At 38.0% G+C, this 72,089-nt stretch overlaps 1 protein-coding gene across 1 annotated transcript; it reads left to right on the plus strand.

Moving 5' to 3' along the window:
* The first annotated feature begins 30,881 nt into the window (after positions 1–30,881).
* On the plus strand, positions 30,882–31,868 carry CCDC54 (coiled-coil domain containing 54). The gene has a single exon (XM_045850808.1). It carries the CDS (start codon positions 30,882–30,884, stop codon positions 31,866–31,868), a length of 987 nt encoding a protein of 328 aa, XP_045706764.1.
* Positions 31,869–72,089: the final 40,221 nt, after the last annotated feature.

Consider the following 72,089-nt stretch of genomic DNA (forward strand, 5'->3'; position numbering starts at 1 on the left):
TAAATACATTTCATTACTGTGATTCAAGTCCAAAGATACATTAGTAATTTATATTTCTCACAAAGAAAGTACAGCAAAGAGAGTGATACACTGTTTTTAAGCTAGTCCAGAGAAACTCAATTAAGGAGAGACCATCTCAATAGCTGAAATAGATTCTTTAAGTGCTTAGGAACTAGTCAGGCAACAGAGAGAACACAATGTGCCCTCAGCGGAGCCTTGCCACAGTAACAGGTGTTCTGCTCTGGTGCAGACAGAACAATTCTAATTGTCATGAACTTTCTGCCCTTGAAAACCAGATTTCCTGGGAAAATTCAGCCCCTTCTAAGTGAATCTTTTAACAAAACTGTTGGATGACTTAATTAGTTTACAGCTGCAGCTGAAATATCTCTATAATATTTAGTACTCCTCTATTATTATAGATATTATAACATTAGAGGTTATATTTTTCTATATTATTTGGGGGGTTTCTATTTCATCCCATTGATCTGTATGCCTATCCTTTCACAAATATTAAATATATGAACTACTATAATTTTATTAGACATGATATCTGATACAGCAAGTCATCCCACCTTATTTTTATTTTTATTTTTCTTCTTTAAGAACAGTTTGTCTTCTCTTGGGTTTCTGCTGTTTTATACAAAAGTTTAGAATCAGCTTATCAAGTTTCACTAAAAATGTTGAAATTTTTATTGGAATTTCATTAGTTATAACAATTAATTGAGGGAAAACATGAATCTTTATGATATTGAGTCTTTCAAGCCACAAAATACATCTTTTCATTTAATATAGGTCTTTAATGTATTTAAACAAAATGTTCACTTGTTTCTATATAGTTTGCCTATCTTTTGTTAGATTGGTTATTCTGTACCTATTTTTGTTACTGGGCAAGTGGTGTTTTTTAATGCTTCACATTCCTTTTTTATGAACTACCATGTGAGCAGGATCGTCAGCACAATGTTAAGTGGAAATGATGATAGACAACCTCGTGATTTTAAATGAAAAGCTAATACATTTTACCTTTAAGAATGATGTTTGCCCTCTTTCCCCGTTATCTGTTTTTGCTTGCGTGTTTGTTTTGTTGATTAGGCTCCACTCATAGGTAAGATTATATGGTATTTGTCTTTCTCTGCCTGGCTTTCTGCACTTAGCATAATGATAATGGGAAAAGAAGGGAAAGAGTGGTCAAGGAACGAGTGTCAAGGACCCAGGGGCAAAGACAAAGGAGTGAAGGATGGAGGGTGGGAGGTTGGTGGGGTGGTGGTCTGGCAGGGGAAGGCAGTGGCAGGAAAATGGAGGCAACTGTATTCAAACAATAACAACAACAACAAAAAAGAATGATGTTTGCTGTTTATTTTTGATAGATTATCAAAATTTAAAAACAGCCTTTCATTCCTATTTTTCCGCTAGCTTTTATAGCGAATGTGTATTGACTTAGATCAAGTGCTTTGCTTGCATTTATTGAAATAAAATCGTCTTCTTTAATCTATTAATGCAGCAAATTACATTAATGATGTTTCTAATAATACATTATCTTGCATGCATGAAATAATCCCAATTTGGCCATGATGTGTTCTTTTTCTAGACTTCACTGGATTCGATTTGCCAATAGTTTGTTTGGGATTTTGCATCTCTGTTCATGCCTGACATTGGACTGCAATCTTTTCCAGCTGTTCATTGCCACATAACAAAGTTCTCCCAAACACAGAACCTTGCAACAGCAACACTTTTGCCATGTCTCTTGATTTTGTTGGAAAATTGGGTAGGCATCACTGGGAAATTTCTCATATGGCACTGACTGGGGACACTCAGTGGTATTCAGTAGTGAATGGACTGGACCGAAGTTCAAGACAAATTCAATTGAATGCCTGGTGGCTTAGCAGGAAAGGCTGGAATGCTAGGCACAGTGGGGGCCCCTCCATGTAACTGCAAGGCCAGCCCACAGCTTCTTATACAGTGGCTCGGGGCTCCAAGAGATGAGTGCAGTACCTGCCAGTCCTCTTAAAAGCTAAGTCGGGAACCAGCATAGCACCATTCGTTCTATTTTTTATTGGTAAAATGTCTCAGGCAGGGAATATAATAGAGGAAGGGATATAAACCCCACCTCTCTATGGAAAGAGCATCAAAGAATTTGCATACATGTTTTATCTATCACAACACCTGTTTATAATTTGGTAACCAAGGTAAAATTAGTCTAATAACATGAGCCTGAAATATTTCCTCTTTATGTATTCTCAAGAAAACATTTAGTAAGATTGTAATCATCTGCTTCTTAAATGCTTGTCAGGAGTTTCCTCTAAAATGATTTGTCCCTGCTGGGTTGTATTTTTTTTTAATAAAAATAATAATCCTAAGACTTTCCAGTTTTCTGTTTCTTCTTGAGTCAGTTTTTGATGTCATCTTTTAAATTATTAATTTTGTCTGTTTTCAATATATCACCACAAAATTGTTCACTGTGCTTTTTATTTTATATAGAATACATAGCTATGTCCATTTTATTAATATTACTTATGAATTTTCTTTATCAATCTAGCCAAACTTTGTTGATGTTAGCAATATTTCAGAAAATAACATTGTTGATCATTTCTATTGTATATTTTTACTATTTCTTTCTATTTAGATTATTTCTGTGTGTTTTTTTACATCTCTTTCTTATCCATATCTTGTCCATTTCTGAAAATCCTTTATATATTTTGAATACAAGCTTTTTGTTGATTTTAAGTGTTATAGATATGCTCTTCTCACTTGTTTGTTGAATGGAAGTTCTTAATTTTAAGGTACTTGAGTTTATCAACCTTTCTTTTATGATTAATGTTTTCTGTGTGCTGCTTAAAAAAATTTATCACTACCCTCAAACTAATGAAAACATTCTATATTGCTTTCATGAAGATCTAACATCGTTTTGGGATTGATATTCACATGTGGTTTCGGGCAGGGATCACATACCACTTTTGTCTGTATGGATATCTAATTGATCCGGAACAATTTATTGAAAAGATCCTCCTTTTTCTAATGTTCTATAGTTCCCTCTTTATCATAAATAGATATATGTGTGTGGGTTTGCTTCTGAGCACTATTCTATTATGACAATCTATCCACCCTTGGTCTAGCACCACTATTATCATTACTGTAACTTCATAATAAGTTTAATATCAGATAGATAAAGTTTTCTTATCTTGTTCTTTACTAAGGTAGTTGATTATGCTTGGCTCTTAGCTCTTTGCATTGTTATATAAGTTTTAGAATCAACTTATTAATTTCTACATAAAAATCCATCAGAATTTTCACTGGGTCTCACCAAATCCAGTGGCTCAGTATGTGGAAAATTGACATATTTGAAATAATGACTCAAGCCAAGTTCCTCTGTTTACTTAGGTCTTTTAAATTTTTCTCTGTTTATTTTTTATTGTGTTTTGAATAGTAGTCTTGCATAACCTTTCTCATATTTATTTCTACATATTTGTTGTGTGTGTTTAATGCTATTATAATTGTTATTTTATTTAACTTCCTAACTCATTGTTAATATATAAAAATACAAGTGACATTTCATATCAAATTTCTATGTAAAAACTTGCTAAAATCATTTGTTAATTCTAATAATTTATCAAGGATTCTTTTGGTTTCCTAAGCATAAAATTACATTGTGCATGAATAATAGCATTTTCTTTCCTTTACAGTTGTAATATTCTTATTTCCCTTCCTTGATTTATTGCACTGGCTAGAACCTAAAGTAAAGGATCAGCTCACAGTGATGCTAGCCAAGTCCTGGCCAAATGGCTTAGCTGGTTGGAGCATCATTCCATATACAAAAAGGTTGTGGGATCAGTTCCTGGTCAGGGCATATACCTGGCTTATGAGTTTGAACCCCAGTCAGGATGCATATGAGAGGCAACTGTCTCTCTCTCCCTCACTTCCTATCTCTCTAAAATCAATAAATATATACAAAAAAAGAGTAATGATAGCTAGTATCATTACCATTGTTCCTACCTCAATGAGAAAACTTTTATTATCTTAACATTGAATACAACATCTGCTACAGTTGAGACATACTGAATTTTAGTTTTCTCTGATCACAAAGAATCAAGCTAAAAATATCACCATTCAGTTTTTCATTTGTTTTAGATTATCTTATTTTTATTGCTGTTCAATTGTAGTCATCCCCATTTTTCCCCACATTGTCTGTCCTAAGGTCCTTTATACATGTTCTTTGACTTGACCCTTCCCTTTCTTTCCCCCATTATTCCCCTTCCCCCTTCCCTTTAGTTACTTTCAGTTTGGTCTTTATTTCCATGTCTCTGGTTCTATTTTGCTTGCTTGTTTGTTTTGTTAATTAGGTTCCACTTATAGGTGAGATTATATGGTATTTGTCTTTCACCGCCTGGTTTATTTCACTTAGCATCATGCTCTCCAGTTCCATCCCTCATGTTGTGAAGGGTAGCAGCTGCTTCTTTCTTTCTGCTATGTAGTATTCCATTGTGTAAATGTAACACAGTTTTTTGATCCACTCATTTACTGATGGGCACTTTGGCTGTTCCCAGCACTTGGCTATTGTAAATAGTTCTGCTATGAACATTGAGGTGCCTAGGTTCTTCTGAATTGATGTTTCAGAATTCTTAGAGTATAATCCCAGCAGTGGAATTGTTGGATCAAAAGGCAGTTCCATTTTTAAATTACCTTGTATCAAATTATTGAACTTTTATTTTGTTTTTAGAATCTTTACTATCAATAATATTAAATTTCATCAGATATTTTTCTGACTCTACTGAGATGATCACATCATTTTCTCATTTATGGTGTCCATGTGGGATTAATTTTCTAATATTAAAACGACCTTGCACTTATGAAATAAATCAAATGAGGTCACTATTTTACATATTTTCATATATTACTTGATTCAGTTTTCTAATTGAACTTTTAGAACTCTCAAACTATGAGTCACTTTGTCTTACAATTTGCATTTTTAATAACCTATTAAAGGTTTTATTATAAAAATTATACTAGCCTCATAAAGTGAGCTGGGAAGTGTTTTCTCCAATTGTATTCTTCATAAAAGGGCACAAAAATTAGCATTTAAAAATACTTCATAAAATTCACTGGCAAATATCTTTATTTAAGAATATTCATATTTTCTATTTCTTCCTGCATCAGTTCATCAGCTTTAATGTTACAATTTTTGGTACTGTTAATTTAATCTAAAGTTTCAAATTTACTTGGCATGAAGTTGGGTACATAAGGATCTTTAGAAATGTAACCTTTCATTTCCAATGTGTGTTTCTGTGTTTTCTCTTTCTTTTTTTCCCTTTGATTGGTCTCATAAAGGGTTTTCAATTTTACTGTTTCCAAAGTATCACTTTTGGTTTTTGTTGATCTATGTGAGTTTAAAAAAAAAATCTATCATTGATTTCTTATCTTCTCTTTATGATTTCTATCTTTTCTCTAATCTCTTCAGGATTCATTTACTGTTTTTTTCTAACTTCTTAATGCTTAGCTCATGTACTTGAATCTTTTTTCTCTTCCAACATATGAACTTAAAACTAAAAATTTCCTTTTTAGCATAGCTTTAGTTACATACCATGAGATTGACTGGTAGCATATTTATTAATATTTAAAAATATTTTCTAATTTCCATTGTAATTTCTTTTGACTCACATATTATTTAGAAATATATTGTTTCTTTTCCAAACATTTGGGGATATTTTATTTATTCATTATTATTAACTTTTGTCTTAATTTCACTGTGGTCAGTGAGCATACTCTATTTAATTTTAATTTTTATTTTAACCCTTTTAAATATGTTAAGGCATACTTTCTGACTTAGCACATATTGAATTTGAACAAATTTTCTCTGACCACAGAGAATCAAGTTAAAAGTATCAACATTCAATGTTACATTTTCTCTTTCTTACCTTCTTTGAATACCTGACCATTTTAATTATAAACTCCTTACTGCTTTTTTTTTTTAAATTGAGGGGGTGGAGGGTTTACCCTGAGGAATTAAAACACAGATTCTTGATTTATCAAAGTCTAACATAATTTAATTATTTTACTTCTTCCAAGACAAAGCAGGAACCTTAAAAATTAGACTTCAGTTTAACTCTTCACATTTGTATGATGTTGTTGTCATATATTTTAACTCTCTGTACTTTAAAATTCAAAAATTATTATTATTATTATTATTATTATTATTATTATTATTATTATTTTACAGTAAATATTTCTATAGGTTTTCCCAAACATTTACCCTTTTTGGCTTCCTTAAGTTTTTCTTGCATTTCCAGTCTTCTGTTGGGAATTATTTGTCCTTCTTTCAGAAGGTCATGTTTATTAGTTTTTTCGGTGTGGACTTACTAGTGATGATTTCCCTCAGTTTTTGGCTGTGTGTATAATGCTTTTATTTCACTTTTATTCATAAAGAATATTTTCATTGGGAATAGAATTCTAGATTAACAGTTATTTTCTTGCAGCTCTTATCTCATTGTCTTCTAACCTCCATTGCTTCTATTTAAATCATTGACTTTCATCTTTTTTCCTCTCCGATATGCGTATTTAAAACTACAAATTTCTCCCAACATGGCTTTGGCTATCTCTCATGAGTTTAGATGGCTAACCCTACTATTATTCCTTTAGAGTTATTAAAAAAATTTCTGGCTGCTTTTAAGTGTTTCTCTGTCTTTGTTTTGAGCAGTTTTACTGTTTGGTTTTACTATGTGTGATTTTGCTTTGGTTTAATGTCCTCAGTCATTTTTGATAAATTATAAGTTCATTATCACTTGAAATACACTTCTGTTTTATTTTCTTTCTCCTCTTCTCCAGGAACACCAATTTTTCAGACTTAGGCCTTTCTCAGACTATCCCCTAAGTTTCTCATACAATTTTACCAATTTTCTGTCTTTAAAAAAAGTCTTTGAACCATCTTCTCTACTGCTGTATGTAATGATGTCATACTCACTATCACATTCTCAATTTTAGAGTTTTTGTTTGTTTGTTTAGTTCTAGAATTCCCATTTAGTTTTCTGGTAAAATTACCTTGAAAAAATATCAGCATAGTTAATTTAAATTCTGTATCTGATACCTCCCTTCTCTGGATTTCCTATGGGACTATTCCATTACCTATTGTTTCTCTTAAATTTTGATCATATTATATTACTTATATGCCCTTTTTATTATTTATTTACTTGGATGCCAGATATTATAGATGCCAGATATTTAAATAAAAGATTTAAAATTCAATTTAGGCTTACATTATCTTCCCAAGGAGAGAGTTTATATTGCTTTTGGCAAGTGGTTAAGGTCTCTAACAATATGGAGTCACCTTAATGCAATCGTAGAAACTGAGATTATTATAAGCTAGGTTTCAGTCCCTGCAAAGATTTGCTTCATTTCCCATTCACCACTACTTCTAGAGTGTTGCTATTTTACTATAAAAAAGAAAAAAGAAGGTAACAAAAAGAAAAAGTAACACAGTGAAGAGAGTCTCAGCTCAAAGTATTCACATTCTACCACAGTTCACCTTTCTTAACAGGCTCTGCTCTCCAATATTTTGGAAAAACAAGCCTAAATTGAATTTCATCCAGAGCATTAAATTTGTTTCTTCTGAGGCCCAGCTAGTACTACTGATTTAAGAACACTCTAGCCCATTGCAGGATCCCAGGTTAATATGGGAATCTTGTCAGCAGCCATTCAGCCTTGTTGCACAATAAGGAGGCTCAATAAAATAAGAAGGCTCAATCCCCTTATTTTGCCTGCCATATTGGCATCACAACCAGGGTAACCCTGCTTCTTCACAAATGTTTTCTCATCGCTTTAATTTTGCATCGTAGACTTTTTTTTTCATTTTATTCTTCATGTGTTTGTGTTTTGGGGACTCCTAGAAATTTCTCCTTCCTGCAAGCTCAGTGATGAAAGAAAAATACTCAATACAGGTCTTATGCAGAATCTTCTTATCATGTGGTAGAAGATCTAAAAGCAAAAGTCTCTGCCTTATCTCTTTTTAACTTATCATTTTTTGAGCTTTTTGAGGAAGATAACATTCTCAGAATACCATAAGGAAGACAAGTTTAAGCTGAAAGCTCTTATGGAAAACACTAATTGCAAACAAAAACACACACTTCCACTAAAGACAAATACATGTTTTGAAATACTTTATAGCATAAATAAAATAATTAATTCTTTCTCTTCTTCATTATGTTTTACTTGCTCTAGGTGACTAATGAGTCTCATGTGAGTCAGTACTATAAAAACTTAGTCTTACAGAGGAATCAGCATGGTAATTAGGATAGTCATTTATTATTCAAACCTCAAGTTCTCGCTTTAAAAGAAAGATTTACACAATGGTTGTCATCCCAGTTCTCTTATTCATAAGCTTCAGAACTCTCTATACACCTTACTAGCTGACTCAACGTGAATGGGAGTTTTCAGTAGGTGTTGAGTGAATGTGAAAAAGTGAGAACTAGACTCAAGTATATAGCAAAAATTACATCTTTTTTAAAGTCACTGTAAAACATTTCTGTTTCTTTTTAAGACTAATACATATCCAGAGAGTTGAAGTATGTACATAGAAAAGTCCAATATCCTGGTAGTATGAGCAATCGAAATGGCCTACTTTGCCTAATCATTCATACTTTAACTGTAAAACTAATACTATTGTGTCCAAAGTCATAAGTAAAAAGTGGCATAAGGTAGTGTTAAAACTATGGACTGAGATCAGACTGACCTGTAGGCTTAAATCCCACTTCAACTAGTAGTTACTAACAATTTAACTTTAGGTGAGTTCAACTTCCCTAGGCTTCCTGTTTCTTAGCAAAATATGTTACTACTTGTCTCATAAAATTGTTATGAAGCTTTCAGATATAATAACAAGTTCCTAAAACATCACAGAAATTGAGGAGGTTTATCGATTTTTTTTTCTTCATGATGATTTTCTCGTCTGGGAAAAAATAATAGTGTTTGAGGAACAGTCTTCTCGCCAAGCACCAAAATAGACCTAATGGCTAATGAAGGAACACAGAAAAACATAAGCTGGTGCTCAATCCATATGTGGTCTAAACTGGGTAAACCCTAATAGTGAGAAACAGCTGGGGCATTAAAGAATCTTTGTTATAATCATCTATGATGTTTTCAGTAACACAATTGAGGAATTGTTTTTAAATATATAATAAACCTAAGAGTGTTAAACTTGGAGAGAATTATTGGTACTGTTGGAGGAAATAAATAATGAATTTTTAAAAGATAAAAGGGGAAATGGTTATTTTAAAAAAGCAATTAAATGCTTGGAGTTGGAAAACAGAGGCAACTCTAAAAGTTGGCTCTAAGAAATTTATACTTAAATAGTTACTGTCTAAGGTAATAGATGCTTTAAGAAAGTATACATATAAGAAAATATAGAAATCACCAATTCATATATCTAGCCAGCTAATACAGCCTATAGTTTAAATTTTAAAGTAGTTCCTGAAGAACTACTTACCTTTTAATTCATAATCACAGTTGGTAGTTATGTATTTTTAATGTTTAACATGCTTTAAAAACTGTTTAAGGTAGTGTGTGATAAGTAATTGTTGGATATGTAACTACCAAAGAGTGCTGCAGGGGCTCCACAAGGCATTCAAAAAAGCACAGGATATGGTTTTTGCCCTCAGGTAAAGCCATACATTATAATATCATTTTAATTGATTGTACAAATTTGGCGTTATATGCAAGTGTACATACTGAGAAAGAAGTGACATCTGAAAACATCAAGGAAAAAGACTTATGCCACATTGCTATTCAAAAGTTTAGAGCTCTGGCCAGGGTGGCTCAGCAGGTCGGAGCGTGGCCCCATAAACCAAAGGCCTCAGGTTCGATTCCCCATCAGGACACATGCGTAGGTTGTGGGTTCAATCCGCCACTCGGGGCACATACAAGAGGTAACTAATTAATGTTTCTCTCCCTCTCTCTCCCCACCTTCCTCTCTCTCTAAAAGCAATAAAAAATGTCCTTGGGTGAGGATGAAAAAAGGTTTTAAGTAAAACTTTTTGTGTTTTTTCTAATCCACTCTGACAAAAATAATAGCTTACATGTATTAATTTCGGCCTACTAGATGGAGCAGACACTGTGTTAAATTCTTTAAATATTTTACTTAATGTTCACAATAACCATACAAGGTAGGCACTCTTCATATTCCATTTTCTAGATAAGCAGTTGAGATTGACTTGAGGCCTTACAGCTAGCCTGTGGCAGAGCTAAGTCCTGAACTTCAGCAATCTAACCAGAAAAGAGCACTTCAAGACTCACTCCTTGCTCCATAAGCATCCCAGTGAACCACATGTTCATCCAGATGGGCCCCCATTTGAGATCACCAGTTTCCAAGGAAGCCAGCACTCTCTGCCCGGCTCTTCTCTATATTCTTACTCCATTCTCTTCTACAACATGAGCCCATTGACTTTATTTCAAAGTCGCCTCAACATTATGATAAGTGCAATAAGTCAGAGAAAGACAAATACTGTATGATATCACATATATAACGTGAAAACATGAACCACATAGAAAGAGAGAGTAGAGTGATGGTTTCCAAGGGGGGAGACAAATGGGGATATGATGGACAAATGGTACAAACTTTTAAATTTAAGATGAATATGTTCTGGGCATCTAAGGTACGGCACTGTGACCACAGTCAACAATACTGTATTGTATACTCAAAAGTGACATGGAAGATGCATTAGCTAACCTTATCATGGTAAACACTTCACAATGTATATGTGTATTAAGTCATCACATTGTACACTTTAAACTTAGACAATGTTCTATGTCAATTGTATCTCAATAAATATGGAAAAAGTAAAAATAAAACAAATAATTTTAATTTTCTCAAAAACATCAGATTTCTTTATTTCAAGAACTGTGTTTACCTTAGTATCCTCATTTGTCTTAGCACATAACTCTAACATGCAGTAAATTTTAATTCAGCTCTAACATGCTAAGCACTGGAAACACATGTGTGACTCTATGAAGTATCTATAGCCATCATATTACTATGGCAAACTTAGTTAAGACATCAAAAAATACATCTTGAACTCCCTCATGGCACTGATATCAATCCTGTCGCACATACAAGAAGTGGAGGATATAGTCCATTCTCAGCAAGTTTATAGTTCAACTACAGAAAGAGATAAACAAATACATGAAAAAGAGATAAACAAATACATGAAAGAATAATTCAAGTTATATATTTCTACACAAGGGAATAAAACAAAGCTTATCACAGGGTGTTATGACTAGTTGTTAGGATACCATGGAGAAAGGAAGTTATGTAGTAAAAAAAATGTAAAGGTTCTAGATAATATATTAAAGATTCTTTAATGCACAATTTCTCATAGCTTTTGTATGGTAATGTCCATTGTGAATTCCTAAGAGTTTCATATCCTAATATTTTCCAAACTTTTTTGGAAAAAAAATAACACTTGTTTTATGAGAATTCATTGCTTCTGTGTGAGAAAACAAAGACGATCTTCTGTGCAAGACCTTTTAAAGAACTAGTCAGGCAAGTGTTATTAAATATATAACATCCATGCCTCAACCTTATATGCCAACTTCATGGTCCACACTGCTCATGGCTGCCTTTTCCAAAAGCTGGGACATGGTCTCACGATTCTCAAAAAAGTGCTCTGTGTATACACTCTCAAAAGATTAAGTATAGATGGTGAAATACTTTTGCCATCCCTAGAATCAGCCATATGAGTTGAATGAGAAAGACACTATTCTGAATTGAAATAAACCAGATTCAGGTAGGAGATAAATATTGAACTGAGCTTGGAAATATGAATAGGAAATTCCTTCTTTAGTTCTAAGCTTTAATCTCTTATTGGAACCTAGATGAAATTATTTGTTAATGCAGTCTTTTCCTTTAGCATTCTGGAGAAAGAAAGGTTAAAAGATAAAACTGGTAACAGACACACAGCCAACTATAATTAGGCTGTAAATAGTTACTAAGTATAGTCACGCATACATCAAAGAACTCATGAAAACTACTGAATAAGCCCCACTGGTATGACTTGAGTTTCTTTAAGCAGGCCTCCCTGTTACTGAGCAGTAGCCGGGCAAGAATGAGTCTGCTTCAGGCAGGTCAGTAGTGTGTGGATTCTTGACTTCACGCAGGAAAGATTTCACAACACAAATCCAGGTGATTTTTAAGAGTAGGTTTATTAAAGCTGGGGCCAGTGAAACAAGGAAGGGCTTGGGATAGAAGAAGCAATAGGACAGAGCCTAGGCAGGGCTGCTTTGGCTCTCTTAGAAATGTTACAGGGAAAAAATGAGTCTAGCAGGCCTGCTTTGACTCACTAAAAAGTCAGAGAAAAGGGGCCTTGGAGACAGGTTCATGGGACTGGCCTCGGATGAGCTCTCGCTGCCCACTATTCTTCTGGTTGCATGTCTTATTAGAACCCTTAGAACTTACCTTGAAAAAGTAAGCCTGAGAAAAAAAGCAGGAAGAAAGGCATGGACATGCCTCTCCCAGGAGGGAGAGCACTCCCTGGGCCCTTCCTCTTGAGGGTTTTAAAGGCTGGGAGTTTAGGGGCGGTCTTAAGGGAGGATCTCAATAGAATATTCATTAGCTTTTTTATGCTGATCCATCCTTGGGTATGGTTGGCACAAATGGCACTGATTGGATTTCTGCTATCGCCCTCAGTAGGGTGATTTAAGCTGTTTACCCTCTGGTTAAGGAGGAGAAGTGTAAACCACTTATTCTTAAGTGTCCCTGGTTAGGTAAGATAGAATTTTGAGGTTTACTAGATGATTGCAAATGGCTTGGCTGTTTAATTATCGGTCTCAGTTTCCCTATTCACCGGCTCATCCCCAGCTTTTGGGTACTCTCAAATTTCTCTCAGCCTGTCTCATCCCCAGCCTTTAAGCACCAGTGAGGGTGCTGATGTTAGTGTCAGTAATGCTGTTTGTTGGTGCTCCTCAAACCACAAACCCTCGAGATGCCTACGTGGTATAGACTCCCCTATTATTTTCCCTGGGCTCAAGTCCCTCTGTGTTGCAATAAGTAAGAAGAACGTCTCTCTCCTTACTGTGTCAACACGTCACTTTAGAACCAAAGCAGAGTTGTCTCTCTGCTTTGTGCCCCTTGTATTCCAGAGTCACTTCTGAAAATATTTCTTCAGCTTCTGTTGGGAGTGCCATGTTGGGAGATGATTCTTCACGGGTCTCTCACATTTCTGCACATCTTATGAGCACAAACACTAGCTACCTTTGTTCTTGATTATCTTTTTTAAGGATCTTTGCACAGCTAAAAGCCTTGGAAAGCAGAAAATCTGCCTCTAGAGCAGAGGACAGATTTATTTACTGTCCCCAGGGGCAGAAATCAGACAGGCTCTCTGCCCATTATAAAAGGTTCATGTTCACTAAGAAAGAGGTTCTCCTGTAACACAACGCATTGCATATGCAGACATCACCTGGTGTTCTTTGCATCACCCTGTCAAAACATGCAAACATGCTATCTACTGTGCCAGAGTGATAAGACCCTTTGTCTCTGACCCAGGAGTCTCATGTCTTCTGTCAGCATCCATGACACTTGACAGGCTATGTGGTTACCTGGTAAGTAGGGTAAAATCATAGACCCTACACAATTGTTGACACAATTTTCACTACTGGATTCAGATATAAGTCCCTGGATAAGAACTATTAGGTAAGACAGATACTGTGCTATCCTGATCAGTTAATTCTCAAATCTCCCATCAAAAAGAATCTGTATTTCACCACAAGGAGTACAATTCACTAACAGTCTCCAGCTGTAGTATGTTCAAGAACCACCTTAGCTTTTAACCAGAGACCAGGCCCTTCTTGGGCAGCCCCAACCAAAGTGTGAGTAGGACGAATGTACTAATATCAGGACATCTCTGCTCAGTAGGGGACTCAGTCTCATGGACAATCTTTGCTCCAGAGCTCCCTGTTGTGTTGGCCAAAACTTTGTCAGATCGTAGGCTCTCTCTGCTCAATACAATTCCTTTCATTTTTATCGTTCTTAGATGTTTCCCCAAAAAACTCTTTGTACTCCAACTGCATTTCAGTGTCTGCTTTTCCAGAGAATCCAACTGATACACTGTTTCTGGTCACAGACACCAAAACCAAACACTCTTCTTCCTCTGAGAGAATCCCATATAAATCAGTTCATATATGTTAATGTCTCACATGAATGTCTATGTCCACCCACCAGGCCAACACATATTAAATGTCTGCTTAGGTTTAGATTGGAACTTTCACTACATAAAAAATGTTCAATATAACATTATAGTATACTTAGTATACTTAAAGTGATTATGTTAGGCTATATTAGGTTCATGAAAGGCTGATTTAAGTTTAAGGGTTAGTGTGTATAATGCATTTATTTTTGTAAGACTAAAAAGCTGGTTTTAAATTTAGATATTTATAGTAAATTAATATTTATTGTATTTCAACAAATTTAAAATGACATTAATTACAAACATGTTATTTTATGTATCACTTAAAAAGTCACCAATTAATCTATAACAATGCTAAGATGCCTTCTATTATAAGGCAAATTATAATTTCAGTAATATAAAAATGTGAAAAAAAAGGGTATCTTTAATCTAATGAAATGTGGTACATGAATGACCTTGGAATTTTCCTGGTCTCAGGTTATGTGTATATTTTTAATAGCTGAAACAGACATTAATAAAGAAAGAGTCTCCAATTCCTGAACTGCAGTAGTTTCCCTTATCTGTGGTTTCACTTTCTGTGGTTTCAGTTGCCCGAGGTCAACCCGGGCCCAAAAAATATTAAATGGAAAATTACATAAATAAACAATTCATAAATTTGAAATCATGCACTGTTCTGATTAGTATGGTGAAATCTCATGCCTTCCCACTCCCTCCCACCCAGGATGTGAGTCATCCCTTTGTCCAGTGTACCCACACTGTGTACTCTGCCCCCAGCCCCCAGTTGGCCACTAGTAGCCGTCCCAGTTTAAGATCAATTGTCAGGGTATCACAGTGCTGGTGTTCAAGTAACCTCTATAGTAGTAACCTTAACACTCTGTCCCAATGCGTGTCATTTACCTAACTTCATCTTGCCATGTAGGCATTGTATTACTTTACATCATCATGAGAAGAAGGGTCATGTCAATACAAAAAGATACTGTGAGAGAGACCACATTCACATACCTTCTGTTACATTATATTGTTGTAATTGTTCTATTTTATGATGTTATGATTTATCTCTTGCTGTGTCTAATTTATAAATTAAACTTTAACATTGGTATGTATGTATAAGAAAAGATACACAATATGTATGATTCAGTTCAAGCCACAGTTTCAGGCATTCATAGGGGATTTTGGAACATATCCATGGTGGATAAGTAGGGACTACAATACTTTGTAATTTTTAAAAGCTTCAAGCTTAATAAGCATAAAAGTGGGTTTACATCACTGAGTCTAGTCCCTTTGTTTTTCTAAAACTCACCATGAAACTCAGAGGGTGAGGTATATTTCTTTACAGATGATTGATGACAGAGCAGAACAAGAGCCTTCTGCCTAGGAGCCTTCTGCTGAGCAGTTCTCCCCACCACCTTACCACGCCAACTTTAGACCATCACACTTACATTGGAGAGGCCTCCTAAAGCCTCTCAGAGATGACCTCCCTCCTGCAGCACAGAGACCAGATGGCCTCTTCATTACCATAAATAATGCAGATGCAAACATATCCAATAAGCTAAGAGCTTTAAAAATGAGAAAAAATTCCTTCCTCCTATTTTTTTTTCTTCTTAAACCATGACCCTAGTAGGGAATTATTGGGATCTACCACTTCTGGGAGGAAGATGGGACTGTTGGAGATGGTGAACTTACGGGTTGACTTCATGCAGCAGCCTTCTTGCACAGCACACTCCCGGGAAGAACCAACCATGACAGCACCACTGTGAGGCAGGAGAGATGATGAAGAGTCAGGGAACCAATTCAACTCCCACTTTCCACTCCCAAAACGTATGGCTCATGAGCACTTACAAACAGAAAATTTAGCTATTCCCCAGGAACGACAAAGAAACTAAGGAAGTTTGGTGACGCTTGCTTTATCATGACATAGAGGAAAGAAAATTTTGAGGTTGTCTTGAAACATTTCTGTGTCTCTCCTTTTTGCACCTCAAAGTCAGTTTAAACTAGTATGGCAGCATGAGATGCCTTCCAGCCTTCCCACCCTGTCCCTCTGTCTCGGGGTCAGGATGCTATCAAGTGACCCAGCTGGCAGCACATTTCTGGCTTTTCCTCTTTCTTAAAGCAATATTGACCATTTTATTAGAAAATTTTATCACATAGAAACATCAGGAACTATTTCTCATGCAGCGGCCCCCAACATTTTTTGCACCAGGGACAATTTCGTGGAAGACAATTTTTCCACAGACCATGGGAGTTAGGGGGGTAGTTCTGAGATGATTCAAGTGCATTACATTCAAGCTCATCTCCTGCTGTGGGACCCTGGTCCTAATAAGCCCTGCCCAGTACTGGTCTGAGGCCTAGAGGCTGCGACTCGACCCCTGTCTCACAGGATTAAGGTGACACTGGTTCAATTAAAAATAAAAAGAAACTTAGAGAATAAAGAGAAGGGGAAAAATAAAATTACCTGTGAAGATAAAAAAAAAATGGGGGGCGGGGCATTCTAGGAAAGTAACCTTACAGGGTGACTTTATCACAAATTCCTAACTGGGCAGGTCCTGGTGGGTAGTCATGCCCCAGGCATGGAACTTGTTAGTAAAAGGTTAACCTTTGGCTTAAGCAAACCCTATCTGTCCATTATTTCTGTGCATCTAGATGAACAGGCCTTTGAAATAAACAGCAACCACCCTCCAGAGAGCAGGTAATCGCGTTAGGGTAATCCAGTCCTGGCCCTGCTTTCTCCCACCTCCATGTAATCTTCCTTACTTTCCCCTCTTTAATTTCAAATGCATAAAGAAACTGCAAAACTGTAATTCCCCAGAGCATTTGAGATTTTGCTTCCCAGCATCTGTCATCAATTTTGTTCAAATAAACTCTTACAAAACTCTCTACAGGTCTGGATGTTCCTTAGGTTAATACCAGTAACAGACTGATTTCTTTCCTCCACTTTTTAAATTGCTCCATCTGGACAGCAAAGTGCTGGGTTGCTGAGTTCACTGATTTATAAGGAATATTCTTTTTATGACACAACACGCATACCATAGATGTTTATTAACATTTATCAAATACCTATGATGGTCCAGGTACTATTTCTTATATATATTTCCTCATTTAATTTAATCCCCTCAATGACTTTGTGAAGTGCTATCATCCCTAGTACACAGATAAGAAAACAGGGACATAGAAAATTTTTAAAAACTGATTGAAGCACCTACACCCGGTAATTTCAGATTACTACTCATGACATCCTCTTCTTTAAAAAAAATAAATGTATTGGGGTGATACTGGTTTTATGATATCCTCTTTAAAAATCAGGTCAGTATGTTTTTTTCTCAGGTTCATGATAGAAAAAAAGGGGGGAAGATGTCTAGTCATATCAAAATTATAACCCTGCATCTAAAACAAAATTTCAAATTCATAGGCTTCTCATCAAATGCAGTCCACTCTAAATAAATGTTATTCTGGGCTTTTCCAAGCAGCAGGCTGAGTAATGTCATCCAAATTTATAATGACTAAAAATGAGCCTATTTCTGTCAAGGTATGAGAAGGTCAATAAACTGGGGGTTTTCCTTTCCCAAATTCTACCATGGAAATAAGCAGAGAGTACAGCAAATCAGAGTTAAAACATATCACCCTTATGATGGATATGGCATAGATGTGTGGCAACTGCAGTCTTCCTAAAACCCAACCTCAGAATGGAATTGACTCTCTACACTTCAGCCCTGACCCCTGTGTAGTGAGGCAGCAGGCCAGGGGTACAAGTAAGGGTTGGGGAGCAGAGTCTTCCCTTGTCCAGCTGATGGCATGGGGGACAGAATGAAGAGCTCCTTCAGCAGGCAGGCAAATCCCAAAAACAAAGGAAAGGAGACAGAAGAAGAGTTTGCCTGCCTAATTTCTTATCCCAAACTCAGCATTAAGCAATGGCACTCTTTTCCTTGAGGAGGTAGAGAAAGGGCAGGAGTGATGTGCTAATCCCTGTCCCTCCTTCTGAAACCTCAAAGTCTGAGAAAGGAGGGATTACCCTCCACCCATACACATCTACTATGTAATATAGTCCATTCTCTTCATTTTGGACATGTTGAATTTCAGGCATTTCAGGGTATGACCATTTTAATAGAAAATTTCATAACATTTTATTCCTAACAGTCAAAAGGGACTAAGAAGTGAAATGACAGTCCTGCTGTGGTGAAAGTCGAGATTTAAAAAGGTAAAACATCATCGTCACTTGTACTGTATGTGTAAAATAGACAAATAGATGTAAAAGATTTGAAATTGTATAGAAAGGAAAAAGAAAATGCCTGCGGGTGAGGCAAGATTAAACAGCCACTGGTTAATTTACATCTCAGGATAAAGGAAAGCCACCAGGTGATGCACTGGCCTGCAGCAATGACTCAGCAGCCGGCTTGTGTGCAGGTGAGAAAGGAGGAGGCAGAAAAGGGTGATATGAAGCAGGGTCTGTGTTTGATGTTAACTCCTCCTTTCAAAATGGTACTGAAAGAGGAGAGGGGAAAAGTCAAAGTTAAAAATGACTTAGGTGTCCCACAAAGCCTTTCCTTCTTCCCTCCCCCATGTGGGAAGTTAGGCACTGGGCTCAGGTGAAAGTGAGATAGTGTATGTGGCAAAACAGCTGCAACTGATAAACGCTACAGGAACTGCCAAGAAGTGAGAACCATCCCACCACCGGCACCCAATTTGTGGCTTAAAACCAGTGGAGAGGAGCTCAATACAACATGGTGAGTAATTTCACCTAACAGGAACTCCCAGCCTCATACACTCATTGTAATACATTAACATGCTAAGTGACACAGCGTGTGTCCCCGTGACTGACATGGAAAGTCCATATAAAGACACAAAATGGCCCATGGAGCTCCTCTGAGAAATTGCCACCTTTCTCTGGGGAAGATTATGAGTATTCCTCCCTGTTATTGAACACCCCACCCCCTGATTAAATGAACCTCAGAAAAGGAAGCAAATTCCACTGAAAGGGGCTGATCTGTCTGTGCAGTAGCCCATTTTCTGCCTCACTGCTTCACCAGTTGTGGGTTCAATTCATGGCTCTCCCACCACCCAGGACAATGGCTGGCCAGGGGGCTCCTGGCCAGAAGGAATGGGTATTGTTTCGGGAATGGATTGCAACTCTCTCATCTCTTCTTGGGAGAGACCTCTTGTTCTGTGACTGCTTCCACACGTGCACACTGATGTAGCTCCAGGCCTCATGCAGCTCTGTGCAGCCTGGACCCATGCTGCCTTTGTCTGGGACCCCTTGTATTATATGGGGTGTCTGCCTTGCAGCCTGTCAAGGCAGGGCAGGTTCATTCTGGATTCAGGCAGAGGGAAGAAAATGCAAGGAGCCATGGGGATGATTGATGTGCCTTTCTTCAAGGCTGGGTGATCCACAAATGCTACAAATTATGTGTACCCCTGCATACCCCAACATGTTGCACAGCAGGGAGTCCCACCTCCTTTATATACTACCTGCACACAAAGCCAGCAGGGTGCCAAGATATTGTATAACACAGCAAGATTCTGTGCATGCGTGCCTACTCAAGACTGTGGGAATAGTTTATCCTACCTAGTCTCAAGGCTATAAGATCACAGCTATCTTAGTTTCCCAGACATCTGGGTGAGGGAGCCATACTGACTCAGTTTACCCTACAGTGTCCAACCTACAGCCCACCAGCTACATGCTGTCCATGACAGCTATGAATGTAGCTCAACACAAAACTATAAATTTATTTAAAACATGAGATTTTTTTGTTTTTGTTACTGTTTGTGTATTTAATGTGTGGCCCAAGACAACTCTCTTCCAGTGTGTCACAGGGATGCCAATAGCTTGGACATCCCTGTGCAAGCCTCACACTGGAGGGGGTGGAGTCTGTCTCACATGGACCTGCTGCCGTGGGGGCGCTCACCTGAAATGTCAGTAATAAACGGCATGTCTACATCTGCTAATCCACCAGGTGGGTTTTTTTGTTTTGTTTTGTTTTGTTTTGTTTTTTCCAGAAAATCACAGACACTTAAGCAGCTCTTCTGTTTGGGGGTACTGAACACCAGTCAACTCACTTCCACTTTAAAGTCTATGCTGGATCATTTTTTAATTCTTTTCTGCACGAACCCAAGAACCCACAGTGGGCAGCAGACTCTCAGGTCCCTGGCCCCGGGGATGTCTGCACTGTAAGCTCTAAGCTGGAGGAGCTACAGAAAACACGGCAGCCTCTCCACTGCCACGGGATTTAGGTCTAGCCGTTCAGTCTGAGATTCGGAACCACCGCTCTATGTTCTCTATGTTCTAGTCCAGAGGGCTATCGGAACTTTGGGATAAAGTATTGGATATATCACTTCTGCTGTTTCTTAATGCTTTAGTAATAAGATGAAGGCATTTAATTTTACAGCTTTGACCTCCCAATAACTCTTATAAAATGCTTTCCATGGCCCCAAATGACCACCATAGATAGCTAGAGGGGCCACCAATGTTCATCTCATTAGCTGTGCATCAGAGGCCCAGGCAGAACTACAGCCTTGGCTGATGCCATTTATCTTGGCTCAAGCTTTTCACTAGAAATGAGGCACAAACAACCATACAAGTATTTATTGAAAGCCTAGTGGTATGTAGCAGGAACCATGTTAGAGATAGTAAATAACGCACCATTTAGGAACCCTAATTTCTTGGGGCAAACTGCCTAGAAAACCCTTCTGACTTTAATCTACCCAGATCTCACTCATTTTTAAAAAATTTCTTAATTTAATTTAATTTTTATTGTATTTTTCCTCTAAAATCTCCTTTTAGCACTCTTATACCTCCTTCCTCCCCCCCCAATCACCACACTGTTGTCCATGTCCATGTGTTATTTTACCTTTTTGCTTGATCGCTCCACCCTCTAAACCTGCAGCCCCCTGACCCCCACTGTCATCTGCTCTCTATCTATGAGTCTATCTCTATTTTGCTTGTTAGCTCATTTTGTTCCTTAGATTCCACATATAAGTGACATCATACTGTCTTTGTCTTTTTCTGACTGGCTTATTTCACTTAGCATAATGTTCTCTAGATTTATCCATGTTGTCTCAAAGGGTAAAATTTTTGCCCTGGCTGGTGTGGCTCAGAGGATTGAGTACTGGCCTGCAAACCAAAGGGTCACCGGTTTGATTCCCAGTCAGGGCACATGCCTGGGTTGCAGGCCAGGTCCCCAGTGGTGTATGCACAAGAAGCAACCACACATTGATGTTTCTCTCCCTCTCTTTCTCCATCCCTTCCCTCTCTAAAATTAAATAAATAAAATCTTTTTTGAAAAAAGGGTAAATTTTCCCCTTTTTTACAGCCAAATAGTATTCCATTGTGTAAATGTCCCATCATTGTTTTATCTGCTCATCTACTGATGCACACTTGGGCTGCTTCCATACCTTGGCAATTGTAAATAACACGGAAATGAACATAGGGGTGCTCCTATGTTCACTCATTCCTAAAGGTTTTCACTACAACCAATTCCAAACCACTACATCCTGTGGCCTCTCCCTCCTTTGATCCTGGAATAATCAACTGCTTTTACTCTCAGCAGCTCACATATTCTAAGTTCTCAAACAAAACCACATAAAGATCCCGGACCCCTTACAAACAAAATACCTACAAACAGTTAGTGAAGCCTAAACCACCATTTTTCTCTTTCTGTCAGGAACTTTAACCCGGGAGGTAATTTACAGTGTCTATAAATGCCTTTGGAGAAGGAGAATAGAGGTTAGTCTGTGAATCACCTAAAATTATATGCAGAATTGTATATATCATGTCTGTTGAAAAAAAGTCTAGCCACTGTTAATATAAATAAAATGGTTTGTGTGACATTCATGTAACCTTGACGCATGTTCACCAGCCTGCAGTGGTCACGAAATGCTGCAGATGGCTCATTGAAACACGAGAAAAACATACACAGAGACAACCAGGTCCGGTGGGGAAGCAGGGATGGAACGGCCACTCTCTCTAGTGGGAGTGCCCCATTTCCATTCCCAAGCAGGTTTTTATTAAGAATACAGACTTAGTTTGTGGATTCACAGTCTAACATAAAAGATAAAAAGAAAGAGGTGACTTTCAAAGATGCTGACAGAACCCCCGTTGTGATTCTGGGCAAAGTTTGGAGTTTTATCATTTGAAAGGACTACAGGGCTCAAAGGGCTAGTTTTGGTTTCTTGTCTGTGCCTTCAAACTCTAATCTAATCATCCTCCAGCAAACAGATCTCACAGGATCTTGCATATTCTATGTCCCAGGCCTGATTACCCCGGGGGTCCTCCGACTCTGTCTGGACTGCACCACCCCTGTTATTTCCACAGGCCTAAGTCAGGCAGAGGAGACAAAGGCAGCCAGGAGATTTGGATTTCTCACATGTAAGAACAAGGACTCAGGCTTTGACAAAGCCGAAGGGGCAGGGGTTGATGTCTATCACCCCTTCATTTCGACAACCCTGAGTGTCTTCTCTGAGGCCTCCTTGTGATCATGCCTGTCTTAGGAGATTCCCCCCATGGGAAATCTTACCCGTCATTGGCTAACTGATCAAGCATAGGAGGCCAGGCACAGAACAGGTAACATTCGTGCCAGGGGAATAAGTTTTGTCCACTTAGTGGCTCCTGGTCTGGAGGTCTTTCACTCAGCCTAAGTCACAGGGGGTTACAGCTTCCTGAAACCAGGCAGGGAAGTCCCCAACATAACCTGGTAGCCAAGGAGAATGCACTGGAATGTGCCTGTGTGAACAATGATGACTTCACTGTACTAGTCAGTGGGGGTGGTAGACATCATTGGGTGAGCATGTGTACTGTGTTGCCATCACGTTCAAAATGACTGAGCTAGTAGAGCAATGAATCTGCATCAAATTTTGCATTAAGCTTGAACATTCCTCTGAGGAAACTATTCAGATGATTCAGAAGGCTACAGCTATGAGAAACTGGTGATTGGCAGCTTCATCATGACAACATGCCTGCTTGTGTATCACGTCTCATGCAGAGTTTTTTGACAAAACTTCTAATCTCCCAGGTGACTTAGCCCCCTTATAGCCCAGATTTGGTGCCCTGCAACTTCTGGCTTTCCCCAAAACTAAAATCATCTTTGAAAGGGAAGAGATTTCAGACCATTGATGAGATTCAAAAAATATAACAGGGCAGCTGATGGTGACTGGGAGAACTGTGTGAGGTCCCAAGGTGCCTACTTTGAAGGGGACTGAGGTGTCATTGTCCTGTTACAGTGTTTCTTGTATCTTGTATAAAAATAAATTAAATAAATGTCTCTAGTTTTCATATTACATGGCTGGATACCTTCTGGACAGCCCTTGTATATGATGTTTCTTGAGGATAAATGCAAAGTTTTCTTTGGATTCTCAAAGGAACACTGGAGACAAGATTTTAAGGTCTTCTGGTTTACTAGGTTTCAAGCAATTATGTCACTTTTTAAAAAATCATTATAATGAGCCTGGTATCCATTTTACTTTAGCTCCAATTTTTAACAACAAAGAATGTGATTTTCAGGAATATGTTCTTTTTATATTTTTAAGTACCATTAGAATTTTTAATGTAAAGTTCAATGGAGGTTATTGTAAAGATTTTTACCTATTTTATTATGTAAATTACCTAAGGGCTTAAACCAGCTTGCTATCATTTTACACTATATCAAGGAGGAGAAACTTGGGCACCTAAATAGAAGAAGTGGTAATTAATTCTCACAAGTTACAGTGAGAATTGTAGCCATTAGTGCCAAAAGTTGGAGCTGAAAATTACTGAAATATGTGTCTAACTGCCTTGTCTCTTTCAATCTCTGTCATCTGATCCTTATATTAAGACCACCAAAAAAAAGACCTCAAATTTCCAGAAGGAGGTGAATTTTTAAAAATCTAATTCTTAATCTTATAGTCAAACATGCCTAAATACCTTTATGCTTTAGTTGGTTTTGAGCATACCAGAAACAGCTGCAGCAACATTACATATTTCAGGGGGTACCAAGGGGAAGGAGCTTTAAATAAATATTTAAACAATGAATAAATACCTTTCCCCTTAGATCACAATTGTAAAGCCTAGGTAGAAAAGAAAGAGGGAAAAAAAAACAGTGCAGTTTTAAGATTGCCTTTTGGGCATTTTCTATTTATATTTGAAATGTTAAATAAGTTCTTTGTAGTCCGAACCCATACAGAGGAAAGGATGCCTGTAGCATTAAAGAGAGAGAAAAAAATTACTCTCAAATCAAACTCCTGAAGAAAAAACACTGCAGAAACAGTGTATAATAAAAACACTAGTTTATGGTTCTTAAATAAGAAGTGTTACATAAATTTTAAAATTAGATGTTTTCATATTAACCCTATGGCACTCCTTCAATATTAACGAACAGCATTATTGCTGTTCTGACTGTAATGATGATATAAAGTGGTAAGTAACATGCCCAGGATGGAGAGCAGACTAATAATAGAAGGAAAGACAGAGCCAAGGGACAGATGCATATATTCTTCACAGAGATACTGGTGCAAATTCCTTCAGAAACATAAGACCTCATATTAACAGATGCCTTTCAAGGTTAGCACCATGAGGAAAGCCAGTGTAATCTTTTACATTATAATCTTTAAAACTGGAAACTAATCCCTGGCTGGTGTGGCTCAGTGGATGAGTGTTGGACTATGAATCAAAGGGCACCAGTTCGATTCCCAGTCAGGGCACATACCTGTATTTCAGGCCATGTCCCCAGCAGGGAGTTCATGAGAGGCAACCTCATACTGATGTCTTTCTCCCTCTCTTTGTTCCTCCCTTCATCTCTCTAAAAAATAAATACATAAAATCTTATTTTAAAAAAAGGTTTAGAAAAAAACTGAAAACTAACAAAGAAGATAGCTCCCTGGATTTTGTAGTCCAAAGTCCTATAAAGCATCATTACAACTGAAAACCTAAACACTAAAAGAGAGTTTTTTCCTCAAATGAAGGATATAGTAACATATTAACAGACCCAAATATGATAACACAACAAACTATACAGTATCCACAATCAGAAATAAGAAAACTGACATTCTTCAATTTTTATATTTTATGATCTCTGGACTTGTTTAAATTTTAAATCCCCATTTCCTGTATGATCACTATGTATTCTATATCTTTTTTTTTTATGTTCCTTAAATGAAGCTCAGTGCAATTCAGGAATAATACAAGTTAATCCAAGGCTGCACCCAGCACATAATTATTTCTAAAAGGATCTGCTAAGTGATATAAATTCAGTGAAACATAGGTGTTTAAATAGAATAACTCGCTGAATTTATTCACCAGTTCCATCAGAGGAAGGAGGTAAATGGTTAAGCAAAAACCCTCCTCTTTCTCTTCCTTTGCCCAGCCGTTTATTTCTGTGGCAGCATCAGTTGTGCACATCAGGACTCATAAAGCACTAAGAGTGTCAATCATGAGCTACAGGGAGCAGAGCTTTAATGGTAATATTGGAGAAGGGAAACCAAAAGGTGAGGCTGAGAATGACAGAAACCAAGCAACCTTATATAATATATTACCAACAAGAGCCAAGCATAACAGAAAGAACTGGAGGAATATGACAGGGAGGAGAGATTACATAAAATACTAATGTGCCCCCAGGCTTCTGGAACTAAATGGTGAAGGCTCTGTCTAGATAAACTAGAGAGAGTTCATTGTAAATGTGGAGTTCAGAGTATAAAATGATGTGAATAAAGAGATAAGTGCCTGAGTGCCCAAGATGATGACAAATGTATTCGCAGCCATTCCCGCAGGGGCTTAAAGAATACACTGATTACCTGTGGTTCCCTAGAGGCCTGAAAGACTCAATATGCAGCACAGGGGGAAGTATGCTGCGTACCTTAACTATTATCAGTGCCATTAACACCAGTCCTGTGACCATCCCTACTTAGCTCTCTCTCTTAACCATTCCTTATCAGTAACCAGGTTCAAAAATTACCTCCATCTACCTGCTCTCAATTTACCTCTTGTCATTTAACTGCTTCAGGTCTTTGGGGAAGCAGTGACTAAATCCCTATCCCAAAATGCTAAATGACCCCTCAGGAACTAAAAAAATTTATCATAGATTCCTTTTATGAAAAAGTAGTGTGTTTCCTAGCCACCCATAGAAATAGGCTCAGAAGAGACCCAGTGTATATCTTAACAATTATCCACAAGTGCATTCATTCTTTCATTCATTCATTCATTCACTGAATAAAGATGTACTGAGCACCGACTATATGTTAGGTTTTGTGACAGTGGAGATACAGAGTTGAAAAACAAGTCTCTCCCCCCAAAGAGCTCACAGTCTACAGGGGAAACCCACACAACAACAATGACATACAACAGTACTGTCTTTGTTGTACGTCGATCACTGCCCAGTAGTGACACAGAACCTTTAAGAACTCCAGTAAGTCTACATGGAGGATCATGGAGAACAGACAGGACAAGGGAAGTATTGCCTGGATGTCTCCTAAAGGATGAGTGCAAACTTGCCTGGGTGATAAATACACAGAGGACATTACAGAAAGAGGGCACACAGTTTTAGTTATTGTGATTAAGTAAATATTATGTGACAGGAAATTATGATTCCATCATTTCTTCAGAGTTGTTCATCTTATTGGGCCAAGGATTCACATGATTTTAAAGTGTTATCATGAGCATTTGTGGATGCCACAGAGTGAAACTTGACCCTCTCACCCCAAGGTTATCTAGCCAGATGGCCTTATCCATGTCACGGGGCTCCATCGTGTCCTTCAGCAAATAATGTGGCACCACTGCCTGACTTTTTCTGCCTTATAAACGCTGTCTTTGTTTTCCTCTCCATCCCTTGGTCCAGTGCAACAGCTCTGATGTCACTCTCACTTTGTCCTATTTCTCACAAGTAGAAAGAAAATAGAAGAAGGTGGCTTCACTTTTGGATCCTTTTAACTACTTGGTTTGTGTAACACCAGATCTAAGCCGTTCATTTAACACATTCTTATCCCCCCTGGTCAAATATGAAAACTTCCCTGATTCCTGCTCCCTCAATCTTTTATCTCAATCTGCACATGACAGATGATATTCAGGTGGGAAGGCTCAGGTTCTTGCAAACCTCACCCTCAAATTTTGTGAGGGGTGTAAAAGACCATCAGGAGTTTTTCATAGTTACAACCACTAAGGGTAAATGAGAAATAACAGAGACTATAGTTGTAACATAAATGTTACCGATAATGTCCAATTGCTAGCAGAATAGCTGTAATTCTACCCATTCTCTTCTACTAAAAAAAAAAAAGCATATTAAAGAGGACATAAATTAGGGCAAATTTTAAATATATAATCCTGACTTTGCCATAATTAATCTATAGCTAACTTACTCAAAAACACAAGCATTTTAAATATGAACAATATTACCTATTATTAGAGCCATATCTCCAATGGGTATATCATGCCAGTCTGCCTGACATCATAGCTGATTCTACTAGCTGTCCTAGCTGTGCTGGAAGGCAGAATATTGGTTTGTCCAACCTTGTTTGCTGCATTCTAATGTTCTTCTAATCTTAATACTTTATCTGCATGGTATGTGGAACAGTGAGCAGTACTTGCTTTACCATGGTCATGTAGATGGTGGAGTGGCCAGTGAGAGAGAATGAAAGGCAGATTAAGAGGCTAAGCAAGAGAGTAGAACTAGAGCTTAAAACTCTTACCCATTTCCTACTTTCATTTGAACAAAGAGTGAGAAGAATGTGGTCAGAGAAAAGGAAAGAAAGAATTTACAGATAGTGAACACTGTAACCCTCAAAACCACTCTATGAGATAGGTGCTATCATTATCCTACTTTACAGTTTTAATAACTTAAAGGTTAGTAACTTAACTGAGAGTACAGACTTAGTAAATGGGACCACCTTGAACTCTGAGTCATCTGGCTCCCAGTACCATTTCTGTAAAAGCATGCCTCCTGAAGAACATTTTTCCTCAGTAGGAATCCACCATTAGGTTCCAGTCTTCCATGTTATTTTATTTCTAAATATCCCCCACATATCTGGCAGGACCCAAAGGGTGGGAGTCAGCTCATTTCCTGATTTTCACTCACTTTTTGACTTCTCTTACAACTTCACCCAAATCAATAGGCTTATATCCCCCATGATATAGGTTTCCACTGTTCAACAAGCCCCAGATAGGCTGAAGCCCCTTTTCTAACAGTAAATAAGTAATTAGAAACCAGACAGGTTTATGTTTATATCAAACCTACTGGATTAATTTGTTTTACAAAAATAATCAGTAAACATGAATAATTTTAGTTGAAATTTTTAAAGTCTATTTTTCTTATTATATAGGTGTTATACCATTATTACAATTAAGGCAAGAATAGCTTCAACATCTCTGATAAATAAAATAACCAACCAAACCTTTACTTTTTTCATACTGCTAAACAAACAGAATTTTAATCAAAATGTCTTCTACAACTATATAGTGTGATATTTTAAAAAAATGAAATGCTGATCTCTTTCTGAGTTGACAAATAGGTATTTTTATCATAACTGTATGGCATTTTTTAGCAGAAAGAAAAATTACTTGATTTCTTTGAACTTCAGTTAAATAAGCTAATATTTATAACAGTGCCTGGTATGCACTCAATAAGTCTTAGCTGTTATAAACCCACAGGGAGCATTTGCTACAAGCAATCCCTCTGATTTAATTGAGAATTCTTGTAAAGCAAGGAACCTAATCTACAAATTGCCTCCAAATGTAATGAAACTTTAATACTAAATTTAACAATTAATGAAGATGATATAATGGTACCCTTTGGAGATATTTAATTAAACATTTATTGTTTCAATCTTTCAGCTTTCTTTTAGTACTCTAAGCTCATTTTTTTCTCTGTGCTTTCAAATATTTTTATTGGCCCCTGAAAACTTCACAGTCTCTCAGCAACATGCCTACAGCACCTGATGGGGAGAATGGCCATGGCTAAGGTAAATGGGGCAGCTCTGAATGCTACCTTTTCTGGCTCCAAGTAGTATTCCTATGAGAGCCAGACTCCTGGAGAACATTTTTCCTCAGCAAGAGCTTGAAGTTTTTCACAAGTTTTGGAAGGTTTCTAAACAGGGATTCAAAGATAGTACTGTAAAGCAAAATTCCACATACCATTGATAAGCCAAAAGTCTTAAGTTACTTTGGTTTAAATTCAGAGTTTGTACCAAAACCTAGGCCAAAGCTGGCCCTGCAATTAGGCATACAAAGGAGAAAGAGTGATTTAGTAGAGGGTTGCAGCTGGCACTGATCCTACAAGGAATGTCCTTTTTAATAAAATGGAACTGCACCTTTGGAGACAGTATTATCATGGGATTTTTAACTCCAAAATATTCAATTTTAAGTGATCAAAGAAAAAAATTAAACATTTACCTCAATATATAAAATGAAAAAAATTAATATTTCAAAGGGAATGAATTTCAAATACTATATATTTTTTAAAACCCTATAAGAAGAAGCATAAGAAATGTATGGCATTATTTTAAAAATTTAAGGCAGTGGTTCTCAAGGTGTTGTGTACAATAGATCATGAAAACAAACTTTCAAAATAATATTGGAACATTATTTGACTCTTTCATTTTGTTGACATTTTCATTTTGCAAATTGTATTACAAAAGCATTGGTGGGTAAAACTTAGCACAAACCAAGGCAGTGGCACTAAACTGGACCAATAGAGAGGGAAAGAGAAATACAAGGAAAAGCTAGTTTAGTTCTAGAGTGTCCTTGATAAAGCAGTAAAAAAAAAATTAATTTTATTAAATCTCAACCCTTCAGTTGGTCTTCTCGGTTTTTGTGATGTAATTTAAAGCACACGTAAGGCCCTTCTGCTGCTCACCAAAGTATAGTGGTCATCTCCAGGAAAAGGGCTTGAGTTACAAACTAAACTAGCCACTTTTTTCATGGAACATAATTTTTACGTGAAAGAAAAACTGGCAGAAAACTATAGCATTTATATTTGGGTATTTGGCAAGAATGTTTAGGGAAAAACTTGATGCAGCTGGCCCTATCACTTTAAAGAAAACAACCTACAAACTTAATAAATTTCAAGCTTTTCAAGCTAAAATTACAATTTTGGAAAATTTTATCTGTTACCATGAGCTTGGCCTCTTCCCCAAACTCAAACACTATTTTCTTTATATGCTCCAGCCAAAACAACATTTGTAATAGCTCTAATGCAGAAGCAGAATCCAGGTGTCTTTTATTAATCCAGGTATTTAAAACATTGGCAAATACAAATACCACTCTTTTCTTCTTTTGGAAAATATAATTATTTTGTGTTAACATGTAATGATTTTATTATTTTTCATTTTAATAAATTAATATCCTAAGACTTTCTTAGTTTTAATTTCTAATATGGAATATCAACTGATATAACTCATATTAAGAAAAGTTCAGTGTTCCTCAATTTTTAAGAGGCAAAAAATAGTTCTGTGACCAAAATTTTTGAGAATTACTGACCCAAGGCTAAAAGTATTCTAAGCCAGCAGCCATTGTGACATCAGCATCAGGTCAATAATCACCACAAAGTAGTCCATGGAGTTGACCATTATTCACAAGAGCTCACCAATCACAGTGCCCTGTAAGAAGCCAACCCACTAGAGTGCCTGCTACTGCCCTTGGTGTTCTCCACAGGGCATTCTACAATGTCACCAGGAAAGACTTCCAACATTTAGTAAGAGAAAGACCATTTAATTCCAACATTGCTTCTTTCTTTGATTCTCATCTCATCTTCCAACACCTTGCCTCTTGTTTCATTGTAAACGATGTACAAACTTCAAACCAAAAGGGTAAAAGCTGCTGCTGGGCAAATGTGGACTTCCAATCTCTCTAAGCTCAGACAATCTCTTAAAAATGTTTACCATAGATGTAAGAACAAGCATCCAGATTCAACTAGAAATTCAGCTATGACTTCCTATGGTTGTGATCAAGATGACATTAGTACCGCTGAGGAAGTGAATGTCATAGCAATGCTCCAAGATAATAAAACTGCCCAAATTGACCTCCTTGGGAAAATGATTGACATTGTCAGTGCAGTATCAAAAATCCAGAAAAAGATCAACTTTTATCAGAGGCAGATGGAGGTCCTAGAAGCCAGAATGAATGTTAATGACAACAAACAATGCACAACAACTAAAGATGTCTTCTCTATGAAAGAAGACATCAATGCTTTAAAGAAAAGGATAACAGAACTGAAAAACCAGCATTCTTGTTCCAATACTCATTGTTTAGAAGTTCTGGAAAGAGAAAAGGATAAAGAAATCATGGAACTGCTTCACAAACTCATACAACCACAAACTTCAGAGAACACATTGGCTCCTACAGACTCCAGAATCTCTTCTGCAGAACCAGAGAAAGTGCCCAGTTATTCCAATCCTACTGATTATCTTAAGGAAAAAACAATTTCTCCCAAAATTAAATTTATGAAGCAAAGTAACTATCAAAATATGCTAAGAAACTTTAAGAAGGCAAAGTCAAATATTTATATTTATCCAGACTTTACTACATGGATCAAGCTAACTTTTGTCCATGGAGGAAAATGGGGATTTTTTCTCAGTGCTACCAAATTAGAAGAATTCATCCAGTGGCTTCTCTCTAGGCCAACCTCCCCTCCTGAAGCACCACAACTCATAACCCAGAGGCACTGTCCATTCACTGGGCTTATTGTGAGCTTGTCCACGATCTGTCTCTCTGTTTTCAACTACATTTACTGTCTTTTTGGCTTTTCAAATGAGGAAGTAACTCAACTATAGAGTTAAATTCTGCTTTGCTTGGCATGAAATAAATGTAACCTCATGGCTCCCAACATTCACACATCTCTGTGGTTGCTGTGAACTTCCTGGTGGTTCACTCACTGTGGGCCCAGCAAGTTTCTATACATCTACAGTAAGTTAACGTGCATCATTCCACTGGAAAATTGTAGTGCTTTTCTTTCCATGTTCTTGTTTTCTCACTGGCAAAATCATGAGGACTCAGCCAGTGCCCATTTCACAGATAATTGGGAGGAAAAAAATAAAGGGGTCAAGGATATGAGAAACACATTTGGTAGCCCCAAGTGAGTTTCCTAGCCACTCTTATCTTAGTGGCCTTCGTATATGATTTGTGATACCAGAGACAGATTCTAGTAACAAAATTTCAAACAACACGGAGTGGAAAATGTACCTAATATCAAGGCTTCTAATGTTAGAGATATAGAAATGAAACACATTAAAAGAATATTAAGCTAGCACATTAAGCTAGAAAAATATTCATTCCAAAATGGGATTTTTCTTTCAACTTCAGTTTCATTTCTATCAAACATAAAAGGGGGGTGGTGCTGAATATGGTACTGATTATGGTTTACATTTTCATAAAATGAGGCAAATACCATGTCTTGTAGGTTTGCTGTGGAGAAAAAGGGGGAAGAAATCTAAGGAGAGATTCGTAACCCAAGTTAAATTTCAACACTATATACCATAGATTCTTATATGACAAGGTCTTTTTTTTTCATATGACCATATACTATATATCCAGGATGGACTTCATTTTTAGATATAATAGCTCTTTGTCATAATAATGTAATTTTTCTAAACATCATGCACAATAACTACAAAAAATATATCTTTAAGCATATAACTGAGTGAAAGCTACCACTAGAGAGTCAGTCATATGCTGTTAAATTACAAACAATCATGGTAAATTTACTATTTGAAATTATTCTTAGTTAACAATTTGAAAGACAGCTTTGGCAACTAGCTGAGGAGAAAGGTAGTAAGGAGGGTATAAAGCAAATTAAGGCAGAAGTGTGATGAGAAGACACAATATTGTCTGGTACCAGTCTAGTGGTAATTATATACTACAACTTTTTAAATTTACAAACACATTTTATTTGATCCTTCTTTACAACTTCATAGATGTTTGTACAAATAGTTTTTTAAATATGTCAGTATTCAATAGGTGCAGCATGGATGGTATTATCATATACCTAAAGCAAGGCTATCTATTAAATGGTTTGTTTTAAATGGAATAATCATGCTAATGAAGTGAAGTATCATTTTAGAAAAGGCACCAGCAATCACTATGTGTTTCTCACTGTCAGAAACACCCATAATGAACAGCTAGAGATCTGCTTTAGCAGAAAGGGCGTGGTCCTCCCCTCAGAGAGTAACCAGGGAAGGTAAGATGTGACACAGGTAAATGATATCACAAGTGGCTTCTGGGAGAGTAAAAAGCAATCCAACTGGTATATGTTGGGTCATCTGAGCCCCTGTATATTTATGCATCCTTTTACTTCTCTTTCCCTTGCATGTCCCCTTAGCTCTTGCTTATTGTTTCCACAGAGGCAAAGAATTTAGGGAAAGAGCTTAGGGCTGGGAATCAGAAGACTTTAGTTCTGAACAGTCTTATATCCTCCACTTACAAGCTCTGTTAGTTTGTCTCAACTAGGTTTGTTTTGTCATCTTTTAAAAAGGGACTAATTCTATTACCTTAGTGAATACTTCTCAGTATTCACTAATAGCAAAGGGTTATGGAAGACAAGAGAAAAAGTAGAAAACATTCCCTGTGCTGTGGACACACAACATTGAATAGGATAAAGACAATGTGTGCACACACAACTCTAATGCATGATAAATGGGGATGGGCAGCAAAGAGCAATATAAGAAGTATTGCTGGTACCAGGGGGAAAAGAGGGTGATGAGCCTGGTACTGAGGAAGGAGATAAGGAGAGTCAGGGGTAGTGAGGGCAGAGCACCAGGCAGAAGGAGAAGTGAACAAGAGCACAGGAGTGGGACCTGGAGAGAGTGTGGGAAATCAAAGCCACCAAGTATTTTATAAAGTACTGTCAGGTTATTATTTTAAGTCTTTTATGGAACACACATTCATCTTCAGGAATCCCCATCATGTTCATTTTAACCTCACTTTTGCCTACATAAGAATATTAGAGGAGGAGAAAGTGAGGAGAACACACGTGATTTTCTCAGTCTCAAACTCTCCCTAAAGATGACTGTCCTTTCTGTTACCCACGCACGGTCTCTGTGAGGAACAGGGATTTTGCTTGCCAGTCGATTGTTATCATCACCTAGATAAGATCTCACATAACTACATGCAAGAAAATAATTTTTTACCAGTCCTTGCATTCAAATTCTCCTGCCTCACACCCAACTCACCTCCATCCCACCTGGAACAGAAGAAGTCAGGTCTCTCTTGCCTACATTCCTGCTCTGGTGGCATGCAGGGTCCCTTTTCTCCCGTCTTAATCATCGCCTACCATTTCTTTGTACTCAGCTACAAGAACATGTCTTTGCCTTGTCCCTGTGTCGGCCTGCTCTCTTGCTGATCTCTCATCATCCTCTTTGAATGAGAGGCCCTCCCTCCCTGTTCCCTCTTCCCGTTCCCTCCCTGGCTGCTCATGGGATCATGTCTTCCATGGCGATGCTCTCTCTTCTCTTCCCATCACTCTGGCAGAACCTTCCCAGTTTCTTAGATGATTCCTCTGCCACTAATTATTCCCTTAAAATATTTGTTTCACTTTAATGACTCCCAAATCAAAGGACTATTAACTCAGACTCTTCAAGTACCTCCTGAGCTCCCATCCTAAGTGACTATCTTCTCCACTCTGATGTCTACAGCAATCTGAAACTCCTTATTCTTAAAATTAACCTTAGTTACTCTTCCTTTTTCTGACTTGAATTCATTTCTCTTCCAGCATTCCTTTTCTTAATGGCATCACAGTGCAAGTTATCCACAGCCCTACCCTGGGAATTACTCTCAGCTTTTTCTCTCTCATTTGATATAGCAATAATCAAATCTTTCCCTGTGTATCTTCCAATAATTCATGGGACCCATCTCTATCTCTGTTCCCACCTCTACTGTTTTGGTTAAAACCTTTATAACATCTCTTTATGTATGAGAAGTTTTCCTGCTTGGTATCCCAACCTCCAGGATGTTGATAATCCAACTCTTAAAGAAGATTTTTCTTAAATAGTACAAAAATGTTTTCATTGCTCCTCATGTCAAGCAAAATAAAATCCAAATTTCTTACCAGAGCCTACACAGCCCTTTCCATCCTGCATTTTTTCACTTAACAAAGTAGAGTCCCATCGTGGCGAAGCACAATGGCTTGGACGTCAAGCTGACCTGATTTTAGAGCTGGCTCTGTCACTTACCAGCTGTGTAACTTTGGAACAAAGCCAAAGCTTAAATTCCCAAGGCCTTAGTGTCCTTATTCCTAAAATAAGAATTATAATCACGGGTCGTTGCCAGGAATAATGAAGATTATTATGTGAAGTTCTAATAGCTGTACAGTAAGTGTGAAATAAATTATGTCATTATTACTTCTCCATCCTAATCTTCACATGATAACTTGACATGCAAATCACTACCCAGCCATAGTAAATGCCTTACAGGCTTTTTATCAAGTATTGCTTCTTTGTATATGCTGCTCCTACTGTCTTAGATGCCCTTCTTTTATCTGGTTAATGAACAATAATTGGTCATTTGAGACTTAACTCAAATATTTTTCCTCTCAGACACCTTCCCTGACCCTTATTCTCTACCTCAGTCTCTCTGAGGCAGAATGGGGGACTCCCTCAACAGCACCACCAGTGTTGACATTGATTATATATATGTGTATGTGTAGGTGCATGTGTATGTATATGTGTATGTGTATGTGCATGTATGCATGTGTGTGTGTGTACATATATATGAATGAGAGAAAGAATAGCATTTATTTCCATCACATTATTATTTTGTGTTCACATGTCTGTCTCCCTCACAGAACTTTGAGCTTTTTTATGATAGCAATAAAAACGTACTTGTTTATCTTGAAAACCTAAATCGGTTTTATTAATATGTTCTCAGTAATTGTTTTTAAATTAAAAGAAAGCACCATTCTGCCCTATAAAAAATGGGTATAAATATAATTAGATGAATGTTTATAATGTATATGTCAAACATGGAAACCATTGTGCCATCACCAAAATGTCTTAAACCATTGTTGTTGCTGTTGTTAGAACTCTATAGTAAAAAAAGTAAAGACATTCAAAAAAGAACAGACCTCAGAACAGCTATTTACTGAACATTTATTATGTATCAGGTACCGTGTTAGGAGTTGGTTGTATAAGGCTAAACTATATAAATAGGTGATTTTGGCAAAGTCCTGAATCCCTATATTGTTTAACTCTCACAACTCTAAATTGAAAACAATTTATGTCATAAAACTGTTATGTTAATTAGATGAGACAATGTGTATAACCAGCAGGACATAGACCCTGCCTCAAGGAGCTCACATGCAGAACACTATCTCCTTTTGTCAGCCATAAAGAACTCCAGACAAATAATGAACCAAGTGACAGACTAAATACAAAAACTCCAAAACAACTCTTGGCTCCTTCATCCAAAGATAGTGTGATAAGAATAAGATAGGCTGTGAAGCTTTCCTTTGGGTCTGGGCACTCAATATTCCCTCACCTGTAACAGCAGTTTACTAACCTTTAATTGTACACTATAAAAACAAGCATCAGATAAAAGTATTTGGAGTGAAAAGGAGAAACTCAGTTTAAGGCAAATAACTTAGTTCAGTTTGGAATATGAGATCTTTCCAGAAAAAGTCCAGCCATTGTTATTATAACGAGAATGGTTTGCGTGACATCGATATAGCCTGGCAGCCAAGGAGCGTGAACTGGAATGCGCATGTGTGAACAATGATGACTTCACTGTACTAGTTAGTAGGGACAGTAGAAGCCGTTGAGTGAACATGTGTACTGTGTGGCAATTGCATTCAAAATGACTGAGCAAGTAGAGCAATGAATATGCATTAAATTTTGCATTAAGCTTGAACATTCCTACACAGAAATTATTTAGATGATTCAGAAGGACACAGATATGGACAACTGGTGATTGGCAGCTTCATCATGACAACCTGCACACTCATGCATCACATCTTGTGCAGAGTTTTTTGGCAAAACATCAGACCATCAGGTGATTCAGCCCTCTTAAAGCCTAGATTTGGTGTGCTGCACCTCCTGACTTTTCCCAAAACAAAGTCCCCTTTGAAAGGGAAGAGATTTCAGACTGTCAATGAGATTCAGGAAAATACATTTGGGCAGCTGGTGGTGATTAGGAGAACTGTGTGAGGTCCCAAGGTGCCTACATTGAAGGGGACTGAGGTGTCCTTGTCCCATGTACAATGTTTCTTGTGTTTTGTATCTTCTTCAACAAATGTGTCTGTTTTTCATAGTACATGCCTAGATATCTTCTGTACAGACCTTATACTTGCTCACATAGACAGACTCTAAGAGCATTCTGTTCATTAAAAAACAACATTCATTAACATTTATTGAAATCTGACTCTATGCCAGGAAATAACTGAGCTAGACTAGGATGAAATAGAGATGGAAAAGATACCAGTCTTGTCCTAAAGAAACATACTTTCCAATGATGTTCTCTCCAGTTGCCAGTTATTTTGGCCTGTTGCTTAGATTTGGAGTAGAACACTACATACTTCATTAAAACTTAATTTAGTTTTTTTTTATGAGACACAACCCACATCCCACGTACAAAAATGTATTACTATTCTTAAAAGTTACATTTTAAGGTTAATTCTTCAAGCCAGAAAAATGCAACTTTTTCTGTATTTATTGTCTGTACTCCCACAAAATGTAGACACTCCCCAACCTATTAGTAAATCATTCTCCAAAACTTCATTTGTAAATCTATGTTAACAACTCATAATGCATATTATATAAAAAAAACATGATTAAAGTTAGATTTGGGGAGCCAACCAGTAAAAATTGAACTACAGTATACCTGAGATATTGGTATTAATAAAACTATGATGCCAAGCTTTTGTGTGTTCCCATGCAAAGTGTATTCAAGGAAACAAGTCCAAAAGTAGTAGTCCTGACAGCTGAATTGGTCCCCACTCTCTTTGCTCTCTCTTCTACCTGATAGTGGAATGAAAATTTCACAGATCGATGCCACAGTGAGCATACTTTGGGGAACAGAAGGACAAAGAACATGGTCTAATGGGGACCAAGGAGGAACTCCAGCAATGAGAAGATGACAGAGGGAGTTCTTGGGCAAGGAAGGAGACAGGGCTGCATGTGCCTCCTGAGAATTGAATCTGGGGCATAGGGCTGAAGTAGGGCCAGGGCCATCTTTTATAGTGATAAAAGATTGAAAGCTGAGCTAGAAGGAAGAGAATTATACATGTAAAGCACTTAGCATAAGTCCATTAGTGTTCAATAAATGGTGATGGAGATATTGAAGACAGTCAGGTAGAGGCAAATTTGTGGGTTTGTGCCTTCATTTGTGTTTTGGAATGCAATCTACATGGAAAATAACTATTTTGATTAATATGGAACTCCAATTCTCTCTGAGCTATGAAATGTTAGTGGCAGATGGAGTGAGTGGAACAGGGCAATGGTTGGGCCAATAGAACATGCAGGTAGAAATATTGCTGCAGTGGATCTTTGTGACAAAGACAGGCAGGTTTGCGTCTACCCTCATCTTTCCCCTTCCCTACCTGGCTCTTTTCAACTAAAGTCTGAGGTGCAAGGGCGTGGGGTATTGGCAGATGCACCCCAGCCAGAAGCAGAGTGAGGGAGAGGTGAAAAGACAAGGAGAAGAAGGATGTCTCCCACTAGGTGTGAGGAACAGCTGAGGTTTGATGCAGTGCTTCATTCAGCAAAGATACTTCTACCAGAGAGAGGTAAGGCACCACACCACATGCTCTGAAAATACTAAAAAAGGCAGTGTGCCCCCACAGGCAGTTTACTCAAATGTGATGGTCGTTCTTTTCTGACTCTCAGTTACATGTTAGCTCTAAGGAATCTGCCTAAGCTTCCAGGAACAACACTCAGCCAGACTCTTCCAATCTTTTCCTTTAGTCAAGGATCCAATTCAGTCTTTTTAGAAGAAGTGATCTCACAAGCCAGTATTCTGATGGAAGGTGTAACGCATTTGGTATCAGAAAATTAAAATGTGGGTGCCACTCTCACTTATATTGACCCTCCATCAACTTATATTTGCCAACTATAAAGATAATAATTGCTTGAGGTATAGTTTGTAATTAGATCACAGCCATCAGTGACATGGTTATTTCTTGTTATAGCGATATTAACAAAATTATGCCTCTGGCACTCTAATTAGGGAGCACCATAGGTGACCCAGCTTGTATTTTCAACATGTTATCAAAGAGGTAAGATAAGACAAATCAGAGCTGACTTAATGAAGTTTCTGATCAGAGGCTGCTCTGAACACAGTGAGTTACTGAAGAAGACAAAGAAGAACTGATGACTGGCAGATTCATGCAGGCCTTTGGCAGAGAACAAAAAGCAGTGGAATACTAGATTCAACCTTATTGCAAGCAATAACAATGAAAGCAGCCTTCCTTTTCAACAATAGAGTCCCAAAGTCATAGAAGGTAAACTATAGAAGAAACCTAAAGATTAACAAATTTAGTGATATTCAAGTGGGAATACCTCTAGGCAGCTTCTTAAAATCTGGTAGATTTTTGCAAATTTACTCATTGTCAATATGATAATATGCCCATGGGTCAGGAGACATATCCTCACCCCTATCCCATTTGAAAATCATGACTATGAGCTGCAGCAAATGTAGGGACTAAGAACAAACACCTAGATGTTAGATAGCCTGAATTAATGAGGACTATGTCACCTACCAGGTGTGTGAACTTGCTGAGTTTCTTAAATTCTCTGAGCCAACATTCTTCTTTCTAAGTTGGGGATAATATCAGAGTATAATGCAAAATTTTGTGCTGAGGACAAAATGAGGAAAAGTACTTCAGTCAGCATCTGACACGTAGTCAGTACTCAGTAATTGTTCCATGTAACTTGTGATGGTTGATTTTACATGTGAACTTGACTGGGCTAAGGGATGGCCAGATAGCTGGTAGAACATTATTTCTGGGTGTGTCTGTGAGGGTGTTTCTGGATGAGATTAGCATTTGAATAGATAGGCTGAGTAAAGAAGATGCCCTCCTCAATGCAGTGGTGTCATTCAATCTGCTAAGGGCCTGAATAGAACAAAAAGGTAGAGGAAGGGTGAATTTCCTCTCTGCTTAAACTGGGACATCCATTTTCTCCTGCCCTTGGACATCAGCACTCCTCATTTTGGGGCCTTAGGACTTGGACCAGCACTTACACCATCAAGTCCCCCAGTTCTTGGGCCCTGGGTCTCAGATTGGGATTTTCACCATTGGCTTCCCTGGTTCTCCGGCCTTTGGGTTTGAACGGGAACTATACCACCAGCTTGAAGATGGCAGATCATGGGAATTCTCAGCCTCCATAATCATGTGAGCCAATCCCTAATAAAAAATCTCTTTCTATGTATTTATATCTATTGTTCTTTTCTCTGCAGAACCATGACAAATACATAACTCTACTATTATTACTATTGAATGGATGGGACAGTAGCTATTCAGGATATTAAGGTAGAAAAAGATTGAGGACCTGAAAGTTAGTCCAATTCACTGAGGAGGACCCTGAGATCATGGAGCAGAAGTGAGTTATCCAAAGGTTACCCAGCTTATGGGTCTGGACCATGTTCCAGGATTCAGGATGGTGGGTCTGGTGCTTTTTAGGCCACTCTGAATTCTTGCATTCTGATGCCTAAGGGACTAGCAAGATGCATAGGAAATGCACACTTAGTGGTCAAAGACACATTTAACCATGCCTCTTACCATTTGTGTGGGGTTCCTAATGTTCCATAAAAAGGATGAAGCATTGATCAAGGACAAGAAACCTGCAAGTATTGCCACCTAACCAAAGCATCCTTTCCTAGGTCATTCAGTCCATGTTCCATTATCTTTGAAATGTTGACCTTTCTCACATCAGAATTTGCTGTCAGTCTTCCATTATCTGAGCACTTCATCAGGGATCAGATGCTTGTACTGTAAGTGTATGTGCACATATATACATGCATACATACATATATCACATCAAATATATACATGTGCATATATATCAGGTGTATATCATCAGTGATATTGTTCTTGTTACTATGGTTATAGGTTTAAAAGTAATAATAACAATAATAGTCTAGGGCCATACCAACCTGAACATGCCTGATCTCATCTAAAAAGTAATAATAATAACAATCACATACACATATACTTCTGGTAGAAGCCTCAGATAGTATCTCTAATTGTTAAAGTATTTTTTAAAAATTGAACAGTTGTAAATAATGCTTAAGTGGCTCATATGAGCTTCAAAGGATGGTGATAACTTAATGAAAAGCCTGTTATTCAAAGAACCAACAGAATTTGAAAGGAAACATGTATTAACATATTCAAGGTAAAACCTAGTAAACCGTTCTTAACTTGTCTTCCTTTTCACCATCTTTTAAAAACAGAATATTTCTCTTTCCCTATTTCTTTGCCTGTATTTTGATAAGTGTTATTTCCACCTGTGGGTTTCTTCCTCTTCTTTGCTTCTGTCTTTCCATCTGTCTCTGTGTCTCTCCTTCTTTCCTCCTTTCATCTCAGTTTTTCTCAGGATGGTGTAGCAACCCATGAGGTCACATATATTCATTTGCCAGACAAGGTCGTGTGAACTTCTCTTTCCTCTTTTCTCCTACTCAGTTTCAGCCCATGAATCTTCATGTTGATCCTTCCCTATTATTCCTGATTCTGCTTCCTGGTAACCCTTCTGTATAGTCAGGATTCACAAAAAATAGGACCAGTCTATTTAAATATACATGTAAAAAGATTTAGTGTAAGGTATTGGCTCATTTGATAATGGAGGCTGAGAAGTCCCATGACCTGCTGTGTGCAAGCTGGAAGCCCAAGAAAGCCAAGAGTGTAGATTCTGGCCCAAGTCTGAAGGCCTAAGACTCAGGAGCATGGACAGCAGGAGAAGATTAATGTCCCAGCTTATTAGCCAGGAAGAGAGTGCATTCAACCTTCCTCCACCTTTTTTGTTCTATTCAGGCCTTCAACAGATTAGATGATGCTCACCTACATTGGAGAAGGCCATTTGCTTTACTCAGTTCACCCACTCAAATGCTAATCTCTTTCAGGAACACACACAGAAATAATATTTGACCATTTATCTAGACATGGCTGTGGTCCAGTCATGCTGACACATAAAATTAACCATCATACCTGGTCCTGGTACAATTTACCCTCATAGTTGTTTACCACCATATCCCATTCCCAAACTTCCCTCCCCTCATCCTGATTTATGTTTCCAATTCATGCTGGCAACCATGCTTCACCTTCTGATTTTCTCCTTTTTATGGTTGCTTAAATTTATATTTCTTATCCTGGATTGAATCTCCACTCTGATTGATCTGGATTGAAACTCCTTAGGGAAGCCCATAACACACTTTCCCAAATACTCGCTACTTCCTCTATTTTTGGTCAATCTTCTCACACACCTTTCTCTTTTTACTCCAACCCTTATTTTTTTTTAAAGATTTCATTCATTTATTTTTATAGAGAGGGCAAGGGAGGGACAAAGGGAGGGGGGAAAAACATTGATATGAGAGAGAAACACTGAGCCTGTTGCCTTTCATACACCCCCCAAGTAGGGTCCAAACCTACAACTCAGGCATTTGCCCTGCCCAAGAATTGAACCAGCGATCTTTGGCATTGTGGGTCAATGCCCAACCAACTGAGCCACCCTGGTCAGGGCAATCCAGCCCTCATTTATTTCCACCACAGAACTAATTATAATATAAAATAAAATTGTATTACATAATTTATTTTGTATAATGAAGAGTATTGACTATGCCTTAGTCTGAACTTCAAACACAAGTCAATGGAACAAGTTATAATTTAGCTAGGGAAATAACACTAAATGTAGTCATTTTTCCTCATTATTTTCCTATAGTCAGTTAAGAAAAAACTCTCTACCCTAAAAACATATACAAAAAAAAGGTCTTAACCTAATTTCCTTCTCTTTATTTGTTGTAATATTCTGGTCCCTTTATAGTTTCCAACAAATTAATTTTTTTAAGTTCCTATGGAGAAATAGGAAGTATTTTGGTTGTTTTTTCCAGTTCAATAAAAATTGCAAGCATGTTTTGCAGAAACACTAATCAGAACTCTGTCATCTACAATAATAAAAGGAAAGTCAAGAATAACATGGGCAAAATAATTCGACAAAAATTTCAGGTTTTCGTAAATTACTGAATCCGAGATAGGATAGCTTGCATAGTGCCCCATCTTCTCTTTTTCCTTTAAAATTCATAAGTTTTGAATTTTGAAAACTATAAAATCAATTTCAATATATGTATGAGTTTTAGAATACTACATGACTGAGCAGCCTAAAGATGACAGGAAAAACTGGGAAGATTCAATGCACTATGACTCATCTAAAGGGGCCAAAGAACTAGTCATTCATTTCTCTTTCCCTTTATGAAAACAAGCTCAACTCACAGACAAATGTAATATTTAATCAGAAATTTCCCCAGCCAAATCTTTTGTTCTCTTTGTTAACTAAATGTGTAGAATGTCCTTTAAGGACAAGAAAGCCATGGCGGACATGGTGGAACTGAGCTGCACCAGGATCCTTTCCCCAGAGTGTTCTACAGTCCCCACAGTGGGTAGGAATCCAGGTTCTAAGCCCTGAAACTTATCTCAATCCCAAACTCCTCAATTCTATATGTTGCTTTTTTTAAAAAAATAGGTTCTTTTCCAGGACATGCACTGGAAAGAAAAAAAAAGAGGCTATGTCCTCTTCCCAGTCTACAACTTAAGTATTTTAATCTGCCAAATCACCCCAACTCCATAGAAATAAGTCCAAAATTGAGTGAGGTGGCACCAGCTCTTGCTGCTATCATCTTGATTTTTTTCTTTTTTTTAATTTTATTTAAATTGTTGTTGCAGTACAATTTTCTATCTTTTACTACCATCCCAACCCACCCACCCAACCCTTCCCTTCTCCCTCCCATTTCCACCCGCTCCTCAGTTTTATCCATGTGTCTTTATACTCATTCCAGTAAACCCTTCCCCCTTTCCCCTGAAATTCCCCTGAAATTCCCTCTCCTCTCCCCTCTGAACTCTGTCAGTCTCTTCTTTATTTCAGTGTCTTTGATTATATTTTGCTTGTTTCTTTGTTTTGTTGTTTAGGTTCCTGTCAAAGGTGAGATCATATGGTATTTGTCTTTCACTGCCTGGCTTATTTCGCTTAGCATAATACTTTCCAGTTGCATCCATGCTGTTGCAAAGGGTAAGAGCTCCTTCTTTCTACTGCATAGAATTCCATTGTGTAAATGTACCATAGTTTTTTGATCCATTCTTGAATTTATCTCACATGGTCACAGATGATTCCTTTGTTCATTCATTAGTTAAGTAATCACTGGGAGCTTACTATATACCAGGCCCATGCTAAGTACTTGGTGATATGTTGGTTAGTAAAACAGGTATGATACTATTCTGAGGCTCCCAGGGACTAGGTTAGAGGCCCTCAGAGCTTTTGCTTCTTGATGATTCCTCTTCATTCTTTGGCAGATGCCAACTTGAAGAGTTTTTCAAACTCTTCAGAGTCACTGCTGTGCAGTGACTCCTGCTGCTCTGCTCTGGCCCTGACCATGGCTTGCTGCTGCTACTACCACAGGATTCATGCCCTCACTGTCCGGGAGAACTACTCTCTCCCCAGGGGTGCTTCCTTGGCTCCCTATTGTTAGGTGACCAACACTGTTGATTGGGCTATCCAAAAGCCATTTCCTACCCTCTTCTGCTATGACACCTCCAACTACAGAGGCTAGATAGTCAAATATATACTTCTTCAGTTTCTTTTTATTCCCTGGCCCCAGATATAAACAGAATTCTGCTGGGGGGAATTCTGGGGAACTTGCTTCATTGATGAAAAGGGACACTTGCAACTCGCAAGCACTTCCAAATTTCTCCTTCTTCCTGACTGAAAGCAGAAATAATGGCTGGAACTTCAGCATTTTTGGGTGAATGTGAGGGAAAAGATCAAGACAATCACAAAGACGCCAGCCCTGACATTGATGAACCATTGAAACAACACCAGCAGCCTATGCCCCAGCACTTACTATGTGAGTAATAAACTCATCTTGTTTAAGCTGATGCAATTGGATTTTTTGTAACTTGCAATCAAATGGAATTCTTATTGACATATTTTATATTTCATTGATTATGTTATTACAGTTGTCCCAATTTTTTCCCTTTGTTCCCTTCCACCCAGCACCCCCCACTCCCTCAGGCAATCCCCCCACCATTGTTCAAGCCCATGGGTCATGTGTATATGAATTCTTTGGCTTCTCCATTTCTATACTGTACTTTACATCCCCATGGCTATTCTGTGACTACCTATTTGTATTTCTTAATCCCCTCACCTATCCATACATTCCTCCAAACAACCCCTCTCCCATCTGGCAACCATCAAAATGCTCTTTGTATCCATGATTCTGTCTCTGTTCTTGTTTGCTTAGTTTGTTTTTTAGATTCAATTGTTGATATATATTCATTTATTGCCATTTTATTGTCCAAAATGTTGATTTTTAAAAAATAAGTCCCTTTAACATTTCATATAATAATGGTTCAGTGACGATAAACTCCCTTAGTTTTTCCTTGTCTGGGAAGCACTTTATCCGCCCTTCAATTCTAAATAATAGCTTTTCTGGGTAGAGCAATCTTGGCTGTAGGTTCCTGCTTTTCATGACTTTGAGTACTTCTTGCCCATCCCTTCTAGCCTGTAAAGATTCTTTAGAGAAATCAGTTGACAGTTGTAGGAGAACTCCCATGTAGAAAACAAACTGCTTTTATTTTGCTGCTTTTAAGATTATCTCTTTATCTTTAACCTTTGGCATTTTAAGTATGATGTGTCTTGGAGTGGGCCTCTTTGCTTCCACCTTGTTTGGAACGCTCTGTGCTTCCTGGTCTTGGATGTCTATTTCCTTCAGCAAATTAGGGAGGTTTTCTTTCATTATTTTTTCAAATAGATTTCCAGTTTCTTGTTCTTTCTCTTCTCCTTCTGACACTCCTATGATGTGAATGTTGGACCTCTTCAAGTGGTGGCAGAGGCTCCTTACACTATCCTTGGTTTTTTGTTTTTTTGGGGGGGTGGGGGAGTATTCTTTTTTCTCCTTGTCATTCTGATCGTTTGTTTTTTGGCTTCCATATTTTCATTGCCACTATTACAGACAAAACTGCCTTTGCATCTTGGGATTTAGTGAATGTTTCTATTATTTTTAAATTTTTTTTAGTGTTGCTCAATTACAATTGTTCCCATTTTCCCCCCATAACTGTTCCTTGCCCTACCCACCCCTCACCTCCCACATTCAATCCTCTCCCACCCTCACCCCATTGTCTATGTCCATGGGTCCTTTATATATGTTCCTTGACTTGACCCTTCCCCTTCTTTCCCCCATTATCCCCCTCCTGCCTCCCCTCTGGTCTCTTTCAGTTTTTTCTTTATTTCCATGTCTCTGGTTCTATTTTGCTTGTCTGTTTGTTTTGAATCTTTCTATTCTTGTGCTTTCCAAGACAAAGGTGAAAAACTAAAGCTAAAGTGTTATTCATTCCTAAGGAGGTTTACCAGCACTTCAGGATTCTCATGGTTGTTTGGTGCTCATCCACTTTTACTTTGGTTGTTTGCCTGAGAGTGTTTAACCAAATCACTTTGGGGATGGGGTGTGAAAAGTTGACACCAGCAGTATGTGCATGTACTCAACCTCCAAGCCAGTAGAGTAACATAGATTCCAGCTCACTTCAAATAAGATTATGGCACCTTATCTCTTACATACTCCCCTAGTAGGAACACATCTACAAATGCCTTCCTACATCTTAGTCTCCCTGGATATGGATACTAATTTCATGTTCTGGGGGTATATATGCAAATGACCTTAGATCACTAAGAACATTCCTTCTAGAGAATTTAAGTCATAGTTCATTTTAAATGAGAATAATATTTAAATATGCTAAACTTCACACTCATTATTTCTTTCACTCCTTTTGTTACTAAATAGAAAGTGGATTTTGTCATAGCAAAATCTCCTCTTCTATTTTCTGAATCTTATCTCTTCCCATTTTCTCAGGAACCTCCTCCTTTACATTATAGCCATTGTCTCTTACTTAATTTCAAACTCTCCTTTTTAACTAAAACTTTTTCATTATAATTTAAGCATACCATTGTCTCTCCTATATTTTAAAAATTGAAATTTTACTAGACTACAAATCTCCAACTAAAATTATATCTATTTTCCCAGTTACAAAAGATATAGCTATAGCTTCAATTTCTACTTCTTCCGACTATTGATTTCTCAGTCCACTCCAGTCTGGCTTCTATTCTACTACCTAAACTCTAGCATTACGTCACTGACAGCCTTCTTGTTGCTGCATCAATGAAAATGTTCATATCTATCTTATCTGAACTCTCCTTTGTACACAGGTTTCTACTCTTCCCTCTACTAACAGTCTCTTTCGTCACCCTCTATCCTTTGTTTTTCTACTGACTTGTTGTCAGGCTGCTTTGCTGACTTCTCCTCTACTCAACCTTTATCTGTAAAACATCCTCAGGGCTCAGCCTGGGGCTCTTTTCAGTTCTCTCAGAAAGTGATCTCATTTACTCCTTTATCTTCCAACACAATCCCCACTATTACAGGAAATTGTTTCAAAATCATATCTTCAGCCCCAGACAGCTCTTCTGTGTTAAAGACCAATAGATTCAAATGTTTATAATGTCGCCATTTGGGACACTTGAATGAGTTATAAGAATCTCAAATATGACATGCCTCAAAATAAACTATCTATAACCGCCTTCCCCCAAAACTGCATCTTCTCTAGCATTCCCAATCATTGTAAATGGTACCAACATGTAACCAGGTGCTCCAGCCAGAAGCCTGTGAACTATCCTTAATACTTCCCTGTCCCTCAATATTTCTTCCCCACTCCCACTCCCCCAAATCAATCGCAGATCCATCTGGCCCTGCCCCCTAAGTCTTTCTGCTTGCCAATTTAAGTCACCATCATCTCTCACTTGGATTACTCAGATTATCCTCTGCTAGTTTCCTCTAACCCACTTTTCTTTGCCCCAACAATGGCCAAAATGGTTCCTTACTAAAACTATCTTATCATTTCCCAGAACTGAGTATTCATTCCAAAACCTTTCTTTGTGTTACCTGAACAAACAAGATTTTTTGCCTCTAGATGTTGTATTTGCCAGGAATGCTGTTTCTTCCAGACTGTGCACAGCTCTTACTCATCTTCCAGGTATGAGCTTAATTACTATTTTCTTAAGGAAGTCTGCCCTGATTAAGTTAGAAATATATTCCCTATTTATTTCCATACCACTTTGTGATTCCCAATTATAGGACTTGTTGCCATAGTAATTAAACCCTACTTGTGTGATTATCTACTCAGGAGACAACTAAACAATGCAAACTCTGAGGGTAAAGACAATATAATTTGTTCACTAGTGTATTGTCAAAGGCAAGTAGAGGGAAATAGTAAGTGCTCAATAAGAGCTGTTGTGTGCATACACTGAGTTTTATATCGTTCTGGCTTTAAGACCTCTAATGACTTATTGTTCTAGTCACAGACACATGCAACTTTAATTATAACTACATACTTATGTTTTAACTATGATAGTATTTAATTATGATAATTATTTAATTAAGATATATTTACACTTCCAAAGCATTTAATTATGAAAAGGGATATATTTCTACAAACTAAAGGAAGTCATGGATTTTTCTAGAAAGTTAACTTTAAGGGAAGAATTTCATTGTTCTTGAACACTGCTGACCAAGCAATTGTCATGTATATTTTTAAAAAGAGAAAAAAAGTCAAAAATCAACCAAGTCAGTAAAATCGATACATTACCCATCGATGTTCAAAATATATTAGAATAACATCTTCTTTTTTGAGACACTTTCTATGTTGAATTAAATTTTAATTCCAAATCTACAATTGTAAGATTAAGAAAAGAAGCTGGAAAGTGACACTCCAAAAATCCCCTCTAGTAACATTTTAATATAAGGATTTTAACAGCCAATCTGTGTCCCTGAGGTCCATTATAAATATGTATGGGAATAGAATAAGTAACATAGAATGAGAGAATATAGGGGAAACCCTTGCCAAAGAGGAAAAATGAGGATTTAAGTTCTAAGAAAGTCCAAATTCTCAAGTGTTCTGATCTGCTGACATAAGAATATTAGACAGAAAGAAGTGATAGGAGGAAATAATTAAAACAGATTTTTCAGCAGTGGCACTGTTGACATTTTGTGATGCATATTCCTTGTTGTAGGGGGCTGTACTGTGTGTTGTTGGATACACTAATGCTGGTCTCCCCTCAATGGAAGCTAATATACTGCACCCCAAAATAGTTATGCTCAAAAATGTCTCTAGACATTGCCAAATGTCCCCTGGGGAAGAAAAATAGCCACTAAGTTAGAGAAAATCAAAGGGACTTGTCAATTCAAAAAAGTACAAAAAGACACAGTTTTTCTATCACTCATTGGTTTATTGATTTATACATTATTAATTCACTAGACAAGCCACAGTAGACACTGTGTTCCAAAGATGAGTAGAGCCCAGTTTCTGTAAAGAGCTAAAAGTCTACTGAAAGATACAGAGACCACTGTCTTAGAATAATGATGACTTTGCAGTTATGTGAGATATGTAGTTACGTAGGTTTTAATATATAAAGAAAATGACCCAAGAAAGGTTTTAACCTTGCTTGAAATGCATAGTACACCTTATTATGAAGGACACAGGGAATTAGTATTTAGCATTCCATTCAGCTTCCTAAAGTGCCCTCCTGACTTGCACTAGTTCGAGAACAAAAACTACTTTGCCTGAACTCCTGGCTGCCAGGTTTCCTGGTGCAGATTGCCTCAGTCCTTTAGTCCTCTGCATGAACCTGAATCCACAAGTAAGGAAGAACCCATCTTCCTGCTGCTTGCTGCTCAGAGGCACAGTCCTTGAGACCCCAGGTTTCCCACCAAAGTGTTCCAGTGTTTGTCTCAATTGAGCTTTGTGGGGACCCATAAGTAGGTGCAGCAGGGGAAATGGTGGCTTCCTGACCCCTGGATGGCAGCTATGACTGTCAGCAACAGACTCCAAATTCCACTATCCTACTCTGAGAGAAGTAGCAGCATTCCTGGCAGGCCAAGTAGCAGTATTATTCTGGAACTTATTCTGCAAGATTCCCTAGCCATCCAGCCATATGCCTCTAGCATGCTGATGAATATGTATCAAACTGAATCCTTGAATTATAGCTCACCCTGCTTAAACTATCTAGAACAAGTCCTGCAAACTGAAGCCTGCACCCCGGTACAACAAACTGTAATGGCTCACTAAATCTATCACACACTGTGATCACACACCTCCAGTACAGAAACAGATCATAGATTCTTCAGCTAAGCACCAGATGAAGAATTTGGCTTCCATTTAGAGGCCATGCCGCATGAAAAATATATTTGCTTTTGTTTATGTGTTACTGATTGATACAAGTAAAAATATAAGATTGTACTGTAAGTACAGTGCCAGAGATAAGCATAAGGTGCAATATGGATATAGTACATAGTCAGGGGAGATTTTCTAGAGAAGTGATGTCTGAACTGAGCCGTAAAGTACGAGTAGGAGTGTGCCAGAGAAATTGCATATGGGCATGGGGAAAAGACAGAGGATGTGCATTAGGTCTAAAGAGTCGAAAAAGCATAGTACATTTACAGAGCCAGGAATTGTTCAGGGTAACTGAATTGTACAACTATAAGTAGGAGTATTCAGAGATCAGTTGGAAAGCAGAGACAGGATCATGAAGCAGGAGGAGCAATATAACTTCCACATTTTCTTGAGTCTAATAGGCCACTGATTTTAATACAGGAAGAAATACTGTACTAAATGTACTCATTTCTTTTAGTTTTTTTAATTTATTGATCATGTAGAGAGAACTAAAGGAAGGGGGGAGAGAAAGAGAGAGAGAGAGACATCTCATTGTTTCACCCACCCATGCATTCATTGGTTGCTTCTTATATGTGCCCTGACTGGAGATGAAACCCTCAACCTTAGCAATTCAGAACAATGATCTAAACAACTGAACTGCCCAGCCAAGGCTGTACTCATTTCTTTTAATATTAACGAAACTCTCTTTTCAATGCCAAAATCAGAATTTGCATCTAAATCTTCTTGACAATATTGCCTATGAAAGCCTAGAGGGTCTAGAGATCCTTCTAAATCACTTCCCATCATGTCATCTGGTAGTTGGTTATAGCTTTTCACCAGTGTCTATGGTTTTGACTTCTTTTAAGATTGATGGTAAATTTCAAGCCATATCAAACTATATTAAGATTTCCTCCTTTGCATTTCCTATTTCTTTATTCCATTATAAAAGTACATATAGTAACATGTAATTTAGGTCAAATAACTTCTCCTAAAAGTTAGCCAGGAACTTTTCACAGGTTCATATTCCATAACTAAATAATGGCTGTATGTGAAAACAAATTAACCACACTAACTTCCCCACTCTGAAAAGCCTGCAATCTGTTCCAAGAGCTATAGCAAGTTTAATACCCTTTAATTCCATCGTCTGGTATATGTGACTGGCAATCTTCTATGTACAGAAGTTATTTTCATTTCAATAATATATCATAAAGACATCTTTTACAGACATTCTAAGCAAAGAATTAGGAATCCAAATTTAAGAATAAATTCAACCACTTGTTATCAATGCAAAAAAGCTCAACTAAGAGACAACAGAATGAAGAGATACCATGATGCATCTCTTAGTTCATCTCTTAGTTCATGATGCATCTTAGTCCATGTTTGATAAATGACAAGGGTCACAACTCTATAAAGTCTCTCCTTTGCCTGAAATTTTTAAGACATTTTGACTAAGAGTTTTCCTATCTTAAGGAGAAGTAAAAGGTAAAGGAAAAAACATATCTTGGGCAAATTGGGGCCTAGAACAAGGCCCAATGTGGGCCCACTGCATACAACAGGAAAACTTCTTCCTTTTCTTCTAGAGCAGAAGATAGGGAGTATGGGCAAGGCTGAAGAAAGAACACGATTCTGAATGAAAACTAAGAGTGGAAAAAGAGGAAAAGAAAACAGAACTCTTTTGCTTTGGTCATAGGAAAAATTTAATTGAAAGAAATGGAGAGGGGCAGAGGAAAGGAAGAAAGGAAGAAAAGAAAGAAAGGAAAGGAAGGAAAGGAAGGAAAGGAAGGAAGGAAGGAAGAAAGCTCACCACTACCATAAAGGAGAGACATTCAAATATACAAATGATCTGAGATTCCTTTAATCTCTAAAATATACCTAATCTTTGTTTTGAACTACCATCCTTATAAGTAGTACTAGCAATTTGTACTTGACTATACTATTTTGATTTTTCTGGTTTATACTATCTCCATTAATTTTAAACATTTAACTTACAAGCATTTCATTTCCCTATCCAACTGCTTTAAAAATCTCCTTTGGGTGATTCCATTTAAGTACTTTCAATTTTTGCTCTGCCCAATTCTCATCCCTAAAGTGACATCTAGAGTATAGCATGTGGGGAGGTATGTGGCTCATGTAATCTCCAGAAAGAAGAGGCAGAAAGGCCCTCTGATCTCTGCTCTGCTGCCTCTGTCTCCCCAGCAAAATCATTTATCTACCACTTGACCATGTGCCCTTCTGACATTTGTGTCTGATGCTGGGACATTGTAACTCAGAGGCTGGTCTGTACTGTGTAAGGATTCCATATCCCTGTCTGGCTGGTTCAGTCCCATCTCTGCCCTCTCCAGTGTTATGGACACTGTCCACGCCCCCACCCCCCCCACACACACACAAACACACACACACATATCTGGCTCTGTCCACTCTGCAGCCTTTATCTCAAGCCACTTCACCCTTCCTCCATAGTGACACCTCTCCTACAAACTGACAAGCTCTCCAGCCAGCCTTTCAGGAAATAATTCTGGGTTCCCCTTCAAGGGGATGAGAAAACATCTAGATCTCATCCACAATTTAAGAACGGAGAGCAATTTGGAAAAATTAAATTGTGGGATTTCTTCTACCACACCCCCCCTTTGCTGAGCATTTGAGTATATTTTGATGCAGTCACTCACTGCATTTGGTGTGGGACAGGCTGTGGGGCACCTCCTTCCTGAGTTCCACATGTGAAGAAAGGCCCCTTGGCAGCTGATGTTTCCTCAACTGTTCTAACACTCAGACATCTATTGTCCAAGCCCAAGCCGGCAGCTCTATCCTCCCTCACTTCCTCCTTTTCACAACCTTTTGGACTCAGTAAGACCTTTTCACCTCCCCTGAGTCATATCTTTGTAGTAGTTAGGAGGACATTAATAACTATAACAAATATACTTTGTAATGTTTATGACTTAAAAAAAGTATCTCACTCATATTGTCACAGTTCCATGCATGTGTTCCTGTCAGGTGCCTTCCTATGTGGTCACACAGTGACCAATTCTCTGCTGTCACGTGGTTCTCATCTTCTCTTGATCCTTGAGGGATCCTATATATAGGTTGCTAGGAAACATACAGGGTTGTGGCAAAGACACAAATCATTGCCACTTGTATCCCATTGGCCAGAACTCAGTAACGCAGTGATACATGAAAGCCAGGGAGGCTGAGAACCATAAACTGGATGTCTGTCTAGTAGGAATAGTCAACTCTGGGAGAGCAAGCTTCATGGTATAGGTCACAGGCAAAGGAAATTTTTTTCCACCAAATTCTGAGTCCTCTAGGCTCAGTTTTTTTATATACTGAAACAATTCTTGTAATTTTTTCTACAAAGGCTGACCTTCCAATACATGTCTTCCCTTAAGTCTTATTTTGAATTTTAGAAGCTGATGATAACCCTTTTCCTTCATACTTCTGATGTAATGCATGTAATATCACACATTAAGCATCCCTTGAAGCAAATGGATATTTCCAAGTACATGGAACTGCAAAAGATTAAAGTACATTAATACTTTGAAAATAGTCCTTTTTAAATAAAATTATTGTAGCATTGAATGCTGTTCCTGAGACTTCTAAAGGCGCCCATGTAAACTGAAAAATTAAATGTATACCTGAAGGAGGCCAGCAATCCCAGCAATCCAGTCTCATGATGTAATAAATTGAGGTCCAAATAGAGCCCCAAATCCTTAACTCCTAGGCCAGCTCAGTGTGAATCAAACCTATTCTTGTCTACCAACCTTTGGCCTCTGCAAGACCACTCTAACCTCTAACCTCAGAGTGGTCCCTGAGAGCTTGTTAAGATTGCAGATTTTATCCCAAAGCCTAGGAGGAAAGTAGCATAAATAGATTTGCATTTTTGAGAATATCAGAGAATAGACACAGGGAGCCCTGTACAGAGTTGATGACAGTAATCCATACAAGAAAATATGAGGGTCAGAATTCTAGAAATGCAAAGGGATCTGAATTAGAAGGCCAATTGGATGTGAGGATGAGGGTAATGACCACAGGAAAAACCACCAGATTTCTGTCCTGAAAGACAGGAAAATGGTGGTGGCATTATTTAAAACACAGGGGCAGAAATTGGGAGTGTGGGGAGACTAACGATCTCAGTCATAGTTGTTCTGAGTTTGAAACTATCTGTGGTACATCAAAGAGGAGATGTTCACTGGGCACTTTTATATGTGGATATGGAGCTTAGAAGGGAGTCTAGGCTAGTGGAATCGATTTGAAAATCTTTGCAGTATTAAAGGTAGTTAATGTCATGAGGGGCCAATAAGCTCAGTCTGCCCCCAAATAAAAAGAGAAGAGGAATGAAAGGGGATCTAAGGAACAACCACACTGACAGAATATGCATAGAAAAAGAAGGAAATATTGAGTTCTGGTCAGGTGGCTCAGCTGGTTGGAGTGCCGCCCTATATACCAAAAGTGTTGTGGGGTTGATTCCCAGTCAAAGCAAATACCTAGATTGCAGTGTCGATCCCCAGCTGAGGCATGTATAGAAAGAAACTGATCAATGTTTCTCTCTCTCTCTTAATAATTATAATAATCAATAAAAAAGAAGCAAAGATTGAAAAGAAATATCCAAATAAGTAAGGAGACAGAAGGGTGAGGGAAGAAGAATCAAACATTATTTTACCAAGTAAGATAACTATTTTGATTTTTTTTTAAAAAGTAAATAGGTGTGTGGGCTTTACACTGTCCCTGCTTATGAAATGCTGAGCACCTTATGCTAGTTTCATTCAGGTTTTCTATTCCGCCAACCTGTTCTGTTTTCAAAGACACACTCTTCTTCAATGAATGCTGAAAACTGGAGGAGAGAGGGAAATTTATTTACACTGTGTAGTTAGACAGAGGCTAGATTTGATTAAAGGCTTGGGCAAGGATGGGAAATAACATTCAGGCTGGACAGTGACCCAACAAAGGAAATCCTTATTAGACTCCCATGGAAAAGCAACTAGAAGAGTCCTGAGACAATGAAGACACAGACTCTATTCTCAGGATGCCCTTGGATGCTTGACAATATCTCTCACATTGCTCCTGCTCCAAGGCAGCCCTCATTCTTGGCTGGATTCACCTTTTCAGATCCAGCCATCTTGTTCTCATCCTCATACTCTCTCTGCTCCTGTCTTTAGTCTCTCTTCATTTTCAGTACAGGTTTGCGGGGGGGCACTGTTTTTCCTTTGGAGAATCTTGAGAAAGAGATCTTGCTTTCATTTGTGATGGTTCTCCAAAGTATTATAGGGTTTTTCAGACAAAAAAAAAAAAACCAGGAAGACACTTTGGTTTCTCTTTCCCACCCTGTCATATTCTTCCAATGAAGCAATGAACTCAAAGAACCTAGTTGCTTAAATTGGGGGTAGAAGGGTGTATCTAAGAAGAAGGAGGAAAAGAAAATAGTCTACTAATGGAAAACATTATTTACTATATAAAATATTAGGCTAATATCAAAAAACAGTTGGTGCTAAGGCCTGAATGTGTCTCCCCAAAATTCACAAGCTGGAATCCTAATGTAAATAGTGCTAGAATGTGATTGTGTCAGAAGGTAGGTCCTTTTAGCTGGTCCTTAGATCATTCAGGTGGAGCTCTCATGAATGGGATAAGTGATCTTATAAAAGATATCCCACAGAGTTCTCTAGCCCTATCCACCATGTGAGGATACAAGAAGAAATCTGGGACCCATAAGAAGGTCCAGCCTTCAGAATTGTGAGCAATAGATTTCTGTTGTTTATAAGCTACCCAATCTGATATTTGTTACAGCAGCCTGAACAGAGTAAGACAGCTGGATAGTGTTAAAAAGATGCTTTTGGATATAGTACATTAAGACCACTATTTGTCTAAAAAGATAAAATAGCAATGGCCAAAAGACAGAGGTGTTGAAGAAATAGCCAAGAGAAATGGACAGGAACAATGGGTATTACATTCTTACTGAGGTCCATTTTTCTGAAGCCTAAATCCCACTTCTACCCCAAGAATAAATTTGCTACTTTGAGTTAGATAGTGACTCTTTTTGAACTTCATACTATTTAGAATGCAGGAGATTTGTAAGATAATCAAGAGTCAGATCATAGATGTAAATGTTTTATCAGCCATTATTGACCAGTTTCACATCATTAGTTCCAACAAATGTGGCTGTTGGTTAGTCTATTGCACCTTTTCTCAACATCAGGGTCAGGAAGAACCATTAGCCAGGCCAAAGCCCCACAATGTGAAACAGTGAAAGCAGTAACTGATACCAATATCTCTCTAGCTCTGATCTCTTTCCTCACCATACTCCAAAGTGTTAGATTCCTACCAGAAAGATTGGAAGTGATCCAATGTCTTATACATCACTATCTATAAATCTTTACAATTTTGCCTTTCTACTTTAATCATAGGATTTTGACCAATGTTCTTTTTTTCTGTACTGAAACGCTTAGGACACTGGCTGCTATATATTAAGCACTCCATAAATGTTATCTACTAGTGTTTTACATGCTTCAATGACAAGTATATTTGCAGCTTGTTACCTTAATGTCTTATATTACCATTTTTTAAATGTCCAGCTCTCTACCAAAAATAATAATTAGTCATTGAGAATAATGACAATGCACATGATAAAAATGAAACCACAAGAGATAAAAAAGATAATTCAGATTTTTGGTCAAGAGTGTCTTGGACACTTCAAAAAAAATAATATTGGAAAGTCTGACCCTGACCTAGATAAGTTACCAGAGAAAAAAATTCAATGTTTGTGAAGAAAATCACTGGTTCTTAACAACCAATTTGATTTACATTGCATTTAGTTCAAATATCTTTGTATAATATAGTTTGTGCAGTAAGATAGAATTTGTCCTAATGTAAGATTTATTATGTTAATGCTTTTTTCCTACTAAGGAAGGAAATTTAACCAATAATCCAACTAATTCAGTAACAAATTCATTACAATAACAAGAAAAAGGAATTAGTTGTAGTCAGGCATCATCAAAAATTTTTTTTTTAAGTTTTTTGACAGTGCCAGCTGGGAACAAAAATGGACTAAACAATTGAGTCCAAGGTTAGAGATTACGGTCAGGGTGCCACTATAGTGAAAATTTTTATTATAAATTAAAAAGAATATAGATTTTTAACACAGATGAATAACCACTTCGACCTTTAGACTCAAAAGGCTAAAGAAAAATATCCTTAATATTAACCTAATGTGGTGACCCAGTGTGCCTTAGTCATTATAATCCTTAGTAGTTAGCTGAGATATAGATTTTTGTACATGAGGATATTGTTCTGCCTATGAAAGAAATGCCTTTAGGAATATTTCAAATAATTTATTATAAAAGGTTTCTGGTGAGGCTGCGGGGTAGTGAGAATGTGGAGGTGGGAAGAATGTCTAAAGACTCTAAAATAACTTTTGATACTAAGAATGGTATAAAATAACCTGATTTGAACTTGGAATTTCCAGAAGGACTTCCTGTGGAAACAATACTAAGCAGTACTAACTTTTCCCTTGAAGAATTTTATATTTAAATAAAAAGATCAAGGAAGCTGTTGGGTGAGGTCAAGTTACTATTATAAGCAGCAATATAGCTGCATATGTACACATGTGTCTGTGTATGCATGTGCACATATGTGCATGTCCATGTATATATGTATACTGTGCATGTATAACTGTGTAAATGTATGTTTGGGGGTGCACATAAGTGCATGTACATAGGGGCTGTGGGAGCTGTTCAGATCCACCCTTCAGGACTCTGGCATGCATTTTGTCAGCCCCAAGGGAGACTGGATGCAGACTGCTCACAGCTCAGGTCTGTCAAGCAACTACCCTCAGGGAGCAGGAGATGACTCAGTCAAGTTTACACCTCCTGCTGTGCAGTCCACCTCCAAAGACTAATCAATGTGGGCATAAAAAGGCTTTGCTTCAATTCTGAACGACTCTAAAGATCCATCCCAGAGCTTCCAGAGCTTCCTTTAGTATTAGCTGAAGCCTTTGTTGCATCTACATTGCTTCCCTCACTCCCTCAGAGAAGCCCTTCTGGAGAGCACGCCCCAGTAAACTTCCTGAACACAAATCTTCATCTCTGAATCTGTTTCCCAGGGAACACACACTAAGGCATTAAGCATGTATTATTTAGCATCACTTTTAGCAAAGTGTTGGCTTACTGATTTATAAATGTTGAAGGGAGAGGAAGGTGGGATGAATTCCTGACTATTTGTTGGTATAGTACTAGCAAGAAACTAAGATGGTGGTTTACAATTTTGCTAGCCTGATACCTTGTGTTTTTTATTTCATGAAGTTTCCAAGATAATTGCTTAAATCAACCTAAAAAGCTGGGGGGTGTACTTTCAGTCCAGTTGTGCCCAGCATTCCTCCAACCCCCTTCCTTATTACCCCTACTATCTTTCACACAACTGTTGGTATTGTATGATCCTTTGACATTAGAACAGTTTATGTCAAGATCAAGCAGATAACACTGCAAAGAAGGACAGTGGAGATGTCAAAACAATAATGGACAAAATTCGGTACTTTAGATAAGCAGTGGGTGACAGGGAAGTCAGCAAGATGTAATCAGGGCATGTCAACCATGAAGTCTTGGTTGAGAGAAGGCATAACTTAGAGTTCAAAGCAGGTAGGTGACTTCAAAGAGATCTAGAAGCAACACTGTCAAGGAACTGAGGTTCAGAGCTAAAGTTCCAACATAGTTCTTGTGGGAAGGGTGTGGCTCATGTTTGGCAGGAGAATAAGTATCTAAAACAGAGTCACCATTTGACTCTCTCCACATGCCTCAATATTTGGGTTTTCTATTACTTCCACAGCATTTTTTCAGCATAGTAATAATCACCTTTTAAAAAAATGTTGATACTTTATAATTTTGGAAACTAATCTTATGAGAAGAAACATGTTTTCATTGCTGATTGATCTTGGGGAATTAAGTCAGGCTGTACCCACAGGTGGAGATCAGAAAATCCCAGCTACTAAGAGAGGAAGCATGTAAGGAGCAAGCTAAGAAAATTATCATAACAGAACAGGGACAAGACCTGGGATAGACAAGAAATTGCCAAGTATCAAAGGGAAAATGGCTGTTTGGAGAAAAGGGGGGAAATCACTGTTGCGGAAGAACTTTGAAAAACATTCTGGAAAGAAACTCTAGGTAGAGAGGAAATGATATTGTATACATTCCATTCAACTTGCTTGTAAAAAATAACTTGGCCCACAAACATACAGAGAAGGCACATCCTTCTCTCACGCTGTGAACCCCTCACAGCTTTCCCTAAAGGGTTAGAGTATATTCTATACATTTATTCTCCAGCCTAAGGAGAATTAATCTCATTAGGTTTTCCCCAGTGGTTCTGATAAAACCAAAAATTCTATTGAACCTAAATATATATAAAGAGAGATAACCCCTGCCCCCTCATGTTATGTGAACTGTAGCAAGAAAACTTGGTAAAGTGATGTTTGAACATCTTGAAGAAAAGGTTACACTAATGTTTTATGGGAGGACATTATACAGGGGCCAGTCCATCTAAGCATAACCAGAGGGCCCCACAGGGCCATCTTTGGAAAAGAAAACCTAGCAGGCCAGAGAGAAAGGAGCCAGTCAGGTCTCAGCAGGGAAGGGCCGGCCAAAACAGGGCTGCCAGCCAGTGTCTGCCCACAGGAGGGCGCAGGTCTCAGGGGCCAGTAATCAGGTTTCAAACCTCAGTAACGGAGCAGAGTCTATAATGTTGTCTAGTCTCTGCACGGCTTCATCTCAAACCAGTGCACGCAGCAAAGTCTTCGGGCTGAGAATGTACTTGGAGAGGTGAGGGATGTTCAGGGCCCCGTGTTCTGTTTCCTGCTTGAGGTGGTCCGTGTTCAGAGCTTCTTCTATCTCATTTCTCAGGTGGTTCTGGTGTGATGACAGCTGATAGAGCAAGATTTGCCCAGGAAACAAAGTCAAAGAAGGGGCTAATAGGACAAAAGCCCCTTGTCAGGCCCTCTTTGCCAGAGCTACCTGGACCCCATAAAAGCATGACTGACTCTGGTTTTATGAACCTTTATCCTCAGGACTAGAAAATTACCGGAAGCTCCCTGAAGATGCAGAGGCTGTGGGAACTTATGAAACAGGACATGCCAGACCAAAGTGACTGGACCCTGCACCCAAAGATAACAGCAAAACAAGCTGTACCCTATACAAGACCAACTGCAACGTCCTGCTCTACAACCAGTCCAACTACCTGATAAAAACTCAAAGCCCGCATCCCTCAGCGCTGGGGTATCTTTACACACCAAACGCTTCTCCCCTCTTGGAGAATGAATAAAAATCTTTACTCTCTGAAAAAAAAAAAGATGATGATAGTAACTCATGTATTTTATACCTGATAAAACTTGATCACACGTGATCTCACTTAGGAATGTCATGTAATATTATCATTACTTTATGGATATAAAAATTGAAGCTGTTATATTCCAAAAGACATCTCGCCAGGAAGTAGCAGAGTCAGGGCAGATTCCAGACTCCTAAATTAACTCTCACCATATCATTCCATAGAACCTCTCTACACCTATACTGCTTAGAGTCAGATACCCTTGAAATGCTCAGTAAATGTTAATTAAAGAAACAATCTGTGATTAGTATTGTTTACTTGTGACATGATATTTTCTGCCACCTAGTGGTTTTCTAAACCCAAGCATGTGAAGTCACCTTTTGGGGGTTCAGGTTCCAATTATAAATAAATTATTAAATAAAGAGTTTAGAATAGATATTTTAAAAGAGTTTTTCTAAGTATAAAATCTAATGGTTTCTTCTCCAGTAAATGATGCACAAGCCTTCACCACCTGGTAGCCAACAGGGTGTGTGAGTGTGGCAGAGGGACACAAATGATTTTCCATATTGATTGCATCCAAAGGCTGCAACTCATGTTCATTAAAGGACATTTGATGGTTCAAAGCTTGCCTATATTTCTATGCTTACTGCACTGGCCAGGTTGTTCTGTTGGTTAGAAAATTGTACCATATGCCAAAAGGCTACAGGTTTGATTTCCAGTTAGAGCACGTACCTGACTTACAGGTTCTATCCTTGGTCAGGATGTATATAAGAGGTGACCAATTGATCTTTATCTCTCACATCAATGTTTTTTTTCTCTCTCTCTTTCTCTCTGAAATCAATAAACATATCCTTGGGTGATAAATATATATATTCTACTACCTAAAAGATTCAGCTTGATGTTTTACAAAACTTATTACATGGAGACTAATAAGTAATTTCAGTCATGTGAAGTATCTAAAATTCCAAAATAATTCAGCTCTATATGCAAACTAGACCATTTGTCTTCATTAAGAAGCAGAGGTCACTGGGAGTCATTTCATTGTATTTCCTTACCTGTGATAGAGTATCCTTTTTGACAATCATGAAACATTAGCTTTGGAAGAAATTCCAGAATATTGCTGAAAATATGGTTTAGGGCACACTAAGTTGCTTCAGTTTAATAGTTGCTCTTTGTTTCTCTTGATGAAAGTTTGTTCGTCCTAACAAACACTAGTAAGTCAAGGATAAAAATGTTTATTATGAGGGGATGGTCCTAATTGCATGTTAGACTGAGTTCCTATTTACCTATGAATTAGAATTTCCTTTCAGTTTACTAATTACTGAGTACAAGCAGTTGCACCACTTAAACTGATCTTCATATGTCATTGTATTTTCATATGCTTTCTTAGTGTTGATACACATACATTTGTCTTTAATAATCAGTTTTTTCCTTCTTACAACTTGTGTTTTTTCCAGCTCTCAACTACTATTATTTTATCTTGTTATTTTCACAGATTCTTAAATCTAATATTTTCAATACTGAAGTCTTAGATATTCATAAATAAATTTATATTAATAATACATTAATCCATGTTTAATATTGTTCTTTTATAAGTTATATTTAATTACTATTTATTTTATCTGAGAGCTCACCCATAAATTACTGCTCTTCTACTTTAATTTCTGCTAATTGTTGTTTCCTAATCTAATTTTTGTTTGTCTTCTATATAGCTGTCTTGTTTATTCTGATGACTTTTTCTATAATTTCTCTAATTAATAAACAATGTCTAAAATTTAGAATAGAATAAAACTAAGTAGAAGCAAGATCAGGACCATAAATGCTCTGCTGTGAAGTTAACCACATAGCCTTCTTTAGTAGAATAATTATAGCATGAAGTCATAGTCTGTCAACACAAAGAATAAAAATAGTCAATTTATAAGACCAAATGATAATTTTCCTAGGACTCATATTATAAGGTCTTAAAGTATAAAAATGAGTCTTTTAATACCTTTTTGAAAACTAAAATTAGTATGTAATTTAATCATTCATTCATAGGCATTTAAACCAATCTAAAAGCAAAAAACACAATGAGACAGAAATAGATGGCTTTTACAGTGTCAGCAAGATAGGATTATTTTACTGCTTTACTTAGTCACTACTGAAATGAATTTCTCTATTATGTCATAAACTGGGCCAAGGCACCATTATGCTACATATATGAATGAGTTGTCATCTTAAATTAATTCTCTAACAAAGAATGCCTCAGAAATTTGTGGAAAATCCTTGAAGAATCAAGACACTTTATAAATATAAAACAACTGACAAGAGATTTGATCCCTCAAGCAATATAAAAGTTATAGAAATTAACCACAGGAGGATTTCTGACTAAAATATTTCAAGAGACTTTTTGATTGGAGAACTCATGGTATTAGAATTACTGCATTTATTTAAAAATAGGTAAGAGATATAACTGAGATATTTATTTAGAAGAAAATATCCTTTCTGCATAATTCTGAAAAATAAACTAAGAGATATTACTGGGCAAATGAACATCTTAAGAGTTTACATGACATCAAAAGGCAAATAAGTATTCCCAACTGTTCTGGAAATATGGTTCTAAAAATGTTTTTCATAATTTCTATTTTTTTTTTGTTTATGTCAGAATCCAACAAACAGAACAAGACCTGATTGGAGGCAAATCAAGCCTTTGATGAAGAACCCATGAGTATCTGACACAGGAGGCTGTAACATGAAGCATTCCTTGTCCCATCCCATCTCCCCATCTGCACCCTCTGGACCTCACCTCATTTGCTCTGGTTAGTTGGTAATTCCCCCGATGTACGTGCACATGTAACCCAGCATACCCCCACCCTTTAGGGCCTAATCCCTGGTATCAGAATAGATGGGCCCAAATTTTACTTCCCAAAATTATTTTGATAGAATCATGGATTTGTAAGCTACTGTGGCTTATGCATAGAATAAACATATAGTGTATCACAAAATCAAGTCCTTTGTAAGGGAGTAAAGGGACTCAATATCATTACTGTATTAGTTACCTATTACTGCTGCAAAAATTACTACAAATTTAGTGACTTAAAACAACACAAATATACTTAGCATATTACAGTTCTGCAGGTGTGAAGTTCAAAATTGGTCTCATTGGGCTAAATTCAAGGCATTGCCAGCATTGGCTCTTTGTAGACATTCTAAGGGCAGAATTTGTTCCCTCACCCTTTGTATCTTTTAGGAGCTGCAGGAATTCCTCAACACATGACCCCTTCTCATGTCACTTCAGCCTCAGGCTGCATCATCACATCTCCTACCACTAATTCTGATGCTCCTGCCTCCTTCCCACAAGTACTCTTGTCATTACATTGGGCCAATCCAGATAATCCAAAATAACCTCTCCATCTCGGGATCCTTAAGGGAATCACATCTGTCAAGTCTCTTTTACCATCAAAGGAAATAAACTCAGGTTCTGGGGATGAGGACACAGATGTCTTTCAGGGACATTGTTCAGCTTACCACAGTTACCATAGGTCAGAAGGTATAAATTGGGACTATCCCCCCCAAAAACTGGACACTGGGTCACCCTTCCTAATGAGCCATCAGAGAAAGAATAGACAGAACTTAACATCTATCACCATCTTCCCTGTTTCCTTGCCATGGCCCAGTCCTGTTACGCTCTCCCTTTGCCCACCCACAGTCTCATGTCTGTTGTTTGAAACAACTCCTGCTGTTCAAGGCCCATTCTGAAAGCCACCTCTGCCATGAAAACTACCCAGCTCAGATGAATATGTCGCTTCCCTGCTCCTATTTCAGGGTGGGTTTATGGCATTCCTACTGTACTTATCACACCTACTAAATTTAATAGAAATACAATTGTGAAGGTGTCTTTTCTCTCCTACTAGAAGTAAGCTCTTGATGACAGAGACAAAACTGTAGACCAAAGAGAGCTGCCAGCATCCAAAACATGCAACAGAAACATGTCCTCACCCATATCCAGGCCGAGGTCTGTTAGTGCAGCCGCCCCAAGACAAATTCCCGTCAGCTTATCTAGGCAACCAACCAAGTACATGAGTTACTTGATACTCGAGACAACTGAGGAGTGCTTTCTACACACTAACAAGAAGAAACTTCTTTCAGACTGTGTTAAAGCCCACATGTTGATGCAACTGGATCTACTAGTCCGAGGGTCCCCAAACCCCCTCCTCCCCATCTGCAGACACCCTCACATTACCACCTGAGCTCTGCCTCCTGTCTTCCTCCCAACCCCACCCCAGTCTGTAGAAAAATTGTCTTCCACGAAACCAGTCCCTTGTACCAAAGCTTGGGGACTGCTGTATTAGCCAATGTGATCCATAGGATGCTGCCCGACCGACCCTGCCCCTGCATCTATTTTTCCTGGTGATTCACCACAGAAACAAAAAGCACTTTTGATAGAGTTTAATTATAAATTAAGTGCTTTCAGATGTTCATCAACAATCAAAACTCATTAGAGCTAGTTTTTGTGGGGGTCTTTTTTGTTTTTTTAATGGCATTGAGATCTTTCTTTATCAAGTGTAAAGATACAAGCTGCTAGAATTCCACTTACTTATTTCTTTAGAAACTATGCATAATTGTAGAGGTAATAACTGGAATCCACAAGAAATTATGTGGTGGACCCCCAATTAAGAAAATGTAGATACTGAAATAGCCAAAAATAGCCCTTGCTACGTTTGCTTCACCACATACCCCCACAGCACAGAATTCCAATACTCTAGCCAGATTTTAGTGTACCAGAAACTGGGAGGATAGTAAACATTGCAGAATGACTTATTAGGAAAGGGCCCTGGAAATCATCCAGACCACATTTTTTTTCTTTCCATTATTAATCATTCCTAAACTCATTCACAACCCAGGAAAGGAAAGGCCAAATATAGCCACCAAACCAAGCCTATTGTGAAGCAGCTGTCTTTGGTACAAGAAAGCAAGCAGACAGTTGGAAGTCCAAGTGCAGAGAGTAAACAGAGGCTATATCAAAACAGCAATCATGCTAATCACCAATTTGTTAGCAAATGTGCTACACTTTGTATTTTCAAAGCATTGTACCATCATTCATTAATTAATGAACAATGATTACTATCTCAGTGCCACATAAATTTATGTGCAAGATTTGAAACGAAATTGTTTCATATTGTGTGCACTTAAAAAATGAGAGGTTTCTTTCCTTTCTGTTCTTCGGTTTTAGTTTGTTTCCCACTGAACAGGCTGTGCCATGTTCTCTGTGACTTTTCTGTTTTAACTTATGCTGTTCCTTCTACCAGGAGCACTCTTCCCCAGGTAACTCCTGTCCATCTATCAGTACCAGCTGAAACCCTGCTTTCTCCCAGAGGTCATTCCCCAGCCCTGCTCAGCTATTTTACACACTGCCACAGACCCCCTTCATAGAGCCTTTCACCCTCTTTCAACTGCCATTCTGGACCATTGATTTTGTGAGGGACGAGGCCTCGTATGTGCTGTTCACTGGCACAGTTCCCTAGCACAGCGATTCACACATGGTAGGCACCCCATAACTGTTTCTGAAGTGAACAAGAGAATCTCCCATGAGAGAGAGCTAAAAAACAGGCTATTATTGCTAACATGAGTCCCCACCCTATAAGAATGAATCCACTCAGCATTCTAGATGCTTTATCTCATTTAGTGCTCACTCTGTTATTTCGAGGCGGGTACCGATAGGAACGTAAAGTGACAGTCATTGACCCGTGATCACACCACCAGTCAGAAGTGAAACGAAGCTGAGTCACAGGTTTCCTGATTCTAAGCCTCCACCTCTCCAAAAGCAGTGAGGAAGATAACAGTTGGCCCATGAAATCTAATAAGTGGTCTGACACTCACAGCTAGGTCGCATTGTTACCACAAACTGGACTGAACTGAGCGGTTACCCCATGCTCTCCTCCTGTTACACATGAACAGCCTCACGGAATACCACCAGACAAGGCCACTCTGAGGCCATGAGACTAAACAAGGCCATTTCATAATTTTGTCTAAACACAGACCAAAAAATATGGTTACTGAGAAAAACTCACAAAATACCAAACAGCCTCCTCTCCTGGATAGTATGAGTTTCTGCTGCTTCTTTGACAATCATAGAATTACCCTCACTCCCAAGAATGAATCTCTGCTTCCTGCAACTCCCCTCAAAATCACACATCAAAACCTAAACCCCATTATAACACTTTTTAACATCCTCTTACTGAAATGTGCACTGTTCCCACTGCATGCGTTCACTCTCGCTGCAGCGAGTAATAAACTCCAGGCCTATTCCTGGTTGGTTGTCCTCTGGCTGGAGGACACTGACAGTGAGTTAGGCAGGACCATCTATGGGGTTGGAGAAAGAAAATGCTAGAACTTTTATTTGTAAATTTTTATTTAAAATAATAAGAAAAATAACCCTAGTCAATATTTAACAGCTTATAAGCCCAGCTCTCTTCCTTTACTCTCTGTGAGATGGCCACAAATAAGGTCTACAAAAATAACTGGAGGGTCACAAAAGGTCAAATATTATATGATTCCACTTATATAAGTACCCAGAACAGTCAAAACTATGAAAACAGAAAGCAAAATGAGGCGGTGGGGGAAGGAATGAGGAGTTGTTGTTCCATGGGAACAGAGTTCCAGTTTTGCAAGATGAAAAATTTCTAGAGATCTGTTATATGGTAATGTAAATATAGTCAACACCACTGAACTGCACACTTAAAAATGATATCAGTAGTAAATTCTATGTGTGTTTTTTTACGACAATTACAAAAAAGAAACTGCAGGGAAAAATACAAGTTTCTCCAGAGGATGAGACAGCCATAGTCTTTCTCCTCCTGGGTATGGCAACACACTGCTGTTGACATGGGTTCAGTTAAGTGAATTTATGGGTGATATTAGCTTAAGTATAATTTGTGAAATATTTTTTAATGATATAAGGAATATCCAAGGAAATTTTTATCCAAACATAAAAACTGGTTCTCAATCTGGACTGTATGTGAGAATAACCTGGGATGTTTTTGAAAAATGCCACCTGCTGAGTCCCACTGCCTATCAGTTGAATCAGAAATATCCATTAAATCAGAATCCTCTAGGTGAGGAGCCTAGACCCTCATTTCTTGTTTGTTTGGTGGTTAGTTTTTGGAGAAGCGGGTTTGTTTTACTTGATTCTTAGTGTTCCAAGTGATTCTCACATGTAGGAAGCAGGTAAGAGCCACTGAAAACAGAGGTTCCCTGGTTACCTCAGGACAAAGTACTTGAGGGTCTTAAACTTAAGGCATGAGGGACATTGTTCTTTTACAACTGACAAGTATGCCTGATTTATTGGCCTCTTCTGCAATGAAAAATTGCTATGAATAGCATGCTACTTAGCAGTATTTTTTTAATGTAACTGTTATCTTTCCTTCTGAGGAAAAAGTAACACTTTAATAATGAGTGAAATAATCGCTACTTTTCAAAAAATGTGATATAGAGAAGGAATTTTGAAAACGTGGGTTGGAGATGGTTCCATCATTTTGTTGCTGAAAAAGTGATACCATCATCACTGTCTAATCAAAAACTTGAAAACAAAGCTTTCTAACCCACTTAAAAAGCATTTTAGTAAATTTGGGGCCCAGTGTTAAAAATATAAAACATTCATATTAATTTGTAAGAAGACTTGGTTGTCATGAATGAATATGGTAGTTTATTGTACAAATCTCAAATAAAACTTTTTGGACAGAATTGAAAAATTTGTGTCACAATTAAAATTTCTTAGCAATTTATACTTTTTTTTTTCATTTTAATCTGTATATCTTTGTGAGGCTTCTTCCCCAGGAAGACAGAATAAAATAAAATATGCAACCAGAATTTTGAATCGCTATAAAAGAAAATGCTGGGATCCAAGATGGTGCAGGAGTAAGTGGAAGTTACACTAACCTCCTCCCAGGACCAATCTGGAACTGGAACTAAATTGTGGAAAATTCATCCAGAATAAACCACCTCACAGTAGTAGGAGAGAAGCCTTATAATCATGAACAGACAGAAGAAACAGTTTCAACAAAACGTGGCTGATAGGGAATGTGGAGGGGACGTGAGAGGGCTGGCTGGGCTTCCACAGGCAGCAGCTTAAGTGCTGGAGGGATATCTCAGCATCAGGGGGGTGATCCCCCTGAGAAGTGTGGTGTCTAAACCCTAAGCTGGCCTCCCCCACCTACTGCATCAGAGCCCAAAAAGTACACAGATAACAACCTGCTGCAAAGAGTGGCAGAGTTTCTCTCTGCCAGAGACCGATGTCTAGAAACTCGAAGAGCCATTTAAAGGACCAACACATACATTTTTATATTCAGCCACTTACCCTGGGCTCTAGCAAATGTGGGAGCAGAGTGGACTAGAGACACTTGAGAAGAGACTGGGGGGGACAGAGGATTTGGGAAGAGAATTGAGAGAACAGCCACCAGGATCCCGGTGCTGAATCATCCCCCATACTGCAGCAGCCACCTGCTCAGGCAGGCCACTCCCCTCTGAGTGGCAGCAGCCTGAGGGAAGCAATAGCCCTGCCCCCACAAGATACTCTGCTCCACCTGTGTTGCTTAAGCCTGACTGCTGAGTGCAGAGTGACTAGATTAACAACTGAAGGAGAAAGCCACAGACGGTAGATCCCTGGTAGTCTCAAACAGTCTGCCTAAAGGCCAGACTAGGACACCATCTGACATCATTAGAGGTGGATCCAGAAAGAAAAACCAGTAGTAAATACTAGATGCTACCAGGACTAAATCCACAATAGTCTTCTCCATGATTTGCAATATTTTCTTTCCTGCACAGTTTTTTAGCATTCATTTTTTGTCCTTCAAGTTTGTGCATATTAAGCCACTAGATTTTATATTATGGTTTATTTCAATTCTCATATTTTGCTCCTCCCTTCTCTTACCCTATTTTACCTTCTTCTTTCTTCTTATTATTTTTGTCTTAAATTTTGTTTTCTCTCTTGCTACCACTTGTTTCCATTCTGCACTCCTACTATTTCTCCCCAATCCAGCCTCTCAACCCTAATTTTCCTGTTAATGGTCCTCTCGTACTCTTTTTCCCGATCTTAAAATATCCACATTCTCTCTTCACCTTTAGCAATTCTTGTTCATTGGCTGTGGATAGGGTAGTTGTTGCATTTTTTTCAATTTTATCTCTAGATCTTCACTCTTCTTGCATTTCAAATCTCAAATTTTATCATTCCCCTCCTCTACTCCATTCTACAGTCAACTTGCTCATTCTTTCCTTTTATCTCAATTTTTAACTTTTCCCTGCCTTAGCCTGTTCTTTTTTCTTTTCTATTTTCTTTCATCCTGCCCTTTCATTTTCCATCTCAGATTTTAATTTTTCCCTTTCTTAGCCTGGTTTTCTTCCTCACTCTTAGCATTCATTCCCTCTCCCTCTATCATCTCAAAATCACTTCCCATTCCTCTACACATCTCCTAAGATTTTCTTTTCTTTTTTTCCATCTTATTTCCATCCAACCTATATTAATCTTAGCTCATTTGTTGCTGAAAGTGTGGTAGTGGATCTTTTTCTTCAATATGGGTTTATGGGGTTTTTTATTATTTATTTAGTTTTCTTTCCTGTTCATAACTCTCACTTTATTTTATTTCCATTTCTGTTTAAACCTAACACTATATGCTTCCCATCTCTTACTGCATTCTACCTTTTTCTTTCCCTTTTTTATTTATGGTATAAATTTTACTTTCTCTCTTTGCATTGTTCCAATTCCCTATGTTTATTAGTAACCTCCCTCTACTCTCTCAAAATCATTTTCTTTCAATAGATCATTTCATATCCATTCTCCTTTCTTATAATAGTCTCAGTCTCTTTACATCATCATTAATACTGGTTTATTTGCTATTGACACTAGGATTGTGGGTGGGAATTATTTTTGTGGGTGTAGGTTTGTTCCTGGGCTGCGTGGTTTTGTTCTGGCAGCACCTGCACAACAGCATACAAGACATGGCAGCAGGAGTGATCCTCAGTCAGCTAGCTGGAAGTAAGGACCCACCAGAGAATGACTCAACAACAATTAAAATGCAATTACATCCAGGGAGCTAACATAAATGGCATAAGGGGCATCCCAGGAGTATCAAGTTCAGGAGATCAAGGAGACTGCACCACTGAAGTCCACAGGTCTCTTACTATGGAAGTTCACACCACAAAGTCAGGGAATCAAAGCAGATCAATTTGAGAAACAGAAACAAACAAGAAGAGTCTCCCCTAAAATGGGATGACAAAGAAAAAAAACCCAATCAAAAGGAAAGGAAGAATCCCCAGAAAGAGTGCTAAATGAAATAGAGGCAAGCAAAGTATCAGACACTGAGTTCAAAACAATGATTATAAGGAAGCTCAATGAGTTCAGTGAGAATTACAAAGAACTAAAGGGAAGGTATAAGAAACTTAGTGTGAACTACAGCAGCATGAAGAAGGATATAGAAACTATCAATAGGAGCCAGGAGGAAATGAAGAATACAATTTCTGGAATGAAGAACACAGTAGAAGGGATTAAAAGCATGCTAGATGAAGCAAAGGATTGAATCAGCAAGCTGGAGGACAAGGTAGAAAAAAATTCTCAGAAGAGCAAAAGGAAAAAAAGACTAAAAAAAAAATGAAGAAGGGCCCTGGCTGGTGTAGCTCAATAGATTGAGTGCCATCCTGCAAACCAAGGGGTCACCAGTTCACTTCCCAGTTGAGGGTCAGGTCCCCAGTTGGGAGTGTGCAAGAGGCAACCACAAGTGGATGTTTCTCTCCCTCTCTTTCTCCCTCCCTTCCCCTCTAAAAATAAATAAATAAAATATTTTTTAAAAAGACTGAACAGGGGTTAAGGGAGCTACAGAAAAACATGAAACACAATAATATCTGTATAATAGGGATACCAGAAGGAGAAGAGGAGCAAGAGATAGAAAACTTGTTTTTAAAAGTAATTATGGAAAACTTCCCTATTTTAATGAGAGAGAAAAATCACACAAGTGCAGGAAGCACAGAGGGTCCCAGTCAAGATGAACCCAGAGGCCCACTCAGAGATATGTCATAACTAAAATGGCAAAATTCAAATACAAGGAGAGAGCCTTAAAGGCAGCAAGGGAGAAAAAGCTAGTAACATACAAGGGAGCCCTGATAAGACTAGCTGCTGACTTCTCAACAGAAACACTACAAGCCAGAAGGGAATGTCAAGAGATACTCCAAGTCATGAAAAGCAAAGGCCTGCAACCAAGACTACTCTACCCAGTAAGGCTCTCAATTAAAATTGAAGGCCAAATAGGAAGCTTCTGGATAAAAGAAGTCTAAAAGAATATACCTCCACCAA

Source organism: Phyllostomus hastatus, unplaced genomic scaffold (genome assembly GCF_019186645.2).
Source record: "Phyllostomus hastatus isolate PE091 unplaced genomic scaffold, TTU_PhHast_1.1 phas_contig_86, whole genome shotgun sequence".
Lineage (NCBI taxonomy): Eukaryota > Metazoa > Chordata > Mammalia > Chiroptera > Phyllostomidae > Phyllostomus > Phyllostomus hastatus.

What these genes read in the sequence shown, in the direction of transcription:
- CCDC54 (XM_045850808.1), top strand. Translation starts at nt 30,882, where the DNA reads ATGTACAAACTTCAAACCAAAAGGGTAAAAGCTGCTGCTGGGCAAATG.